The following is a 72,089-nucleotide window of genomic DNA, read 5'->3' as shown; positions in this document are numbered from 1 at the left end:
TCTACATGGTTGCCAATGAGCCCATCCTGCATCTTCTGATAAAGAATGTGCAACTGCACCTATTGATACTGGGGAACCCCTGGAAGTAGCGCTAGATTTAGACCAGAGCTCCAGAGGGTCCCGACAGAGGTGTCAATAGGAGCTATGCTTGTACTCAATTAATTGGATGCATATACTGTTTTGAGCACATGCTCGATATGTGGGAGATAAGATTGTGTTAGTAAAAAGAGACCTTTTCATTCATCTGTGTCTATAGAAGCCCCTACATGGTCTTCTTCATATCATGATCTTTGTTTTCTTTTAAAATGCAGCCTTGCTAAATATATACTGTGGGGGTTATTTACTAAAATGCAAATTTATCTCATATTTTATTAAAAAAAACCATGACCAAACTCCCATGCCCAATTTTAGCTTATTTATTAATAAAAAAAACCTAGATTTAATCAGATTGTGGAAAAACTCAATAAAATCCGTCAATTTTTTCTGGTTTTCCCCCCAAATTGCTAAAAATTTTGGGCCTTTTTTTCGCTCCAATTTTTCGAGTTTTTGACCGAAAAATTAAGATTTTAGTAATACCCGAGCGCAGACCACGAAAACTTCATATTGGTATAGGTACCTCTCCCATTGACTTATAAAGGACCTTGGTCTGAGATGGTGGATTTTCGGATTTGTGCATGTTGCAGCATCGGCGTGTAATAAATCTCGAAAAATTCTAGTTTTTTTTCCTTCTACAAATTCGAGTTTTCTAGTGAATTTTTTTGAGATTTTTACATTAGATTTTAATTAATAACCCCTGTATGTACATGTCAACCCCTCTATCATTTATAGGTTCCTATAAAAACATTGATATGTCCGATGCTGCTTAACATTTACCAGGGCTTCACTGAGTAGTCTTGAAACATCTCCAAATGGTCTTAAACAGCATGTGTTTGAAAAAGCTTGCTAAAATTCTATAATATGCCTAAACAACTAGTTGTTTGATTTAACTATCAGCATCTTAAGGACACCTCTCAGGGGTTATGTCCCTTAATGCCCATTATGCCCACGTTTCTGGCTTAAATAGCACATTTTCATTCCACTGCCAGTGGATAGGTCCATTTTATTTCCATAGTTTTCCCATGTTCCCTGAGCTGACATTTATTAATGGCTGGTTGATAATGGTTGGGCAATTCACAACAATGGAAGATGTAAGATTTGGAGCTAACAATAATTAAACAAAAGTGGTGCAGTGCAAATTGAATATGAGTCACTTCACCATATGAAAGACTATCTCTTAAATAGATATTGATACATGCTGCCCTGCTTTGTAATAACCAACTTACATTAAAGGGTACCTGTTGGCCAAAAATGTAGTGCCAGCACTCCTGTTGGGGGTAACAGTCATTATTTTTTAAAAAATTGCTCCCCACCAGTGTTAGGACACTCTCATCTGGAGGGAGCCTATGGTTTGAGTGCCCATGTTGGGGCACACACATTCACATAATGAGCGAATGCCACAACTTGCTCGTTATACACATGCACGTGACCTCAGAAGCTCATGATGCACATGGGCTCTGCGAGTGCGAGTGTTCTAGTGCTGGTGGGACCAATTAAAAAAAAAAAACTACTGTTACCCCGAAACATAGTGCAGACTCTATTACCCAGCACCTTTGGTTGGGGAAAATATTTTCATCCAAAAGGTGCCCTTAGATTATATTATCAAGCAATAGTGTTGTTTGTAATTAACTAGTGCATATAGTAAATATCCCCTTGGGGTATTGGAAGAAATAGCTTACATGAAAAGCAAAGTCAACAGCTCTTCCAAGAGTTGAAGCCCAAATCCCTCACACCACAGTTACTTTCCAAGATGTAATGTTCACACCTCCAAACTCGCCATCAAACAAACATGAAAATCTGCTACTGTTCACCCCATGCACTCCATTTTCTTCCAATCTGAGAGCCATTTGTGAGTATAATTGAAAATTAGCAGTGCAGCTGTTTGAAGAGAGTAATTTATCACGGCACATTGTTCGTTCTGACACTTTAGCCCTGGCGCTAACAAGGCAGTGGTTGCCGGGGGTTGAGCTACAGAAAGTGATTCGGCTGCAATGCTGCGTTTCCCCTGCTTTGTTGCTAATTGTAGCCTCTTTTTCTCCATTGAATTTGGAGTTGAGTAAAAGAGCTTGTTTGCTCTGTACAGCTAGGCTGCCAGGACTGCTCAGGCTATTATCACAAGATACTCTTGATCTTTTGAAAAGCAGGAAATAGAATTTTTCTCCAACGGGGAAAGTAATTTGCAATGCGTCCATTAGTTCTTCATTAAAGCAAGATTAAATTGCACGGCAAATCACATCTGTGTTTGGATGATTAAAGGGTGGCATTTTAGAGGCCAAAACTAATTACTAGTCAAAATGAATGGGAGTGAAAAAACAGTCATGTTTTTACATTAGATAGTGTGGTTTGTAATTAGATTCAAGCTAATTCCACTATTTCTTCTCTTTTAATGAGATGAGCCTGTCCTCATCTTTTTCTAGGCCATGCTAACAGCCCCAAATGTATAATTTCGATAATACCAAGAGTTTACTTTATTGAAATTTCCTTGTTACCTGCCACAAGTGACTGGCCTGTCTAGTGGTGCTTCATTATATTAGAAGAGCTTCTGCAGTGTGCCAGGGGCTTGCGCCAAATGGAGCACCTTTTGGAAATTCAACTAAGGCATTGAGCTTGATAAAGGAAAATGTGAACGGAAACACTTAACAAATACAAACAGGTACAGCATCCAGATTAATAAAAGGAGACAAGATTAAAAATGTTTATGCTGAGTACTTGTAAAAATCCTATTGATTGGTCCCTTTCAAAAAGAAATTAAGTGCTTAGAGAGCAAAGTGTTAGCAAAATGATGTGAAACATTTCTCAGTTTCCTAGACTAGAATTTAAAAGTGTTCATAAAAGATGAGAAGATTAAAAATTTAAAATTGTAACTTTAACAAATGGCTGTTGAAAAAATCTATAATAAAGATAATGTAGCTCACCATGCGGCAAATTTACATACCTCCGAAATTGCGCCAGTGATGGCTTCGCTGACATTGCAACACTTTGCCAGGTGTAGATTCGCCAGGACAACGCTAATTCACGAAAATCCGAAGTTGCGTCCAGGGTTCTGAACGCTTGCGAAGTTTCGCTAGTGATGCCTAATTAACATATGGCGTGAAGTTAAAGTACAATGGACGTATATGTTGCAGTAACTACATTACACTACACAAGGCCAGGGAACCTTAATAAAATAAAATAGTTGATATATTGCCCTACACATGTGCCCACTGTATAGTTTATGTGCCATATGTTAGGAAATGATCTTTTTCAGCCTATCACCCTGTAAAAAGTAAAAGACACTAGCATTTTTTGGGACTTAGAAAAATGTTTAACTTTTTTTTGAGGAAGTCCTATCTACTCTATTGCACTTCGCCTGGTCTGAGGTGGAGAAGGCAAGCCTGGCGCAAGAGGTAACGTTCAGTAAAATCCGCATCTTAGTGAATTTGCGAAGTTATGTCCATTCGCCAGAGCGAAAATTCACCTGCCGTTAGAGTGCGAAGTAGCGCTAGAGTCTACCTCCTTCGCTAGCAAATTTACTCCAGCGCCCGTTAGTAAATCGGTGAAGTTCCGAAATGACGTCACGCTGGTGAATTTTTTGCCAGCGTTAGTCACTTCGCCCTTTAGTAAATTTGCCCCAAAGAGAGACAGATCACCATCTGGGGAAAATGATCCTCACATTTGTTAAAATGATATGTCTCATGTTACATTGGTGTCTTGTTGTTAAAATGCTTAAGACTTGGTCATACAAAGTAATATCTGTACATCTCTGTAGACCCGGGCCAGTATGGACATTTATGTGGAAAGCAAGACTGACTGGGGCTCATTTATAAACAGTGTGAATTTGCCCCTGGGCAGTAACCCATGGCAACCAAACAGATAATTGCTTTCAGTGCTCAACCTGCAGCTGGCTGCAAAAAGCTAATCACTGATTGGTTGCTAAGAGGTAACTGCCCAGGTGCAAATGTGCCCACTGTTTATATATGAGCCCCACTATGAGCTGTTGAACCATGCTCTGCCAGCTTCAATCCTAACTGAACTGAAGTGGTTTTCTTATATCAGCAATATTTTGCTATAATGAAAATCGTGGAATTGGATTGAGGCCTCATTTACAAATTCAGTCCAATGTGCAAAGTACATAACTTGGATAAAAATTGTTTTAACCCAAAATGCAAAGATTTGTTCCCCAGATTTGTCCCCCAGAATCTCATTGTAAGTAGCATCCACTATACAGTGCACTATACACCATTAGGGTGCATTTGTGTATGAATGGCATTGCTTACTGTGCAAGGTGTTTATAACAGCATAAACCCAATTAATAGTCCAATTTACTTTCCGCAATTCTGTTCTGACTGTGTCTGTAAACTGTTAGGAAACTCTAGAAATGACTTCAGATCCTGCTGACCTGTTATCCAGAATGCTCAGGACCTGGGGTTTTCCAGATAACTGCTCTTTCCTTAATTTTGATCTTCATACCTTAAGTCTACTAGAAAAAATTATGTAAATATGAAATAAACCCAACAGGCTGATTTTGCTTCCAATAAGGATTAATTATATCTTAGTTTGGATCAAGTACAAAATACTTTTTTATTATTACAGAGACAATCATTTTTAAAAAAATTTGATTATTTGGATAAAATGAAGTCTATGGGAGACGGCCTTTCTGTAATTCAGAACTTTCTGGATAATGGGTTTCTGATTAATGGATCCTATACCTGTACAGGTGGAAGCTTATGCACATTAATTAAAAATGTCAAATAGGGGAAATAAGACCTGTTATATGAAAACCCCAGGTCCCGAGCATTCTGGATAATAAGTCCCATACCTGTATTAGTAAATGAAGTCTTGTATCTCCACAATATTCCCAGAAAGGCTACATATATATAGTTTTACTATTCAAACGAAGACGGCTCAGTTTTAATTTTGTTTTGTACATGGATACAAACTGCCTGAAGGATCATGTACAGAGAATAGCTGTCAGTGCTGCATCCTCTAACCCGTACAGTTTCTTAATCTTTCCTCCCTGTATGGGGGTGTGATCTGTCTAACGTATCTTTGCCGCTGGGGCAGGGGGCCTGGGGGGGGTGTGGGGGCACCAAAGCAGCATCCCAGTCAGATCCTGTATCTGGTAATTGCTAGGGTCTAATAACCTAGCAACCATATAGTGACTCGAATGAGATCCTGAAGATAAATAGGAAAGGGCCTGAATAAAACATAAGTAATAAAACATTGCACTAACAAAAAAATATTAGCCTCACAGAGCATTAGATCTGCTGCGACCAGAACCCCCCGTTGCAAAATATAAGCATATTAGAAGTCATTCTGGAGTTCCATGATCTGTATAAAAACATTTTATATTGTCATGGAACTCCTTGATAACTTAAAACATCCTTATATTTTACAAGAGGGGGTCTTTATTCACTATATAAACTGTCAGATGAAGCAATAACTAGGGACACAGGAAACATTGAGGGGCCCCATTGTCCAGCCAATGGCAATTCAGCTATTTGTTACAACTCCAATAGCCTTCATCGTTGCCTCTTCATGCTTGCAACTGCTGCTGCTCAGTCTGTGGGGTCCAGGGAAGCAGCCCCTTTTGAGACTACAGTTCAGGTCATTAACCATAGGTATGCTAGTTATACAGAGGTTGATGCGCTAGTTGCATTACTACAACAAACTGTCTGCCTCATGTGTTGCCTACAAAAATGTTGAGTTTTTAGAAGTGAGATCAATGCAAAACCTGTTTTCATTGATATGTTCTTTTGACTCCAGGTGGCAGCAGTGGATCAGATGCTAAATATTACTGTTACACTTATATGAAGACCTGTGAAGTATAGGGATTTTAATATCTGCTACTATAAGCACAAAAACAGTTTGTCTAAAATCTATTTGTGTCATATATTTGCCATAATGAGTCTTTGCCATAGGAGTGTGTGAAGTAAATACATAATCTGAGATACCAAGAAACACACAAGGATGTTTGATATCTTGGGGTAAATAGTTGCTAGCTAAAAAAACATTAAAATAACCTAAATATGTCTTCTGGCATATGTTTCAGCATATGACCCAGAGCTGTCAATTTGATCTTTGTAATATGAGTGCAATATATACTTTATGTACAAGTGCAAGTCGGGCAATGATTGATGATTGAAGCCACGTGAGATCATGAAAGATCTTGCAGATCTTGTAGAACAGATGAGAAAACAGCAGTGCTTAGTAATATTCAGAGTCAGAGGAGTGACATTTTGATATGAAAATGTAAACACTTGACAAAAGATAAATGCACTCCAGTGTCCACATTTAGCAGGTCCATAGGAAAATCCCTATTAGTCATTACTCATTGTTCTTCTCTTACAAACACCTCTCAATATCATGAATAATTTACTACCACAAGTTCAGCATGTAAAATACAAGTTCAGATGTAATTTGTTATGTTTTACCCACAATGCAGTTTTTCTCCACAATTCCAGCATATATGTGACATTGTGTATATTTGCACCTAATGCGTCAATACAAATACTATGCAGGCACACATTTTGAGAATTGGACACAGGTTGTGGGCAAAATCGAGTGGAGATTGTGTCATTTCCAGAACATAATTCTTTGAACAATAGTTTTTTGTGCTTATTAACAGAGCATGCAGTGGAAATCCTGGAATTACCATAACATTTAGGATTGTGGTAGCTCAAGGGTTCCCCTGTGTCAATAGGTGCACTTGCACACAATTCATCAGAACTGACTGGATGAATATAAGGCACTTAGCACACTATATAGAAGTGTGAGGATAGTGTAGGGAGGCAAGGACCTTTAATGAACAGAGTTAATACTCTTGCTCCATGTCAGCACAGCTGCCATCGTAAATTAACTCTATTGTTTTTTTCCCTTCATTAATTCTCTAGTCTAGTCTATCCCCATGATCTAAGGTTATACATGCATTCAGGAGCACATTCTTGTCGTTGGTGCACTGGTGAAAATTCAAGTGCCTCTCCTACCCAAGTGACCAGAGGCCATAAAGGGGTGGTTCACCTTTAAGATAATTTTTAGTATGTTATAGAATGACCAATTCTAATCAACTATTCAATTGGTTTTGGTTATTTATTTTTTATAGTTTAATAACTATTTGCCTTTTTCTTCTCTTTGCAGCATTCAAATGGGCGTCTCTGACCCCTTCTAAAAATCAAATGCTCTGTAAAGCTACAAATGTATTGTTGTTCCTAATTTTTATTACTCATTTTACTATTCAGGCCCAGTCCTATTGATATTCCAGTCTCTTATTCAAATCAGTGAATGGTTGCTTGGGTAATTTGAACCTTAGCAACCACATTGCTGAAATTGCAAACTGGAGAGCTGCTGAATAAAAAACTGATAAGGACACAAACAGTCCTGAGTATATATATTCTCAGAACTCAAAAACCACAAATAATAAAAAATGAAAACCAATTGCAAATTGTCTCAGAATATCACTCTCTACATAATTAGAGTTATTTCAAAGGTGAACCACCCTTTGCTGCTGCGTTTAGAATAACACAAACTACTGAAATATCTGAAATATATAGAAACTACATGCAACAGAACACACAGGAAGTCAATTTTGTTTATTGAACTCACAAGGCACACACCCAGGGGCGTAACTACAGAGGAAGTAGACCCTGCGGCTACAGGGGGGCCCGGGTGGTATAATGGGCCCCATGAGGCCCTACTTAATGAGAAATTTCAATATATATTGGTAAAACAGGACAACCTCTGGATATTTTGGGGTCCTAAAATAAATCTTCTGTATGGCCCAGTCACATCTAGTTATGCCACTGCACACACCTACCAAAAAGTGAGTCAAAGCATAGATAAGTTTCAAAACAAATTATTTTGAGCTTGTTATCTGTACTACATCCCTATTGAAAGAATTACCAGCTGTAGTCCAATGAATAGGAGTAGTGTGCTATGTGCCACATTACAGATCTAATTACATACAACATTGGAACAGGGCAGAGTAATCTAGGAGAGAAGTAGCATTGCCACTAGGAAGATAAAAAATATTGACCTTTTGCAAATTTTATGGAAAGGCTGTATACAAAGAAGAATGTTATGAAGAATGATATCGGTAGATTTAAGTTGATCAGTAGAATATACTGTAAGCAGGAAAGAGCAACAGCCATAATATTCTTTTTTTCAGGTCAAAAAGTAATATGGCACGGAAATGTGGAAAAGGATTTAAACATTTTTTAGAACATTCGCCCAAGTTCTTATGGTCTATAAAGATTACGATTGGATGATGAGCTCCCCCAAACAAGTGATGGCATGCTTCTGGAACACTTTTATTAGAAAGCCGTTATTTATTCCCAACATCATTGTTTCTTTACAGAACTCATTTTTTAGACCGAAAGCTAAAAGGTGAAGATCTTTCCATTGGCAAACCTAGTGAATCTATTCAATCTTCATATGTCCATTGGAGAAACTTGAGAATAGATTAAAAAGCCTAGAAACTCAATATAGAGTGTTTCAAATTTACTTGCTTTTACACAAGGGCAATATTTATGTAATGTCTACAGCACCTCTCTCATATGAAGATGATGTTCTTTTAAGGAGGAAGGATTTTATTTAAAAATCTCTATATTCAATGCATGGGCATAATGTGCCATCTTTATTTTCTACAAAGAAGATACCATCTTCTGCTAATGCAGAGGGAGAAACAAAAACTTTTGCTAATATCATATAAATGTAATCTTTAAAGGGTCAGGGAAACCTTAGTCGTAAACAGGCCAAGTTCAGAAGACAGACAAGATTCTAAAGAGTCCAAGATCAGGCCGGGTTAAACCGCTGAAAATTTTCCATGCCTCCTGCATGTGACTGTGTCAAAGTGACCATCAATTCTTCAATACCCATTTTTTTATTTTACTTATTATGCTAAATTGCATATTCAAGTAATAATAATACAGATAAAGTCTCATAATAAAAGGGGTTGTTGATGTATGATGTAGAGTGATATTCTGAGACAATTTGCTATTGGTTTTAATTTTTATTATTTGTGGACAGTGTCGGACTAGCCCACCGGGATACCAGGAAAACTCTCGGTGGGCCCTCTTGCTTCTAACCATTTAGCATATTTCATGGTCCTTACCTATTCCTTTATGGTGAAAAATGCTTAATAATGGGAAAAATATAGTAAGAAGATATAAAAGACTAGCAGAATAAAGAGGTTTAGAGAGGAGGGGAGGAATAATAATTTGGAAAGTGGGCCCACTGTCTAAGGTTTTCCGGTGGGCCCACAGTCTAAGGTTTTCTGGTGGGCCCCTGGCATCCCAGTCCGACACTGTTTGTGGGTTTTGAGTTATTTATTTCAAATGTAGGAATCAAACACCTGTAAGGAAGTATTAAGTAAACTGCAAGTGTTATTTTATTAGCAGTGTTAGTACACTACGGGGCACATTTACTAAGCTCAAGTGAAGGATTAGAATGAAAAATACTTTGAAGGTTTTTTTTGGCTACTTCGACCATCGAATTGGCTACTTCGACCTTCGACTTCGAATCGAATGATTCTAACTAAAAATCGTTCCACTATTCGACCATTCGATAGTCGAAGTACTGTCTCTTTAAAAACAACTTTGACTACCTACTTCGCCAGCTAAAACCTACCAAGCACCAATGTTAGCCTATGGGGACCTTCCCCGTAAGCTTTTCCTAGCTTTTTTTGATCGAAGGAAAATCGGTCGTTAATTAACCCTCGATATTCGACCAAAATTAAATGTGCCCCTACATGTTTAGGGCCAAGCCCTTTCTCAAGAGTACAGGGTGCAAGGCATTATGGGATGAAATACCTTCATACAAGGAACCTCCCCCATTCACCTCTTAAAGTGACAGTGTCAAGTGTCAATAAGATATTACAAAATTCAAATATATCAAACAATATCAAACTGATAATCTAAAGTTAGTCCATTAAAGTTGATATTGTGTGTCCCTAAAGTCCATATTAGGGAAATTGCATCATTGCCTATCTCTAATGCATGCAGTTCAATATCAAAAGTAGGGATGCACCGAATCTAGGATTCGGTTCGTGATTCGACCAGGATTCGGCCTTTTTCAGCAGGATTCGGATTCAGCCAAATCCTTCTGCCCAGCCAAACCGAATCCTAATTTGCATATGCAAATTAGGGTGGGGAGGGAAATCGTGTGACTTTTTGTCACAAAACAAGGAAGTGAGTTTTTTCCCTCTTCCCACCCCTAATTTGCATATGCATATAAGGGTTCAAATTTGGGTTCGAATTTGGTTCAGTATTCGGCTGAATCTTTCACAAAGGATTCGGGGGTTCGGCTGAATCCGAAATAGTGGATTTGGTGCATCAAAAGTACTGACTTGAGTTATTTAGATTTTTATTTAGCAGCTCTCCAGTTTGCAATTTCATCAATCTGGTTGCTAGGGTCCAAATTACCCTAGCAACCATGCTCTGATTTGAATAAGACTGGAATATGAATACGAGAATGCCTGAATAGAAAGATGAGTAAGAAAAAGTAGCAGTAACAATACATTTGTAGCCTTACAGAGCAAATGTTTTTAGATATTGTCAGTGACCCCCATTTGAAAGCTGGAAAATGCCAAGAAAAAAAAAGAAATAGTAAAGACCAAATGTAAAGTTGCTTAGAACTGACTATTCTATAATATACTAAAAGTTAACTTAAAAAATAAATTTGTTTGACAGTCTTTTTTTCAGATTTTGCACCCTGAATATTGCTCTTGCCTCTTTAATAATCTGTCCTCTTTAATAATTTATCCACTACTGGTTTGAACTTTGATAAAGGAATATGTTTACATTATCAAACAGAATGGGTCGTGACCCCATTATTTATTTAAGGCCGTTATTTAAGGGCTCCTCAAGACCTAAGTGAAGGTGGAGTCTTTCATTTATAAAACACTGGATTTGCATTAATGTTATCTTTTTGTTTAGTCTTTTATATATAAGTTCAGAATTCTGATACGCTTCTGTGGAAGAATAGAGCTCACTGGTCCTCTTAATATATGACTATAATGTTAATCCCATCATATGCGCATGTACTTTCAGAAACATCTATTATATTGTGAACGTAAACAATGCCTCAAGTTATAGGAACTGGTTTGGTGTAGTGATTTATGACATAATGAAGTCATTTTATTTCCATTTGTTAACCTTGAGTTGAGCCTCTGATTTCTGATCTCCAGCAGACTTCAAGGTTAAATAAAAATGAAAGCATCTCCAAGGCATAGAGGAACTTTATCTCTTAGATGATACAAGGACACCGATATGGCCAGTTACAAAAAGAAGCACATAAAGTGGTGCAACATCATTGGTGAAACTGAAAACTGAAAATGGTTCAACTAATTGGACTTTTTCTGCTTCATGCTGAGCAAATGACCCTGCAAGTTTCAATTTCATCCTGATATAAAGACTAAATTCACATTAATACAAAAAGGAAGTATAGCCAATGTTTTTTTCCCTTTAAAGCCAATCACCAACCAGGAATTTGGCTTTCAGGTTTTTGTTAATCAGGTCTTTTGGAACCACATATGAATCCATTTTTTTTTTTAAACTATTACAAATTCTTTGTTCTAAAACATTAGAAGAGCTGCCAGCATAGTTTCGAAAGATTAAATCAAATAAAATGGTGTCAGGTTTTATGTTTCCTTCCAACACTTTGGGAAATTTCCCACTGAAAATAGTAAAGAATATATATTTGAAGGGATTTTAACAAAAAATGTGCTTGTAGCAAATATTAAATTAAAAAATATATAATACAATAAAAAACAAACACTGCTTTTGTCTGAGGAATATACAGTATCTCAGCTTCAGTAGGCTACAAGCATATTTGAAACTGACTTTAAATTTACATTTCATGTCTTCCTAAGTGCTTTTTAAATAAATTATGAATGTATTTATTTATCTGTACCCCCTGCTAAGCAAAGTGTTTAGCAATCTGTCCAACCTCTCTTATTAATGGTACTCATTTATTCTTAATGTCAATCACTGTAATACTTCTGAATAGAGAGAGAGCATAATAAACATATAATGATTCATTTGCTGCATTTTCACTCTGTTTTGTTGATAACCTATGAACTATTTTCTTGCTTGCCAAAAAGCATTTGTATCATAATGTAGCTCATCTTCTAGGACAGGGCTGTCTAACTGCCCCCCCCCCTTCTGTGGCCCCCCACATGCTGTGTCTGTTTACCATATGTAAAATTTTAAAGGTATCTCTACAGAGATTAACTGGCCCCTGCATTCTTTAAACCTCAAATCCAGACTCTAATCCCCTGTATTGTTCACACTTGTTATCCCCCTGTATTGTTCACACCTGTGACACCTCTATTGTTTATATCCTAAAGGCCTGTACTGTTCACACCTGAGACCCAGACTGACACTGCCCACATTATTCACCTGTTCACACCTTATTCAAAATGCTAATGGGGCACCAGCACTGTGTCACTGTATGTAGTACATATTAGAATGATAGCTTTCCCTGTCTCCTGCTCTGTTCCCTCCCTGTGTGTGCCATTCTCTGCTTACTCAGTGCTGCTTGTGTGTGCCATTCTCTGCTTGCCCAGTGCTGCTTGTGCGTGCCATTCTCTGCTTGCCCAGTGCTGCTTGTGCGTGCCATTCTCTGCTTGCCCAGTGCTGCTTGTGCGTGCCATTCTCTGCTTGCCCAGTGCTGCTTGTGCGTGCCATTCTTTGCTTGCCCAGTGCTGCTTGTGTGTGCCATTCTCTGTTTGCCCAGTGCTGCTTGTGTGTGCCATTCTCTGCTTGCCCAGTGCTGCTTGTGTGTGCCATTCTCTGCTTGCCCAGTGTTGCTTGGGTCTGCCATTCTCTGCTCGCCCTACGCTACCTGTGGGAAGTAAGCCTATTAGGGGTTTGTTCTTGAGTTTATTAGCATTTGGAAATTGTTGTTAAGGGCCCCTAAGGTGTTTAATCATGTGTTGGGGGGTTGTTGTATTATCCACAGGGGAGGATGAGGCATATGGATTTAAGGGTATGTTTTAACATGAGTGATGTGGGATTTCCCTGCAGTGGGCACCAACCATTTGGTTTTTTGGTGTGCTACCACCGTTAATGTGGATATGGTCTTAAAAGTTCTTGTGGTAATATGGGTGTGGTTTACAGTGGGTGTGGTTTAAAAGGGGGAGTGGCCAACACTGACTTCCATTACTGACTTCCATTACGGTACCACAGAAGTTGGACAGCACTGTTCCAGGACATAATACTACACATAATCTGCCTAACTAATGCTTTTTAAATCTGATATCTCTTCCCTTAACCCTTTTAGTGCCACAGACTGTAGACCTTCTAAGGCTTCCAGTTTTGTAGGCATTTTAATACAATTAAAGCCTATTAGCAAACTTTTGCATAACATACACAACTTTCCCAAGTGCACATATGTTACTTTAATTTGTGCTTTATTTTGTTATTTTGCCCTAAGTTAGCTCTAATCACATTGTGTAATGATCTGGTTGATTTTTTTTGCATTATGGTGATTTTTTTGCATTCTTAGCTGTACTGTTTTTTGTTGTGTTATTCTCTCACAAAAAAAACAACTTGTAAAGCAGGGGTGTCCAACCTGTGGCCCAGGATGGATATGAATGCAGCCCAGCTTGAACTTCTGCCAATCCAGGAAACGCCATGTTGCAATGTCAAACACAGAGAGCGTATGTACGCGGTCGCTAATTGTGTGCACGTGTGCTTTAAATTTGACATGGGGTGTGTGGCTTCCTAGAGCAGGAAAAGCAGTTGACAAGTGAGCGTTCAGTTACTTACAAAGCATTCTTCAGCGGTATTGCCCACTATGCTAGGGATACAGTATATGCAGCACCTACATTTGTGGGCAACTTTTTTCAAGAATGAACACACTAAGGGGCCGATTCACTAAGCTCGAGTGAAGGATTCGAATGAAAAAAATTCGAATTTCGAAGTATTTTTTTGGTACTTCGACCATCGAATTGGTTAAATTCGTTCAAATTTGAACGAAATCGAACGAATCGAAGTAAAAATCGTTCGACTATTCGACCATTCGATAGTCTAAGTACTTTCCCTTTAAAAAAAACTTCGACCCCCTACTTCGGCAGGTAAAACCTACCGAAGTCAATGTTAGCCTATGGGGAAGGTCCCCATAGGTTTGCTAACCTTTTTTTGATCGAAGGATTTTCCTTCGATCGTTGGATTAAAATCCTTCGAATCGTTCGATTCGAAGGATTTAATCGTTCGATCGAACGAAAAATCCTTCGATCGATCGATCGCAGGATTAGCGCTAAATCCTTCGACTTCGATATTCGAAGTCGAAGGATTTCAATTCGAGGGTCGAATTTCGAAGTATTTTTAACTTCGAAATTCGACCCTTAATGAATCTGCCCCTAAGAGTAAAAGAATTGCAGCTACTTCCATTCAACCAGATATTGATACATTAGTTTCTCAAACACAATGTCAAAAATCCCACTAGGTTTATGATACCCTCTTTTCTTTTACTTTTACAATAAAATAAATCAAATGTTAGTGATAATGTTTGTGTATTTCGAGTGTGGCCCCAGAACATTTTTCTTCTTCCAATGTGGCCCAGGGAAGCCAAAAGGTTAGACACCCCTGTGGAAACCATATTTATCAAAGAGTGAAGTTAGAGATCACCACAGTCTGCTAGAGTGAAATTCCACCACTCTCTTTTCATTTCTATAGGATTTTGAAAGGCATATTTATCAAAGGATGAACTTTCACTTTCCCCCATTGATAAATATTGTTTTAAAAATCCCATAGAAGTGAATAGAGAGTTGATGGAATTTCACTCTAGAGAGTTGCAAAGCAGGAAGTAGTGTTCTGGCTATTATGTTACACATCTGCTAACTCCAGCCTTTATACATTATATTTTAGGCTCACTAAATATATTGATTTTTTTTTTTTATTTTGCACAGTCTATTTATCATGTTCTTATTTTTATATTGAACAATTCCTTTAATGTAACAGCACACTGGTTACTGTACAACATGTTGACACTTTACTACATAGTATTATGTATAAGCAATAGATAAGAAACACATTGGAATGACATAGTTGTTTAAAACAAAATATTTATTGGCAAATATAAAATTATTTTTGCAATATCAAAATAATTTTTTCAGCAAACTCAGAATTACAGCAAAGTCTTGATCCATTTGTGTGGATACATCTCAAGTTAAATTCACCATTTATCTCTGCACATTCTGGATTTGAGCATCCACTGGACCTTCCATTTCAACAATATTTCTTTGTAGGGGAATGAAAGGTGGAGTGGATGAATATTTGATTTTAAGGGTTGAAAGTACCTCTGCACAACTTCAGCTTGGCCTTTTCCGGTCCCAACGTGGGCCTTTTTTCTTCTTTGGCCTGTGAAGGCTATTGAGCAGTCAGTGATGGGGCCTGTGCAGGCTGGTGGGTAGCGGGTGGTGCCTGTAAAGGCTGGTGAGCAGCCAGTGATATGACCTGTGCATGATGGGAGGGGTTGCTGATAATTAGGCATATTCTGGATAGTGGGCAACCTGTTGTAGCTGTGGTTGTGTTTTGTCTTATTTATCTAGAACAATATAAAAAAATATATATATTTTTTAATTTGACATTTATAAGATTTGAATGACAAATTATTATGTTATTGTTTTTATAATGTTAAATACTTTTTGGATAATAAAATATCAAGATGCATAGGTTTTAAAAATTACATAATAAAACATTTAAAGTGGCCTGGCTGCCTCTATGCAGGATATAGCCATTTATGGTTAAGCCTTTGCAAAAATGCACTGCAGACTTATTTTGCTATAGAAATCTTCAGCTCCCTCCCTGTGCCACCAGTCAGTTTCAATAGTGTCTCTCTAAGTGGACCTCCTTTAAAACTGCAGAGTTGAGTAGCAGGATAGTGTCACACACTCACTTTTTCGGCTAATTTACACTTGCATTCACACTTATACACATAAACTACATTACTACATTACATAGCACTGCGTATCTTGTTGGCGCTATATAAATAAATGATGATGATAGGACTCACATACGTGCAAACACACACAACACGCATTTTATACGCACCTACACAATTTTCTGGCTTTTTTTTTTTTTATTGCATCTTGGTTTTTTTGCCATTGCAAATAGTGTATTCGCTAACTGCACTGTGCAATACATTTTGTATGTTATCTCGTGATTTTATTATAATTTTGGTGATTTTGGGTCATTTTTAGCCATTTTAGCCATATTCTTTGTTACATGGAAATGTCTGCTATATATTCGTTTGGGGGACTCTGTACACCACATAGGTTGATAAATCTATGCATTTTGGGCATCAACTTATCTAATTTGCATAAGGCGGGAAGTTAAAGTTGAATGTTGCAGCAAATACATTACACTACACAAGCCCGGGAACCTTAATAAAATAAAATAGAGTTGTTATATTGCCCTACACATGAGCCCAGTGTATAGTTTATGTGCCATATGTTAGGAAATGTAGGGGGGGAAGCCGGGTACCCCAGAAAAAATTTACGATCTTTTGCAGCCTATCACCCTGAAAACAGAGTTTTTTGGGACTTGGAAAAATTTTCAACTATTTTTTGAGGAAATCCTGTCTACTCTATTGCACTTCGATTGGTCTGAGGTGGCGAAGGCAAGTCTGGCGCAAGAGGTAACGTTCAGTAAAATCCGCATCTTAATGAATTTGCAAAGTAACGCTCTTTCACCAGAGCGAAACTTCGCCTGGCATAAGAGTGCGAAGTAGCGGTAGAGTCTATCTCCTTAGCTAGCGAATTTTCACCAGCGTTAGTCACTTAGCCCTTTAGTAAATTTGCCGCCCTGGTGTGCTTATTTAGGATGTATGTTTATGTTGGTACCTTACGAAATCTGGGGTGTATAATGGGGTAAAGATTTGATGATTTTCATAACAATGATTACATTTGCCATAGAAAGACATTTACCCATTTTCAATTCAACAGAATGTTTCCTTTCGGAAAATATTTGATTTTCTAGGGTCTCCTTACTGTTAGGGTTTGTAATGGCACACAATACACATACCAGGTGCTTATATTGCAGCAGCCACAGTGTCAGATGTGAAAAATCATATGTGCTATTTTCATTTATGGGTCTCCGTACACCACAAAATTTGGAAACTGGCGTGCTTATTTAGGATGTTTTATGTTGTTACCTTATGAAATCTGGGGTGTATAATGCAGTGACATTCAAGCTTTGTGACAATATTTAGAAATCTCATAAAAACTGCTACATTTAGCATGGCCTTGCAGTTTGGTAGTCTGCATTTTTAATATTTATTGCATTTCATATTTTGAACTTTCTGTGCTTGCCCAGAAGGTTAACAGTTTAGGTAACTGACTGTAGAATAAATAATGTGCTGTAAATAAACAGAAAATGAGGATGTTCCTGGGGACATGTTTAGTGGTCCAGATCTTAAGATGGCCATACACGTATAGAGATCCGCTTGTTTGGTGATTTCCCAAATGAGCGGATCTCTCCCTGATATGCTCACATTGAGGTGGGCGATATCGGGCTGATCCGATCGTGAGCCTAAAACATAATGGGCAGCATTTTTTGCCAAATCCTTTGTTTAATTTTCCCTCCAGCTTTTGTTGACACGTGTGTGGTCACCTTTGGATTATACATTTCTTTTTAGTGTCACTTTCTAAAATAATGTAGGGGACATGAGGAATCCTTCCCCTGTTTGTCTGCCTGTGACATCATCCAGCCCAGTTGCATGCTGAATAGTGATCCGACTGGCTGGGAACCCCAGTGCATCCTTGGGAGAAAGGGTATGCCTGACTTTGGAGCCAAATTCACGGGGAGAGAGAGAGAGAGAGAGAGAGAGAGAGAGAGAGAGAGAGAGAGAGAGAGCGTGAGTAGCTGTAAGACTGTAAGGTACAGAGAAGCTGTTGAATCTGGGGAGAAGGAGATTGAGCCCAGCCTGTCCCCTGCCAAGCGGCTAGAAACTCAGAAGGAGAAAAGTGCCACTAGTGAGATTGATTCTGCTGCAGGAGACTAGAAGGAGGCTCGAGGGACTCCAAAAATAGATGTAGGTTACCTTTCCACAGAGAAGATCCAGCTCTACATAATACACAGGGCATGTCATTCCCTGGAACCATTGCACACGGTATTTCCCAGTATTCAACCTTCATACATGATGTGGAGCTGCTGGTACCTAACCAGTAACTGGACTGAGATCACAAAGACCATCAACAAACTGTGTATTTGTACCAATTAATCCTAGGGTTTGACTGGTGGTAATTACTACTGACAAATCTAGTTGTGAGTGGATACATAAAGCATTATTCCAGTCCAGATAAACTATAACATCTCCATGGAAAGCCTCTTCGCCCCCTGAAATTTACAGATTGTATTAACAGCATGAATCAAACTGACAAACTTGAAAGCCTAATATACACGTAAAAAATATACATAGCAGCTTTGGTCATCCATTATCTCATCAAGCCTATGCCATCATGTCATCAGGCAGAAGTGAAGCTGTTTTTTCCCAACAGCTGACTATTCTTTGGTTTAGTGAACTTTTTACTTCTGCACATCTACACTTGCAATTCAGTGCTTTGAAATAAAAATATTATAGTAGGATTTTGTCAGACTCACCAGTATAATCCAGTCATAGAAGGAGCTGGAGCAGAAGATAATGAACCCACAAGCGCCTCACACAACCGCTACCCACTTGGAGTGGAACAAGGAGCAGGGTTGTGGAGAGTAGCCAGTGAGACGATAGCGAAGTACAAGGGATTAAGCGAAGTCGTAGTCAGAAGATCCGAGGTCAGAAGGCAGGCAGCAAGAATCATAAACGGTGAGACAGGCAAGAAGGTCGAGACAGGCGGCAGTAATCAAATCCGAGTTCAGGCAAAGGTCGATAATCAGGAATCCAAACAGTTCAAGACGCTAGGGTTTCAGTTCAAACAACCTAATAACCAGGCAATGCATTACAGACTGGTTTGGGTTTAAATGCAGATAATTTGGCGCCAAACTGGCGTCACTGCGCTGACGTCGCGGAACTGACGCCAGCACGTCCATCACAGGCGTTTCCACCTACGTCCTTGCGCCCGCGACCGTCGCCGGCGCCTCCGCGCCCGCGACCGTCGCCAGCTCCCGCGTCAGACGCCAACGCGCATTAGCGCACCCGCGCCTGCGCCGGACAGGACGCATGCGTGCGTTCTCACAGGATTTGTTACACAGTAAAATAAGAAAATCAATCAAGGGTTAGAAGTAAATGACAGTTATTGAATTTCTAATGAACCAACATATATTGCAGCACTATAAGGTAATAAAAGGGTACTAACTGGTAACTAGTAGCCAGGGTAAAGAGGACCCTGCCAGTTATAAATCTAAAGTTACAATCTAAAAGGAAAAGGAGGACGACTCACATGAGAAATTGGTTTATTTATTAACTCTGGACACATCTGTAACCATAAAACCAGAAAATCAGATTTTCTGGGTTTTTTTTTTTTTTATTAACAATTTTTGATCAGTCATACAACCAATTTTTCAAAGAGTAGTAAAAGGGGGGGGGTAAAGGAGAGAAAGAGAAGGAGGAAAAGGGGGGGGGAGGGAAGGAGATCTGGCTGCCACACAAAAGCACAGTAAGTCATATAAGAAAATGCAGTTGGGAACCCCATAAACACCATAAAGATATTTCAACAGAGCTTCATGACCACAATACTATCTCAGCATAGAGCAAGACCCATAGGGGGTAGTTACAGTTCTTGGATCAACATCAGAACGACTTTTGTTGGCAAAAACAGAATACTCGCTCATATAGTTGGATGCGTTCAACCTCCTTGGATATTTCGTGGGTGGAAGGCAGGGCAGATTGTTTCCAATATCGTGCTAAAAGGCTCCTGCTGGCTAGGAGTGCTTGGATAATCCATTTTTTGGTCTTCCGGTCCACTTTGGGAATTCCCAGGCCCAATAAGAACAGTGCAGGTTGAAACGGGGTGAGTATGCCCGTATGCTGATGGATATAGTCCCGGATGGCGGACCAGTAGGTTTGCGCCAGTGGGCAGGCCCACCAAACATGTAACATTGTCCCCACGGCACTATGGCATCTCCAGCATAAATTGGATGAATGAGGAAAAGCTCGCTGTATCCTATCCGGGGTCATATACCATCTATACATAATCTTAAATGTTAGTTCATGGTGGTTAAGTGCTTTCGAAAACTTAGAGGTTTGCTGGAAAAGCTGATTCCAAGTGTCCACCGATAAAGGTATTTGTAAATCTGATTGCCACTTTACAAGGGCGGCAGGGGCCTCATCCACACGGTGCTGTACCAATAAGTTGTATATAATAGAGGTGCCTTTGTTTTTATATATAGGCGTCCAACATTTGGACTCAAACAGGGTGGGCCGGTGTTTCCCCAACCATTGATGCGCCTGGAAATAGTGTCGTATACGTAGGTATGTGTATAATTGTACATCTAAGAGACCATAAGCTTTTTGGAGCTTAGAAAATGTTAGAAAACCATCACAATCATATAGGTCACCCACTTTCGTGATGCCCATTTCTTGCCAATGTCCGAGATTCAAGTCTTGAATCGACTCTGCCAAGATGTTAATTGGCACAAGACTGCTCAGTGGGACAGTTAAGTTCCGATTGGGTCTAGCAACATACCAGGCGAGAAGAGTCGCTGTGATCGACAGCGGCAGATGCTCCATTGCTGAGCGGTGATGCCTTCCCATAGTCCAAATGTGTGACAGCCAAGTATGTCCAAATTCTTGTTTATATATCCAATTCTCCATGTCAACCCATTGTTTCGTTCCTGAGGGTAGGTGCCAATCGGCTAGTTGATCTAGAATAATGGCTCTATAGTACGTGAGGACATTAGGGCAGGCCAGGCCGGCTTTCCGTTTTGATGCTTGCAGCACTTTTTGTGAAAGCCTCGGCCTTTTGTTATTCCAGATGAACATGTTTAAGATCCGTTGGAGTTGGTGGAAAAAGGGAGTGTAAAGAGGGATTGGCAATGCCCTAAACTTATACAGAATCCGCGGTATAATAAGCATCTTCACTGCATTAATTCTGCCGAGCCACGACACATACGTGGTCTTCCATGTTTGAAGGGTGGTTTGAGTATCTGTGAGCAATGGGGCAAAGTTCTGCTGGTACAGTTGATTGGGATCCGCTGTAATTTTTGTCCCCAGGTAAGTAATGGCCGTGTCTTGCCAATCGAGGCTATATTTGCGTCTCAACATATCCATAACAACAATAGGCATACATAGCGGCAAAGCTTGAGTTTTAGCAATGTTCAATTTGTAGTGGGATAAATCACCAAATGTTCCTATCAAGTCAAACAGTTCCTGTAAAGCAATGACGGGGTTAGTGATCGTTAAGGCTATATCATCAGCAAACAGTAGTATTTTGTGTTCCTGGGGCCCCAGTGACAGCCCTCTGATCTGTTGTGAGCTCTTAATTAACTGGGCCAAAGGTTCAATGCTCAGGATGTATATCAATGGTGAAAGGGGGCACCCTTGCCTGGTACCATTAGATAAGGAGAAGGGATTTGACAGAAAACCGTGAATATTAACCTGAGCCGTCGGACTGGAATAGAGGGCCATAATAGCAGATATCAGAAATGGAGGAAAATTAAACTTTTCGAGGACCAGTTTGAGATACAACCAATTCACTCTGTCAAATGCCTTTTCGGCATCTAGAGCTAATGAGAGATGGCTTGTTGAATCTATGCAATTGATGTATTATAGTAATAAGTCGTCTGGTATTGTCATGTAGCTGACGGCCTTTAACAAACCCTGTCTGGTCGGTGCTAATCAACTGAGGCAGTACTGCTTGAATTCTGTTTGCTGGGACAGATGCATATATTTTTAAGTCACCGTTCAATAGTGAGATTGGGCGGTAATTGGGGCATTTTGTATCATCCTTCCCTGGCTTAGGGATGGTGGAAATGTACGACTTCAGCATTTCCTGTGGAAATTTCCCGGTGCTGACTGCATCATTAAAGGCTCTAGTGAGATACGGAGTCAAGAGTGCAGAGTAGGATTTATAATATTTCTTAGTGAATCCGTCTGGGCCGGGTGCCTTAGACTGGGGCATACTGACAATCACTTTCCTAACTTCTTCGGATTCTATACGCCTGCCTAACGTGGACAATGCCAAGCTCGAAACAGCCGGCAAGTGCATACGATCAAGGAAAGCGCGGATATCCGCTTCTGTGGGGATATGTATAGCTGGATCATCCCTCAGGTTATACAGAGCAGTATAGAATTCAGCAAATGTATCTGCTATGTCTTTGGGGTTAATTCGAACTTCACGAGAGTTTGTCTGAATTTTCTCTATTCTATGGTACAACGTTTGCTGTACTAAGCGATTCTTAAGCATGGAAGTAGCTCTATTACCCATTACATAATGCATGCTCTTCAGTCTAATTAGCTGATTCTGACACTCAAAATATATAGATTGACCTCTTCTTTAAGTTGATTTAGTCGGGCCTTAATCTCGGAAGTGGGCTTAATGCGCTGCTGTTGTTCTAAGTCATGTATTTGCCGTAAAAGCTGATTTTGTTTCAATCTAGATTGTTTGATTTTGTGAGCGGCAATGCTAATCAAGCGTCCTCTCAGTACCGCTTTATGAGTACACCAGAGATTGACGTCTGTAGTCTCGGAATTGTCATTCAGGGTGAAAAAATCCGCAATAGTAGTACCGATTTGGTCAGCTATCGTCTTGTCAGATAGGAGTGTGTCATTCAATCGCCAGGGCGGTCTCGTCTCGAACTGAAATTTTTCCTGCAATGTGAATGCAAGGGCTGAGTGATCTGTCCATGTGGTAGTATGGATGGAACTGCCGGAAGTATGTTGTAGCGTAGTCGGGTGTGTCAAAAATAAATCTATTCTAGTAGAAGAGTTATGGTGAGATGAGTAGTAGGTAAAGTCTTTCAACGTGGGGTTGTGGATTCTCCAGATATCATAAAGGTTGTGTTTCGCAATTAGTTTAGTAAAGCTCTTGGATTTTTTGGTAACAATATTACGGTAGTGCGGGGGTAATAAAGCTGCTCGTGGGGTTCTGTCCATGTCTGGATCAAGTACATTATTAAAATCCCCACCTATAATGACCGTGCCCTGTTCTAAGAGGCTGACTTGTGTTAAGACTTGATTCAAAAAGACATTTTGGTCCGTATTGGGGGAGTATACATTCACCAGTGTGTACTGTTGCTGATGAATACAGCAAATCACAATCAAACATCTGCCATGAGGATCAGCCAAATGTTGTACACTAGAAACAGATAGGGCTGGCCAGAATTGCTACTCCCCGTTTTTTCGTAGAGGAGGTCGCTGCAGCAATCATTTTGTATTGCTTATTTTCTATGGAGCATTGATCTTTTGCCCGAAAATGCGTCTCTTGGATCCAAATAAGGTCCGCATTCTGTTTTCTACACTCTGCTAAAGCTAGTAAGCGCTTCCTGGGGGTATTGAGACCTTTCGCATTAATACTAATACATTTTAGCCCCATTTTACACAACGTGAACTGCTACAGTGCGTACATTTGGCTGAACCTCTAGCAATTAATGCCCACAGTAGTGCATATAACGAGCCAGTCTCCAGAGGGGAAAAGGGGGTAGGAAAGGTTAGAATGAAAGAGAAAGAGGAGTCAAAATTATAACATATATACAGTTTGGCCACAATAGTGGACCAATCTCGGTTTGCAATCATACGAGAGTAAGAACTCGGGGGGGTGAGTCGGATCTGATGGTAAGATCACAGTCCTGCTCCAGTGCCTAAGAGGGCATCAAATGAACGAGACCCAGGGCTAAGGGTTAAAGAACAATGTGGGACTTACAAATCAGGTCTTGACTTTGTTCCATTCGCCTTCCACGTGTAAGTTGCCTTGGATTTGGCGGGAGTCCTTTTGTAATGCCACCGGAATATTCCACTGAGTTAATGCCGCCTTCCCTTCTGCTGCCGACATGATGATTTTAGTAGAATTTTGCCACTGTACAATCAGCTTAGTGGGGTACCCCCATTTGTAGGGTATTTCCTTTTGGCAAAGCACTTGCGTGATGGGTGCAAGCTCACGCCTTTTTGCCATGGTCGCTGCCGACAGGTCTGCGAAAACCTGTATTTTATCATACGGCTGTGGGATAGTAGTATGTTGCCTGGTGAAGCGCATCAGGTCATCTTTGACGTGATAAAAGTGTATCCGAAGAATCACATCCCTAGGCGCTGAGGCCGGCGCACTTTTAGGCTTAGGGATTCTGTGTATGCGGTCAATAATAAGCTGATCAGCAGGAGTCTCAGGAAGAGCATGTAGAATAAGGTCTTGCGCATATTGACAGAGCTGAGGCTGCAATATCTCTTCTGGTATACCCCTGAGCCTGACATTGTTCCTTCTGGAACAATCTTCCATGTCAGCTATTTTATTTTGCAGGCGCTCAATTTCCAGGCCATGATTATTCACCATGTCTGCCATATTATTATGTACTTCCACCAGGTCAGCCATTTTGGACTCCAGGTGGTCTGTGCGCTCAGCTATGGCCTGTAACTCAACCTTTAAATCCTGTACAGCCCGTGTAGTGTCAGTGCAAATATCTCCCCTCAGTTGTGACAGCATGGCTTTTAGGTTGGCCTCCGTAATGCCTTGCACTCCCTCCGCATACTTAGCTCTATGTTGCGCTGAACTAGCATCAGCGTGCGCTGGCGAAGATGCGCCAGACGAGGAGCGGACGCCATCTTGGCTGTCTTCACGGAGCGAAGCTTTCGGCTGAGTCCCATAGAAAGCCGTCAGTTGTAGCGGAGCTTGCTTGGCTCTGCGCCTAGACATGCCTGCGGTATTCCCTGGCTGCTTTTTGCGCTTCTGAGCGCCCTGGGACTGCTTTTTGTCCAGCTTAGAACGGCACCGGATCAGGAGCTGTTAAGGAACGCGTGTGGTCACATACACGCGCTAGCCACGCCCCCGCAGATTTTCTGGTTTTAATATTATTAATGCTACCAGCAGAATGTTTATTACAACAACCAGATCATTGGTCATTGCCCAGTGTTAATATGTGAGACTCAAGGTGTGATCTTTGGCAGGGTGGATAGGCAGAAAAAAAAGAACGAGGCATGTAATACAGTATTTTAGTAAGTGACAGTGGCTTATAGTGTATCATAAAGAAAATTAGATAGAAATCCAGCCTAGGGTAAGATGTCTAGGTATATGATTCCTTATCTGGAAACCTGTTATCCAGAAAGCTCTGAATTATGGGAAGGCCATCTACAATAGCATCCATGTTATGTATATAATTATAATTTTTAAAAATGATTTCCATTTTTCTCTGTAATAATAATACAGTGCCTTGTACTTGATGGTAACTACGCTGCAAAACAACCCTACTGGGTTTATTTAATGTTTAACTGATTGTTTGCAAACTTAAGTTATGAAGAAATATCAGAAATATGGAAAGATCCCTTATCTGATAAACCCCAGGTCCCAAGCATTAAGCATAATAGATCCTATGCCTGTGTAGGGATGTGATAATTATAAACACCCTTACCTGATATAAGCCGACACATCCCCAGTAATTTAGACAGCTAATCAGGGGCTTTATCTCTGATGATTCTCTTTTCCTCAATAGTGACCAGTAAATGCACTATGTGATAGTATGTGAGCAATGTGCTCAGAGTCCGTTGCTGGCTGAACCTTTCCTCTGTTGAGCAGCAGAGGATAGGGGTAGTGGAACCCAGTTTGAGTATAGTAAAGTGATAGTTATACCCTGTTATAGATCACTTTAGGAGTGATAGAAAGGGTATGTAGTTGAGCAGCTCAAGGCTCCGACAAGGATATTAGAGGGATCCCAGGTATTACTGACCCCACAGTAGGGACTAAGTGTTAGACCCAGGGAGGTACATAGTCTTCTGGGTTCCACTTAGGGTGATCCTGGAAGTTGGGAGTATAGTGCCTGTGCAGTTTGCTGTGTATTCCCCGGCCTGCAGGGATTCATTCTATACTTTGTATTGTGAGTATACATTGTTCTTTTGGTTGATCTTTGTTTTATCCTGTGTTCTATACGCCTATGTGAATTCTGGTTTTGGTCAATAAACTCTGTTTATGGTTAAGTAAAATAAATCCACTGGCGCCCATCTCTTGTGCATATCACAAACCGTTATAGTTACACTACACCCTGTCTCCACCCCGTAGCGAGAAAAGAGGGACTCATTTGTGGTACCACACCACATATAAAGTAGCTCCTATTGACCACCATAGTGTCAATTTACTATAGCACTACACCTGTATTTAGGAAATCATTTGAAAGCAGAAAATTGGGGAGTCTGATGGGAGGTGGAGGAATTTCCAGATAAATAGCTGCAGAGAAGCTCTGAACGACAATATCATAAAATTGTACTTGATAGAGAATTGCTCTAGTAGCTGCCAATCTCAAAATGCATAAAATACACACTAAGCACAATATGTGCAAACCTTACTGCAGAAAGTAAAAGATTTGAAGTATAATGAAACTAGAATGTGCAAGTACCATTTACACTGCATTCAAAGTTCAGTTGCTGGGTGTCCTGGATGGCTCACTCCATCTGAACAAATTCCATATCATTGTATTCCTACTACTAAACTGCTTACATGTAAACTAGACACACACTATGGTGATCAAAACAATAGTGCAAAAATAATTCATAGCCACACCTACATACTATTGCAGTGCAGACTTCCTGGACAGTAAACGCATGTCCCACAGTATACACAAAAGAGTTGAAGGTGGTGCACACAGACAATATTATGCAGGTGGGGAGCTTATTGCATTTAAACCACTTTATCAGAGTTTGAGGGGAGGGGAATGACCTTCCTGACTAAAGGAATAAACTGATTTAATAAATGTAAAATGGCGTAATGGGACTAACTTAAAGGAGAACTAAACGCCCTTGCTAATAAAAAACCCTACCCTCCATAGTCCCCCCCCTCCCTGCTCCCCCCCCCCCCACAGGTGTTCACACAAGTAAATTCAGCACTTCGGGAATCTTCAGCAAGTAATCGCAGTATTGGCGCATGCACAGTTGTAGCAATGTTCCTGTCCCGAACAGCTGTGCATGCGCTACAAAGCCACAGAAATTGCTGAAGGGACTCGAAGATTACCGAAGCGCTGCAAGATGGCGCTGGTGAGCTCCACTGCTCTGACTCTGCAATGAGGGGTAATTACCAACTTAGGGGCATTTACTTGTGTGAACACATGTGCTGGGGGGAGCAGGAAGGGAGGACTATGGAGGGTAGGGGTTTTCATTAGCAGGGGGGTTTAGTTCTCTTTAAAGCATATCCTTGATGGAGAAGGACTTGGGGGTACTTCAAAGCTGTAGCAAGCAGCAGGAAGGGCCAACAAGTTGTTATCCTTTATTATATATGTATATATTTATGGGAGATATGATCATTACATATTAATTCATCAGGTCATCCATTCAGTTTAGAATAAAGGAGGAAAAGGAGGAAGAAAGTGCAGAATGGCTTTTTTTTACAGTGAGAGTTGTAAAATTGTGGAATTCTCTCTGTTGTGCTTGCAGATATATTATATCGCTTCAAGAAAGGGTTGGATGCCTTTTAAGAAAGTGAGAAAATTCAAAGTTATTCAAATGAACTTTTATTGCAAAGTTGATCCAGGGACTGGTCTGAATGCACTCTTGGAGTCAGGATTTTTTTCCCCTGAAGCAATTTAGATGGGTTTAATTATTATTCTTCCCTGCTTTTAAAATTTAAATTTACACTTTTACATCTCCCCCTACAGGTACAGGTATTTTACATTTCCTCCTACAGGTATTCCTGAAATAAAATTCTATAATAAAAAAGTAAATCTGGCCAAACCAAAGTCGCAAAATGAACATTAGAGGATTACATGATCTACCAGACTGGAAAGGGCCAGCAACAATGGTTATACTGGGGCTTTCACAGAGCAAGTAAAGTATGAGCCAGGCTACAATAACAATTAGCAGTAGCAGCCAAAAGCAGCAGCAAACTGATATTTACAATGTCTCTTAATTAGGTGAGGGGAGTAGGGAAATCCTCCTCCAATGAATACTCCAGTATTTGGGAACCCCGGATTTCCTATAAGGTTAGATTTAGATAACTGCAGAGGATAGAAAACAGAATTACATCAAGGAACTAGCTTTTTTCCTTTGACAAGGTCAGCATTGAAAAATAAAGAGGAAATCTTAATACAGTGCACAGTCTTAGATAGATTTAAATACAGACAATTCAGGCATTTTATATTCTCACAATTTACTCTGAACGTGCCATGGCCAGAACCAGTACTAGAACAATTTATTTACAAGCAATTGCTAGATCTTTAGGCAGACCTCTCTACTCAGCTAAGTGTATAATATGAAGAAGTAAATTTCGCTGTTTAGGGAGACAGACGAAGAAGAAAAAGTTATTACTGGCACATTCCTCCTCACACTTATACTGGTGGAGCGAAAGAAGCAGCAGCCCAGGAAATCTGAATGTGGCCTTAAATAGGCTGAACTTTATAGTACTCCAGCTGCTCATATGGTCGAAAAAACAAGGAAGTAAAGAGGCGTTCCTGTTCACCTTATTTGGGCCAACTGACGTAAGTGGTTTTGTCAAGTCAGTTAATCCCCAAACCACCAAGATTACAGAATTATGTCATAATGGCCCCAACTGGCCATACTTGCCCAGACGGTTGAAATGGCCCAAACAATTCTGGACATTTATGGCCATCTTCACACATATTTTGGAGCTGCCCCTCCTTAAGGTACACTGGGAGACAGTAATGGATAATATCTACACTAAAGGTGACCATAGACGTAACAATAACAAACTTTCTTGGAATCGTCAGATAGACAGGTAGCTATACAGGTAGGAACAATAGAATGCTACCTGTATCTGACGATTCAGCACTAACAATGGGCAATGTTTGGTGCCTTCAAAGGCACTCAATCAAAATTTTCCATCCAGGCCGACGAGCCAACCGATATTCAAGTCTTCTGCCGATATCGGTCGGCTCTTTTCCCACCATACACGCACTGAATATTGCATGAAAATTCATTTTGTACAATATTGTCTGTGCGTCTATAGCCACATTAAGGCTAGTGCCCCTTTTTGAAATGAGCTGCCCTATGGAACGTTGAAGCATAGTGCCAAGCAACCTTTAAAGGAAAACTATACCCCCAAAATGAATATTATATCAGATTATATCAAATTAAGTGGCATATAAAATAATCTTACCAAACTGGTATATATATTTAAGCAAATGTTGCCCTTTTACATCTCTCGCCTTGAATCACCATTTCATTATGGTCTCTGTGCTGCCTCATTGATCACCTGACCAGAAATACTACAACCCTAATAGGAAGAAGTGTGGAAGCAAAAGACAGAACTCTCTGTTAATTGGCTCATGTGTCCTAACATGTATGGTTTGTTTAGCTTGTTTGTAAGCACTGTGAATCTTATGATCCCAGGGGGTGGCCCTTATATTTTAAAATGGCAATTTTCTATTTAGGATTAACCAATGCCACATACAACTAAAAAAGTATATTATTGTGAAAATGGTTTATTTACATGAAGCAGGGTTTTACATATGAGCTGTTTATGCAATATATTTTTATAGAGATCTACATTGTTCGGGGGGGGGGGTATAGTTTTCCTTTTCCTCTATTGCATAGGCAAAAGCGGAGTTACACCATAAAACATCCAAGGATAGTGTATTTTTCCTTAAAAGGGGAAAAAACTAACATATTGGCACCCCAGGGAATTTGGCTTGCCTTGTCCTTTAGTATACTATGCAATTGTTTACATTGAATAATTAGTATTCACATCACCAATCTAAATCTTACACTGAACATTTGTTAAGGTCCCCATAGACGCGACGATTCTTCTTGCCGAACGACCAATTTTAGGGAAGCCCGACCAATCCTTCGAAATTATCGTGCGGTTAGTGGTATTCGAACGATCGTACATCTTACTATTTTTCGGCCGACATCTGTCGGGAAATTGATCGGCCAGGTCAAAAAATCTTTGTCGGTCCCAGTGCAATCTCTCTATGTTTGCAGGGACAAGCAGGCAGCTCCCCTTTGTTTTCCTGGTAAATTGGTCTTTTTAGTTGATGGTAGATTCGTACGATCGTACGATCGTTCTGAGAAGATCGTGGTCTCACGATCAGGATCTGATCTTTTAAAAATCTCAACATCTATGGCCAGCTTAACAGGGCTCATTTCTTGCTCATCAACAACCACACATCTGTTAAAACTGAACAAAGCTAGTTTGCTCAGTTGTTGAGTGGGCAGTGCTCTGGTCTGCACACCTGTTTAGAATTTACTTGAAACAAAGGGTTCATTTACAAACCCTGAACAATTTTACACCAGTGCACTCACCATCAGCAACCAGTCAGCAATAAGGTTTTTTTAATGTCAAGTTCTTTGTCTAAGGGCAGCTCCATACATTTTGTTGCTAGAAATCTCATCCCATTCAAAATGGGGTTGTTTGACTTTAGGTTAACTTCTAGTATGTTATAGAATGGCCTATTCTTAAAGGAACAGTTCAGTGTGAAAATAAAAACTGTGTAAATAGCTAGGCTGTGCAAAATAAAAAATGTTTCTAATATAATTAGTTAGGCAAAAATGTAATGTTTAAAGGCTGGAGTGACTGGATGTGTAACATAATAGCCAGAACACAACTTCCTGCTTTTCAGCTCTCTGAGTTAGTCAGTGACTTGAAGGGGGCCACATGGGACATATCTGTTCAGTGAGTTTGCAATTGATCCTCAGCATTCAACTCAGATTCAAAAGCAACAGATATGACCCATGTACCCCCCCCCTCAAGTCTCTGATTGGTTACTGCCTGGTAACCAGTCAGTGTAAACCAAGAGAGCTGAAAAGCAGGAAGTAGTGTTCTGGCTATTATGTTATACACCCAGTCACTCCAGCCTTTATACATTACATTTTTGGCTAACTAACTATATTAGAAACATTTTTTATTTTGCACAGCCTATCTATTTACCCAGTTTTTAATTTTACACTGAACAATTCCTTTAAGAACTTTTCAACTGGTCTTCATTTGTTATTCAACAGTTTTTGAACCCGGTAAGAGCCGGAATTTGTCTGCCAGCGCCCAAAGTCGGCATCATCCAGTAAACATGCACCTGCCTGCACCCAGGGTGCCACTTGGCCGGTATTTCACTGGCCTATTCAGTAAAATACCAGTTGGGGCCAGCATTACAAATTTACCGGCAATATAGCTACCGGTAAATTTGTGATCACCAGTCAAACTGCTCCCGGCCTGCCTCAGATGCACCATCAGCCCACCCCTTTCTTCCCTCTATAGCTAAAATACTTACCGATTCCATGCTCCACGACTCAGGTCCACCCCTCAACATCATGACCCCATGCCCCCGTGACATCACAACCCCACCTTTTTACAGAATGATCCTCCACCTCGTGGACCGCCCCCTTCTGGCAACCCTACCTGCATCCCTTAGGATTGGGCGCACAATGGGGGACAGGACGTGCAGGCAAGTATCCTCTAACGCCCTCAGGATCACGCAGAAGCTCCTAGACCCCAGAGTTCCTCACATGCGGCTGGGCGGCATGACATTCATTTGTCTGTGCCACCCTAAGCCTGGGCCTTGCCTTGACTCCAGTCTCTCATTCAAGTCACTGCCTGGTGGCTGAGGTAATTTGGACATTAGCAACCACATAGCTGATGAAATTCCAATCTGGGGAGTTGTTGAACAAAAAGATAAATCATTAAAAACTACAAAAAAAAGACCAGTTGCAATATCACTGTCAATATCATAAACAGTTAAGGTGAGCTACCCATTTAATGGAAGTTAATGGAAGTTGCAGCTATACGCTAGTAGTGGTAAGTGCATATTGCTCAAAAACACGCCAGCCTGTTTTATAGCATATCACTTGATGGGCAATTTCAGATTCACTTTGAATAGGGGCAATGTCTAGTGTTTTGCCCCCTTGCACAAAGGGGCAAATTCACTAACGGGCAAATTTTTCGTCAGCGACCACTTCACCAGGCGCAAATTCGTTACCACTACTCTAATTCACTAAAAAAAGGTAAAGTTTAGTAATATTCGCATCTGAATGAATTTGCGGAGTAATAACCGTTCACCAGATCGAAAAGTCGCTTGGTGATGGAGTCCTCTATGTCTATTAGTGAATTGGCAATGTCCCTGCGGAAGAGATTTGTTGCGACTTTGCCCTAGTCAATATGCCCCAAACTGAGAAACCTGTGTAGGTTTATTTCTTTCTTGAGCCCTGGTCAAACTGTAACCATGTTGTTTATTTGCCAGATTTTCAATAGTGATACAATCATCCATTCACAGTAGAATAGTAACACACACTGAAGTAATACGAGTGAGTAGAGGGCATTTTGGGAACTGTATGGTCACACATGCATTGGGCTTTCAGGGACACGGCGGTACCATGCAGCTGTCCTGAAACCATTTGAGAAGCCTGTCTCCCATGAATGAGCCTGAACTTCTATTTAGGGCCGAGCTGCAGGAAGGCTATATTTAGAAAAAACACTCACTGTACTTAATGGGAACTTGTGTTCATCTTTCTCTTCTCCGGCAGTCACCACTTGTCAGGATATCACTTTTGCACCCCCGCCTTTTTATTATTTCGCCCTCCCGTCTACTCTCATTTCTCACCCATCCTTAGAGTTGCCAGGTTGGCGGTTTTCCAGCCAATTTGGGCTACTAATTTAAAGCCCAGGCGAGTTTTGAAAGGACAAATCAGCCAACGTACAGGTTTGGGCTACTTTTTGGGACTTTGGCTGATTTGTACTTTGGAAACCAGAACAAGGTAAAGCTGAGCACACTCCCTCCTTTCTCCAGGTGGCCTGGTGCACAATGCAAGAGGGTACGGCTTGCTTGATAAAGGGGCTCGCCCCGAAACGTTGCACGTTCTCACAAAATAAATAGCAAGGGGTAACCCTGCACTTCAATTGCCTTGAGTGCCAGTGTATTTCTGTACATTTGTACTTTGGAAACAAGCCAAATTGTTTTTTGCCAAGCCTGTGTCTCCCAATGCATGTTGGGTAATGTAGTTTTTGTTTAACAATTTGCCAAGTTTAATATAAGACTACAATACCCAGCACGCAATGGGACTGACTTGTGTAGAGTGTGTGCTCTGTATCCCAGTTTCCAGTCCCATTCTCACTTTTTCCGGTGACTTTCCTCAATTTTGGGGCAAAAATCTGCTGGCCACCATAATGTCTAGAGGTTGACCTGTTTTAGCAATATTTATTGAAACTGTATATGTATTAGGTCGTTATGGGGCCCCTATACCTCCTGGGCCCCTCTGTAGTTACACCCCTCATGACGGGCGCATCTGTCACATCTTGCTTCATGGACAAATTTGCAAAACAGTGAAAAAGGCGTATTTTCACATATATTCATTTGTTTTTTTAGACTTTTTTCCACTGATCATATTGTGCTTGTTTTTGTTGTGCCTCGTGGCTAGTTTTGGGCTGGTTTTGTATCAGCCTTTGGCTGGTTTTGAGAATTAGACCTGGCAACCCTGCCCATCCTCCACATTCTCTTCCTCACATGTCATCATCATCATCTAACTTTCTGCACTGGCCAGAAGACAACTTTGCCCCGAGCCACTCGTGCATCGCCCACCTTTTTCTATTAACACCTAAATTCCCCTAGACCCCCTGCCTGCGCCGCTACTACTAGTTACCCCACCAGCCCTACCATCCCGCTATTTATTTGCCTCCTGCTTTGTTGTTGTTGTCAATGTACCAATCACTTATCAGCATTTCCAGCTGCCATCAAACTCCTTATCTCTACAGCGCGTCCCCGCCCCCTTTCCGCTCCCTGCTATCTTGACACCTCTCTTCGTTTCCCTCTTTCTTTCCCCGCCCTTTCCTTTTACCCATCCCTTCCTTTTGGTTCTTTCTGCCTACCTCCTCGGGTGACGCAGAAACTTTCTAGAAATCCTTCCCATCGGCCTTTGCGTTTCCAACATGGAGGACATGACGGTGGAAGTGCGCGGCTCTAACGGAGCTTTTTACAAGGTACAGTCGGGTTAGCAGGGAAAGCACGAGAAGCTGGGATTCAATTAGGCTGGGGACTGGCTCCGTCATATGAAAGGCTATTGTAGAGGAGGGTGTTAGGGTTAATAGAAGGGAGGGGTAGTTTGAAGGCCGGGGGACGGCGACTAGTGGAGGCCGCATCTTAAATGGGCAGGGGAGTTTATTGTGTTTAGCGCCTATTCACACCGTTATTTCCCTGCCCGCTATGCTCCATTCAGCAGTGATTGGTTCGTGGAAGCCCTTATTTATCCGCATACTGATACGGTTGTACTCGGACGGCCTGAGAAAGATACTGCTGCCCATAGAAACCTGCTTTGTATTGAATTGCATTGCCCTGCAGCCTTCTGCCCGAGCTCAAGCTCACAGTTGTAGGTTTCACAGCTCTATGGCTGCTGCACAAAAGACTCCCCCTTGTAAAGAACATTAAGGATTCTTATCCATTTAAAAAAATATTCAATAACCATAATCCTTGTCTGGTATGTAATTGTGTTGCAGTCGTCATCTTTGCACTGTCCATCCTGGCCTTAGATGCACTATATATATATATTCTAGCGATGCATACACATTACCACCATATACTGATGACTTGCACACGCAGTTGATGTCCCTAGAAGGGGGGTATTCTAACTGCTTAGGCAGATGCCTTTTTTCCCGCTGCCCAACTGAGTTTTATAAATAAACAATGTTGTAAATGAACTATTATCCTTTCAACATAAACATATTTCACTGTTATCCATCTACTAAAGGCCCTGATATTTCCTTTCAGATCAGACTATTTATATTTGCTATAGTTTCTCATGATCTGCGACTTGAGCATATTGCTAATGGTTATCAATGGGTTCTAGCTTTCTGCAGGTAAAAAACGTGAATTTATCTGATATCTCTGTGTTCTATATTTTTCATGTACCTGTAAGTAATGGTGTCCAGATTCATGTCCTCCAGCTGTGGCAGTGAACAAATTAGAGTATACTGTAGCTCACCATTATCTATTGGAGGTGGATTTTCCTGCAGGGGTGTCCTGTGTCCACACCCCCAAATATAATGGTAGAAAGCTGGACTTTAAAGTGCTTTTATTGGGGGAAATTGCACCACTGTGCATAAAAGCACTTTGCAGTCATAGTTACTGCCTTGGATTTCTCCAGGTGTGGCATCCATCAAGAACCAGAAAGTGTCATGCTGTTCAATGACAGGTGGAGAGCCACATGCATGATAACCCCTCCATAGATGTTAGGTTTGTGTCACATTCCAAAATCATGCACTTTGGCATCTTATGTTGATGCCTCTCATGGAAAGCTCACTTCTTGGCTAATCTTGGAAAAAATAATAGCAAGCTATTGCGGATTGGAAGCAGTGGGCAAAAGTACAGGCAGATAACAAGTGCCCGTTGGCCTATTTGTGACCAAATTGGCACTAATTTGCTTATGTGTGAGAGCAGAACTTGTCACGTTATCAATCAGCATCTAATCTGAGTTTGTTCAGGTATGGATAGGAAACCTAAACAAGGACAATACTATATCTATTATACCAAATGGATATTGCTAATGCAAAAATTTGATTAATTTTTACTATTTTTCCAAAATCTAAGTTTAAACTTGATGGTTCCTGTCTCTAAACTGTTACAATTTTGCAAAATTTAGTTGATACATTTCTCAGCATTATCTGTGGAGTATTAGCAACTTTTGTATCAATTTTAACAGCTGCCTGTAATGAAACCCAGAGATTCTGCCCAGCAGGGACAAAGCTAACAAAATGTATCAACTAAATGTATCCATTTAGAACAGTTTACATGGTCGGCGACCCCCCCCCCCTCCCAGGGCTGCTTCAGAAAGTGAAAGATTACACTTTACACTTCAATATTAGAAAAGCAGTGACACAAAGAAAATAGAAAGTCATTGGAAAAAGTTATTTCTGGTGATCTGTCTGAAATCAACTAGTTGTTTGAAGGTGAACCACCCCTTTAATATCCCTTACGGTATGATGATACAATGATAAGAATTGCTTATACTTGTGACATTAACAAAGTAACCTTAAAGCTCTCAGGATTGATCCAAAAACCTGTATCTGTTTTAAGACTCATTGGTCACTTTGGTTGTCACAGTCACACACAAAGGTGGCATTCTCAGGTGATCACTGCCACACAGCTTTAGTCATCAACATGGGCAGAATTTTTTTCAAAATGAATGGCACTCACCTGATGAAAGTTATTTTGATCATTTCCTGTTAAGTGGACTACAAAATGCCCTGGTAGCATGAGCTTTAGCAAGGAAACTTGTGGTACCATGTGAAAATAGAACATATTCATGTGCAATTTCAATTCTATATGGAGTCCTCTTTTTGGAAAATGGTTGGGTGTTAATCAACGGAATTGTTTTTTGTTTTTTTTGCATAAAGTCACGATGCCTTACTAAACCTGAATCAACATTCGTTAATCCGGTTTATTGAAATGCTAAGTAGTTTTTCTGCATATAGGGTAAATATAAATTATGATTGTAAAGTACTGCATTCCACTGAAGGCACTTACTCATGAACCCACCAAAATTAGGAATGGATTGCTGAGTCTAGAAGAATACTTAAATTATATCGTCAGGGAGGTAGGAGTTTCAGTACAAAGTATTTCAGCTGCCCCTGTCATTCTCCTTTCTCAGGCACATTGTCAGCTATTTAAACCATGCTCTAGCTTTTCTATTTATAACTGGCTTTCCTTCATGTAGTCTTTGGCATATTCAGAAAATGTATGAACTAGTACGGGTTTCTGTTTATTTTGTAGTATGTTAAGGTGTTATCAATTTACATTTTAAATGTACTTCAACTTTTCTAAAGCCTATAGCCATTTTAGTTGCTATGTTCCTCTAGGGAATAACGGCAAGCTGCTTCTTGTCACACATGGTCTGGTTCCCATGTTCCCACACTTGCACGTCAAAAGGGTGCTGTGTAATTTGGCTCTACAGTAATGGTGATTTTTCACTAAGGTGATTGTCAGGCATTCAGGTATGGTGATGTAGGATTATGAGAATCACTGTTGTCAACTTTAGAGCCATCTACCCTTGAACATTGATAGTAGAAATTGAAACCGCTTCAGCATTACTAAATTATACATAACATGTTTGGTTTGCCAATCGAGTTGAAATCTGCCATTTAGCCAGCTTTAGTGTATATTTATGTATTTGTGTATATGCGCTAGGGATGCACCGAATCTAGGATTCGGTTCGGGATTCGGCCATTTTCAGAATGGATTCGGCTGAATCCTTCTGCCAGGCTGAACCGAATCCTAATTTGCATATCAAATTAGAGGTGGGGAGGGAAAGCACGTGACTTTTTGTCACAAAACAAGGAAGTAAAAAATGTTTTCCCCTTCCCAACTCTAATTTGCATATGCAAATTAGGATTCAGTTCGGTATTTGGCCGAATCTTTTGCAAAGGATTCGGGGGTTCAGCCGAATCCAAAATAGTGGATTCGGTGCATCCCTAATATGCGCATGCACTCCGTTAAAACTATTTAAATAGTGATAAGATTTTTAAGAATATGGCACAACAGTAGGGCCGCTCCTGCAACGAGGCAAGGTGAGAAATTTGGCTCCGCTAGTGCAGAGAGCGATATTGCACTTAGTGTAGTAGCTATGCTGCCCCCCTTTGACCCGCTCCAACGCTGCTTTTTAAGCGTCGAGATGGAGGGGGGGGGGACAGCCTGAGGCAGCAGACCCAAAATCACCCATGCACAACAGATCTTTTTATTAATGTAGAATTGCTGTGGCTCAATTTGCAAGTGTTTTTTTTTTTTTTTTTTTTTTTTTAAGTACGATTAGTACAGTTATAAAATGTTGTGAATGTGTGATATGGTTGTTTTAGTATTGGGTCACCCGTGTTCACAAGTTGCTGGTGTCCCTGGACAGCACTCCTAAGAATTCTGGAGACGTGCTAGATAGCAGACACTTAACACACACAGAGAAAGTAAAACTTTCCTGAGAATGTAATTGCACAGGGAAGCAGCACAGCAACTCTATAATGTGTATATACAAATTAGGAGAACTATTATTTAATTAAAATTTTAATACCTCCAATTAAATTATTGGATTCAATGTACTATATAATTTATACTATTGGTGAATATACTTCTAAGGAGGCAGCTGGCACCTAAAGTTGTCACCAAGGGTATGAACGGGTAGTGGTGGGTATTAAATATTCACAGCTGCAAAAGATGCACATGCTGACCATTAAGGCTGTATTGATAGATACTTTTTTATGTGCTGTTTTTAACGCAATTAACCGACATGGAATACTAATAATGCTGTGCTTGCCTGCACTTAGGGTTCATGTACATTTCACAGTGTGTCATTCACACTGGTATTTTTTGGCTAGTTACCTTGCATATAGACGACATTCTATGTACATATTTAAGAATCTCTCTACTCGGTTGCATAAATATTTTTTGTCTACTCCACTCTCTGGGCTTTTGGGCCTTTTCCAATTCAGTGGTTCCCAACATGTGGGATTGCCTAAACCCCTTTGCCTTTAGCTGGCCAGAGTAGTGAATTAGGGTTCAGTCAAGATGAAATTTAGGGGTGAATGCGTATTTACCGCTTTTGGACATTCTTGGAACTTTTCCATGAAGACACTATGTATACCATATAACAATTTTATGTATACAGGTAAGTGACCTGTTATCCAGAATGCTTGGGACCTGGGGTTTTCTGGATAAGGGGTCTTTCTGTAATTTGGATCTCTATGCCATAAGTCTTCTAAAACATCAATTAAACATTCATTAAACCCAATAGGATTGTTTTGCATCCAATAAGGATTAATTGTACTTGGAAAGAAGTACAAGGTACTGTTTTATTACTACAAAGAAAAAGGAAATGTTTGTAACATCTAAATTATTTGATTATAATAGAGATGGCCCTTCCTTAATTCTGAGCTTTCTGGATAACAGATCCTATACCTGTACCATAGTTGGTTTGGGTAGGGCCAATCAAATGTTAAACTGCAAAGGGGAAAATGAGCACAAGCTGATTTTTCAGAATTATTGGGCTTGTATTGTGGACACCATTAACACATTTTATAAAAATGTTATTTTGTTCTTGTGATGAGGGAAAGCACTGATTTTTACCTCCTTTTACTACTGAATTTGAAATGTCTCCAAATGCATTTATAAATGCAGGTTTACACAGAGTATTTAGCATTTATGGGTGTGAGTCAAACAGTGCATTAAGAAGCATCATAATTGTGCATCCAATAAATATTTTTTCTGCTTACATTAATTCACAATGGATAAACATTCAAGTACAAATGAGTTGACTGATTTATTTAGTAATAAGCAGATAAAACATAGCTTTATTACTTAAACATTTGATTTTTCTCCCAAAAGAATGAAAGTAAAAAAGGTTTAAAACTCCACTTCAATCCACATCTGCGGGTCTACGTGCACGTGTATACATACATACATACATACATACATACATACATACATACATATTATCTTGATAATGTTTCACACTGTAGGTGTTAACACTTGTTTACCATTTTATGGTAGGCATCTAATTTTGGACATTGCTCTGGAAACTTTTGTTGGCTGTTAAGAATTTTGAAAAGAATGCTGGTCTCCTAGTAATAGTTTCTATATGTTTGAAACAAACAAATATAAGCTTGTATATCCACCTTCAATAACAAGTCTAGATTATATTAGGTAAGGAAAGGTTTTAAAATTACATTACTTCCTGTTACTGAGCAATTTTTTCAGTGAAACTTTGACTGTGTTTCACACCATGTTTTAGGCACAGATTTGTTAACAGAAAGCTGCTTTTTATTTTTCAATTCACAAGCACTGAAGGGGTCATTTATCAAAGGTCGAATGTTAGTTTTTTTATACCTCAAATTAACTCACAACTCGGATAGTTTTACTTTTAGTATGATGTTCAGAGTGATATTCTGAGACAATTTGCAAGTGTTTTTTATTTTTTATCACTTGTGGTTTTGAGTTATTTAGCTTTTTATTCTGCAGCTCTCCTGTTTGCAATTTCAGCAATCTTGTTTCTAGGGACCAAATTATCCTAGTAACCATGTATTCATTTGAATAAGAGACTGGAATATGAATAGGAGAGATGCCTGAACAGAAAGAGGAGCAATAACTACATATGCAGCATTTGTTGTTTAGATGGGGTCTTTGAAAACTGGAGGGAGTCAGAAGAAGAAGGAAAATCATTTAAAAACGATAAAAAAATCATCAATGAAGACCAACTGAAAAGTTGCTAAGAATTGGTCAATCTATAACATTCTAAAAGTTAACATGAAGGTGAACCATCCCTTTAAGAAAAAAACTTGGATGGGAAAAACTTGATTCAACGTGTACGAGTTGCGAAACCCAAAAACGAATTGATTGGATTTTTGTAAAAAAAAAAATAATTTAATTGATCGAGCAGGGGTCTTTTTGGTTTTATCCCTGAGGGTGATTGAATGAAGATAGATCAGTTAGTCATCGTATGCTGATGCTGTGTGCCAAATCTCAATGGAGCAGATTGTCTGTGGTATTCAGTGCTATAACAAATCAGTCTTTTTTTTTTTTTTTTTATGAAACGGCAAGGGCCCTGGCTGACCCACAGAGTGGTGACAGGTGGATATTGGCACGTTTTTGGTGTTGATGTCCACTTGTCATCGCTCTGTGCATCAGGCAGGGGTATTTTGTCTGCTGCTGTTTTCCATTGGGCAGCACTGGTGCACAAAGCTCTCATATGCCTTAAAGGAAATGTTCAGTTTAAAAAGAAAAAATGGTTAAATAGAAATGTCATCTGTGAAGGCTTGAATGACCAGATGTCTAACATAATAGCCAGAACACTACTTCCTGCGTTGCAGCTCTCTCATTGGTTTCCAGTCAGTAGCCTATCCGTGAATTGAAGGGAGTTATAACTGTTCAGTTAGTTGTCCTTTGAATATGGCCTGCATGCTAAAGACCAAGCTCAAACTAATTGAACAGTTTTGTCCCATGTGGCCCCCTTTTAAGTCACTGACTAACTAAGAGATGTAAGGAAGAAGTGTTCTGTTATGTTTAGGGATGCACCAAATCCACTATTTTGGATTCAGCCAAACCCCCCTAAAACCTTATTGGAAGATTCGGCCGAATACCAAATCCGAATCCTAATTTACATATGCAAATTAGGGGTGGGAAGGGGGACATTTTTTACTTACATTTTGTGACAAAAAGTCACGCGATTTCCCTCTCTGTCCTTATTTGTTGTCCTAATTAGGATTCGGTTCGGCCGGGAAGAAGGATTCGTCCGAATCCTGCTGAAAAAGGCCAAATCCCGAACCGAATACTGGATTCAGTATACCCCTAGTAATGTTAGACATCCAGTCACTCCAGCCTTTATATATTACATTTTGGCTAACTAACTATATTCGAAACATTTTTTATTTTGCACAGCCTATCTATTTACCCAGTGTTTATTTTTACACTAAAGTGTTCCCTTAAAGGAACAGTTCATTGTAAAAATAAAAACTTGCTAATAGAATAAAAAAATATTTCAGATATAGTTAGTTTGGCAAAAATGTCATATATAATGGCTGGAGTTACTTGATGTCTAACATAACAGAACACAACTTCCTGCTTTTCAGCTCTCTTGGTTTCCACTGACTGGTTACCCTAGTTACCAAGCAGTAACCAATCAGTGACTTGAGGGGGGCCACATGGGTCATAACTGTTGCTTTTGAATCTGAGCTGAATGCTGAGGATCAATTGCAAACTCACTGAACAGCTATTTCCCATGTGGCCCCCCTTCAAGTCGCTGACTAACTCAGCTGAAAAGCAGGAAGTAGTGTTCTGGCTATTATGTTAGACATACAGTTACTCCAGCCTTTGTAGATTACATTACTAACTATATTAGAAACTAGGGATGCACCAAATACACTATTTTGGATTAGGCCGAACCCCCGAATCCTTTGTGAAACATTCGGCCGAATACAGAATGGAATCCTAATTTGCATATGCAAATTAGGGGTGGGAAGGGGAAAACATTTTTTACTCCCTTGTTTTGTGATAGTCACGTGCATATGCAAATTCAGATTCAGTTAGGCCGGGCAGAAGGTTTCGGTCGAATCTGAATCCTGCTGAAAATGGCCGAATCCCGAACTGTATCCTGGATTGGGTGCATCCCTATTAGAAACATTTTTTATTTTGCACAGTCTATCTATTTACCCAGTTTTTTTATTTTTTTACACTGAACTGTTCCTTTAAACTGAAGACTCTAGTAGATCATTTCCTACTGAGCTGAGAAAACTTGCCTGCATATTTGTAGGATATTTTGTTTTCTTTGTAGAACTGATCTGTTTGAATCCAAATCCTTAGAAGTGCACACAGAAATGTTTTTTGTCCATGAGACCGTAAAGGTTATTAGCTGCTTATTTTATGTCTGTGTGATTGATTGCATTCCACATCTCTTTTACAATTAGGGGTACAGGGAAGCACATCAAAAGTCACAGAACATTAAGACATTATCATTTGATAGTGTATATAAACACCCTGTCTCCAACCCACTAAATTCCACCACATTAATGACGTGACCAACTACCAATTAAGAAAAAAGCTGTGTAACTACTTGCAGTCACTTCAATGTTTTCTCACAAATACAAGTTTCTTTCCCAAAAATATTTACTTGCAGGCACACAGAATGACCCCTCCACACAGCTCCACATGATGCTGAGTTATGTAGACATGTCCGCACTAAGGTTTTTTTATTTTATATTATACTGAATACAATGACAAGCAAGATATGATGTATACATGTGGGATAACAGCACACTTACTAATGCTAACTTAACTGGAAGCATGCAAATACATAGCCCATATTCAGATTTGCAATTATTCAAATGAATGACCTTGCAACAGTAATACTTGAACCTGGTCAGTGCTTTTCATTTGCTGATCACCTCTATTTCATTGACTGTAGTAATTAGTATTATTGCTTAAGATATGTAAGTTCTTACAGTTTTAATCATGCCAATTTCTGCTAGATACCTTTTTCTTACTAGACGTGGGCTTTCCCTAGTATAACTAAGTCTGTTACTATGTGAGATAAGCAGTATGGTAACTCGGTCATATGTGCAAATGCAAATATGCAGAGATGGAATGTTTTCAAAGACATTTTATCTGCACACACTCCTCAAAGGGATTATATAAACTCACAAGAAATTTTGATTGTAGCCATTAGGCAAAAAACAGAACTGTCAAAATCACCCCTTATCACTGTAGTAATCTATGGGAAATGCAGTGCACATATAGCAGTGACAGGTGGACCTTCTCAGTCTCAAGTTCTTGTCTCCACTGTGGGTGCACTGCATTTCCCATGGATTAATATGCGAAGCAGTGACAGGTGGTCTGGAGTGTTTTGACTGCCTCATGACAGCTGCAAAACTCCCTGTGTGATATTAGCCTTAAAGGGATAGTCATGGGGAAAAATTTTTTTTTCAAAATGAATCAGTTAATAGTGCTGCTCCAGCAGAATTCTGCACTGAAATCCATTTCTCAAAAGAGCAAACAGATTTTTTTTTATATTCAATTTTGAAATCTGACATGGGGCTAGACATTTTGTCAATTTCCCAGCTGCCCCTCGTCATGTGACTTGTGCTCTAATAAACTTCAATCACTCTTTACTGCTGTACTGCAAGTTAGTGATATCACCCCCTCCCATTTTCCCCCCAGCAGCCAAACAAAAGAACAATGGGAAGGTAACCAGATAACAGCTCCCTAACACAAGATAACAGCTGCCTGGTAGATCTAAGAACAGCACTCAATAGTAAAAACCCATGTCCCACTGAGACACATTCAGTTACATTGAGAAGGAAAAACAGCAGCCTGCCAGAAAGCATTTCTCTCCTAAAGTCACATGACTTGGGGCAGCTGGGAAATTGACAAAATGTCTAGCCCCATGTCAGATTTTAAAATTGAATATAAAAAAATCTGTTTGCTCTTTTGAGAAATGGATTTCAGTGCAGAATTCTGCTGGAACAGCACTATTAACTGATTCATTTTGAAAAAAAAAAATTTTTTCCCATGACAGTATCCCTTTAAGCTGGCCGATCCGATCGTACGAATCAACATACGATTGGACTTCCCCCATCTCCCGACCTGCCACTAACTATTCTGATCAAATAAAGTAAATAAAGGTATGGGACCTGTTATCCAGAATGCTCGGGACCTGGGGTTTTCCGGATAACAGATCTTTCCGTAATTTGGGTCTTCATGCCTTATGTCTACTAGAAATTCACTTAAACATTAAATAAACCCAATAGGCTGGTTTTGCTTCCAATAAGGATTAATTATATCTTAGTTGGGATCAAGTACAAGCTACTGTTTTATTATTACAGAGAAAAAGGAAATCATTTTTAAAAATTTGGATTATTTGGAAAAAATGGAGTCTATGGGAGACAGCCATTCCGTAATTCAGAGCTTTCTGGATATCGGGTTTCCGGATAAGGGATCCTATCCTAAAGAACAGATCAACCGATGTTCTGCCCCTGACAGCAATCGTATGAAAGTTATGTCTGACCAAAGCTAGTGACAGTCTCCCTCTGAAAATCGTACGATAGGCAATACATGCAGAGATATTATCGGAAACCGACAGAAATCTTTTAACCTGTCCGATCGACCAAATCACCGATCTCCGCCAGACGAAAAATGTCGGGACTGTCCACAAACGGTCCGAAAATCGTACGAATCCTCAATTTGTTCAATCAGATCTTTGCGTCTATGGCCAGCTTATAAGTAAAGAAATAAATATATATATAGCTTATATATGTTCATACTATTTCTTTTAAAGGAGATCTATAGTCGGAAAAACAAGTGAGCAGCTAGTAGGAAATGAGTCACTGTTATTTGTCATGGCAGTGAGCACTTTCTGATTTGCTGCTTAGAAGATATAAGTGGCACTGGCCCTCATACAAAGATTGGAGAGATTTCTTGTTCGACCTGCAGCTGTGAGAATCTTTGCTCAATTTAATAATGCATTTTGCTATGTGGCTTGTTTTGCATTAAGGTGGCCACTCCACACATAGTTTTTCTGGCTTTGGATACAGTTGTCATCAGGGTGTTTGCATATAGCAGAATCCTTTATATAATTTCCATTGTTTTTTTTAGCTCTGTGTTTAATTAAAGGAGAAGGAAACCCTTTTGCAAAAAACCCTGTACCCCCCACCCCACGTAGACCCCCCTCCCCCCCCCGGGGAAATGCCCCATACTCCATACTTACCCCTCGTCACAGATTCTTCCAGCGAAGTTCCACGCGTCCATCTTCTGCCTCCTCGGTAAGCTGACTGGGAGATCAGTATTTCTGCGTATGCGCAGTTGAAGCAGTTTGCCGGTTTGCGACAACTGCTCATGGATGCGTGGAACTCCGCTGGAAGAATCTGTGACGAGGGGTAAGTATGGAGTATGGGGCATTTCCCCGAGGGGGGGGGGTCTACCTGGGGTGGGGAGTACGGGTTTTTTTTTTTGCAAAAGGGTTTCCTTCTCCTTTAAAAGGGGCTGTATGTACCTATTTACACCTTTTTTCAATAAAAAGGTGTACCTATTTACACCTTTTTTCAATATAAGCAAAATAAATAGAATCAACACTGAAAGAATTGGCTGAAATGCATTTATTAAATTCTTTTATTTACAAATAAGCATGTTTTTAAAATAACCGACAAAAATATGTTCAGCATATAACCTATTTGGGGGTAGATAGGTGAAATGGCGAATGATACGATATGACATTGGCTAGTTTATTTAGCTGTACTTCATTTTGGTAATTGAAACTTATGCATAGTTACTTAAAGGAACAGTAACACCAAAAAATATAAGTGTTTTAAAGTAATGAAAATATCATATACTGTTGCCCTACACTGGTAAAACTGATCTGTTTGCGTCAGAAACACTATTATAGTTCATATAAACAAGCTGCTGTGGAGCAATGGCGGAAATTGAAAAACGGCTATATGGCACAGGTTAACGAATGGATAACAGATAAAACCATTAGACAGACAGAGCTTATTTGCTATCTGCTGTGTAACTCGAGCTTTTTCTCCTTTGAATGGCTGCCCCCATTGCTACACAGCAGCTTATTTATATAAACAATAGTAGTGTTTCTGAAGCAAACACAGCAGTTTTACCAGTGCAGGGCAACACTGCATTATATTTTCATTACTTTAAAACACTTATTTTTTGACGTTACTGTTCCTTTAAAGGTATAAGCTTCCTTTTACTTAGGTCTCTTTGGTATGTCAAGTCAATTTGTATCTGTTTATCTTTCAGGGATTTGTCAAGGATGTGCATGAAGATTCCCTCACAGTTGTTTTTGAAAACAAGTAAGTATAGTAGAATATGGTGCTCATATTGTTAGTCAAAATTACTTGCAAAAGAGATTTTGAGTTACTGCAATTAAGGGTATGGGATCTTTCATCTGCAAAACTAATATCCAATAAAAGCTCTGAATTATGGGAAGACTATCTCCCATAGACTCCATTTTAAATAACATAATTACATTTTTTTTAAATGATTTCCATTTTCACTATAATACCACAGCACCAGCTAAAATATTTGTAGTTCATATTGATGGCAAAACAATCCTATTGGGTCTATTTAATATTTTTCTTGAAAACTCAAGATATGGTGATCCAAAAGTTTAGAAATAAACTTTATCCGGAATATAGACAACTATTGACTTTTTCTCTGTAATAATAAACCCAATACATTGTACTTGATCCCAACTCAGATATAATGAATCCTTATTGGAAGCAAAACCAGCCTTTGGGTGTATTTAATGTTTACATGATTTTCTAGTAGAGTTAAGGTATGAAGATAATGGAAAAATCAATTACCCTGTAGTAACAAACCTGTCAATATTTCGTAAAAATTATAAAAATTCACTTGTAATTTTGTATCTCCGACCATTAGCTGGCAACCAGAGCGTCAGGTGCCTTTCGATGAAGTCCGGATGCCTCCTCTCCCTGATATTAAAAAGGAAATTACTGAAGGAGATGAGGTTGAGGTGAGTTTAGAATATGGTAGAAGATCTTAGTGGTGGTAGAGAGACAAGGGGTGATGAACCCCCCTTTACATACTTTTTCTTGTTTAATTTCCTTTCAAAAATATTGAGATGCAAATTTTTCTCCTATGGACATGTATAAATCTAGACATTTTACTTTTCAGTGTAGTTTTGCTTTTTGCTCTGCTGTATACATCCATCTTTAGGGCTATGAGAAATGAGACTGTTTTGTTTTTTATGCTTTGTAAAATCTGTGTGCCCATGGTGGTTGGGTCTGATTCAATACCAAATTGTTGGGTAAGTTAGGTAAGCTCACACTATTGCACAGTATAGTGGGATAGTTGGATCACAGATTCCCCTTTAGCTGCTCCTTTGTGATTTTTTTGCTGTTTCTGTTTATCATGTTTGTGAATCTTTGCTGTTTATTCCATCAATCAACGTAAACCGAATTCTTGATGTAAGAATTTTTTTTCTTTAATCTAGGTGTATTCCCGAGCTAATGACCAAGAACCTTGTGGGTGGTGGTTAGCAAAAGTACGAATGATGAAAGGAGAGGTAAATGTCTCTTATTTTTGCGTTATTTCCAGATTAAGGTTTTTTATTATTTGTGAATGTTTACAGCATTGTCAATTCTAACTGGTCATTACGGACCTTTAAAGTGTTTGAAAAGGTTTACCCATTAAATGAATTGTTCAGTATAAACATAAGAACTTGGTAAATAGGCTGTGCAAAATAAAAAAATGTTTTCAATATAATTAGTTAGCCCAAAAATGTAATGTATAAAGGCTGGAGTGACTGGATGTGTAACATAATAGCCAGAACACTACTTCCTGCTTTACAGCTCTCTTGGTTTCCACTGATTGATGACTTGAGGGGGGGTGGGGCACATGATTCATAACGGTTTGCTTCTGAATCTGAGCTGAATGCTAAGGATCAATTGCAAACTCACTGAACAGTTATGTCCCATGTGGCTCAGAGTTAACTCAGAGTTAACTCAGAGTTAGAGAGCTGAAAAGCAGGAAGTAGTTTCTGTTATGTTAGACATCAGCTCACTCCAGCCTTTATATATTACATCTTTTACTTTGAGAGACTGAACTTAACATTCCCTAAGAGCATGGTATTCCTCTGAAGTGCAATGTAGAAGACTATCCAATTATGTTGTACCTGAGTTCTCCACGTGCCTATGCCATAGTGAGTTCAAAGTGATAGGAAAGAAGGGGGCTATGTTTCTCCCTACATTCTACTATAGTGAAACACATGAAAGATCGACTGCAGGAGAACACAGGTAATAACACTTCTGGTAACATCAGTAACACCAACCTTTGGTCACATTTGCAAAAGTCACAAATTTAACTCTTTGTACAATGCATGCCCATTATGCTTGGTATAAAGGAAATAACAGTTATAATAAGTTATCTTTCCCAAGTAAATTCTAGCTTGCTGCTATAGACTTGACAGACCAGTCCTTGATTTTCATAAAACAAAATTCTCTGTGGGGTTTATAAGTTTGCTTTTTATGTTTATTTTATAGTTTTATGTTATTGAATATGCTGCTTGTGATGCTACCTACAATGAAATTGTAACATTTGAACGTCTGCGACCTGTAAACCAGAATAAAACCGTAACTAAGAACTCCTTCTTCAAATGTACAGTGGATGTCCCTGAAGATTTAAGAGAATCGTGAGTAACTTGAGTAGATTTATTTTACAGTCAGATTCTGCACATATGTACAGAATTCGAATTGGTTTTACTAAATATTTTATTAGAAATACTAATGGATGAGACGAAAAAAATCTCTGATTTGAAAATACATTTTCACTGTTTTTAAATAGAAAGGGTGCATCCCTTGCTGGAAGTGTTGTCCTGTCTAAAATGTTTACTTTTACTTAAAATGCAGTATACTTTCTAAAACACTTATTCTTTAATGCATTCACACTATTCACCGAGAGAAATTCCTCTTTACTTGCCGAGTGTTGCCTTATGTGGGTGCACAAAAACTTTGTATACAAGAGAACACATTCATTTCTGGTGACAATTGCCATTTACCTGCACTAGGTGTTCTAATGAAAATGTGCATAAGGAATTCAAGAAAGCTGTAGGAGCCTGCCGAGTTTATTTTCATGCAGAAACTAATCAGCTGATAATACTGGTAAGATTTAGATATGTTTTACACTGAATGTTTCTCTGTTTAGGTAGAGAATGTAGTCGTTTCAAATGTCTTCTGTGCCAAAAAGAAAAAGCTAAATGTGCTGTATTTACTGTATTTTATCAGGCAATATAACAATGTTAATGCTGCTGTTGTGCTTGCTTTATGAAATGTCTGAAGTGTTATATTTGGATGAGAAACATTACAAATAGCATTCAGAATGACTTTTGCGGTGATAACATATTGTTAAAGGGGTTGTTAACTTTTTTTAGGGTGATATTCTGAGAAAATTTGCTATTGGTTTTCATTTTTTTTATTATTCATGGTTTCAGAGAGGAGAATAGGAGAGGACCTGACAAGACAGATGAATGATCAGAAGTAGCCGTATTAAATTTGTTGCTTTACAGAGCATTTATTTAAATGGGGTCAGTGACCCCTATTTGAAAATTAACCAATTGATGATTTTTTTTCTTCTTTCAAATATAAAAGGAAAGTGCTTAAAAAAAAAGTTTTTTGGACTAATTTATTAAAAATTTCTGCAGAGTCGCTGGCTAGTTACTGGCTAATCTGGAGTTGGCAATCAAATAAGTGAAAGGAATGTAGAACTCTGGACAAACATGAAATAAAAGAAGCTATATATGTTATATAGCGAACATCTTGTGGTGATGATTCTGTTTTCTTCTTGTGACAATTTTAATCCAGCATCTAGCATGTAATATAATCATTGTTCAACAGTTACATTTGAATGTTGCTACAGAGTTTCAGTGATCAGGACTGTAATCACATTAAGGTTTTCTTGTTTACAAACTAGCACAAGTGTATAAAATTCTGACATTCTGAGGAAATGTTGCAGCGTGGAAAGCCACCATGTGCAACACTACAGCACCGCTCTATATTTATGTACATTTTTGTCACAGAAATATTCTTTCAAACATGTAAATTCTTTCTGTGGACAGGAATATATTTTATCCTGTAAATAGAAGTGCCCTCTAACATGCTTAATGCTTTTTATTTTATTAATTTTGAAGTAATTTTGTATATACATTCTTTGTTTTAAGTCTGCATGCGAATCAACTGTAAAGAGAGTAAACATACTGAGCGACATGCATTTGCGAAGTATCCGCACCAAACTGATGCTTATGTCCAGAAATGAAGAGGCTACAAAACATTTAGAAGTAAGTTATTGTGTACATAGTATTTATAGAGAGGTCATGGTACTGTACCAGGATCTTTGAATTTGACATCATTAAATGTTACACTTAAATACCCTTATAGTTAAAAATATAATTATTACATTTCTTTGTCTTAGTTTTATAAGCTTGAGAGTTGTCAGTTGGGGAATAGAAAAAGTACATAAACGCTATCCGAACCTTAATTCTTTATTCTATGTATTGAAAAGAAACCACGGTAGTCTGTTCAGTCTAGTTTTATTGTGAAGTGAAGGATTCTGAGGCTTCAAGTCCATTTGCTTTTCAGAGAATCTGTGCACCACCCACCGAAGCAGAGGGACTTCCAAGTCCTAGAATACATTCCTTTACAAAAGAATTAAGTAAGAATGACATTACATTTCCCTGTGAGCCTAAGCCTAATGTCCATGTACAAAATCCAGGCAGAAAAAAAAAATTATGTGTGGGGTAGGAGACAGATATCGGTGAGAATAGGCTAGCATGATTTATTTTCTGCATTTCATATTTTACTTTTTAAGTACACCAGAAACAACAGTTTTAACTCTTTCTAGGTGGTAATTGATAACCTCACAATCTCCGTACTCTGCTACTTTGTTGTCATGGATAGCTCTCACTAAAAGGAACAATATTTGTTGTTGTTCCTTGACAAACAGATCTAGAATTTTTAAGTCATATAAAAAAAACAAAAAACTGAGAAGCATCTTCCGAAAAATATCCCTTGATTTGATTAGACCATTTCACTTAACAATAAATGTTTAGGGAAAAACACGTTTGGGATCCATTACCTAAATACCTGTTATCCACAAAGCTCCAAAATATGGAAAGGCAGCCTTCCATAAACTCCACTTTATCCAAATAATCCCAATTTTTAAAAAGGATTTCCTTTTTCTCTTTAATAATAAAACAGTACCTTGATATAATTTATCCTTCTTGAAAGAAAAAACAGCCTATTGAGTTTATTTAATGTTTACATGATTTTCTAGTAGACTTAAAGTATGAAGATCCAAATTATGGAAAGATTCTTTATCCTGAAAACAGGTCCTGAGCATTCTGGATAACTGGTCCCATACCTGTACCACCCTTTTAGGTTTTGGGGAACCCTCTCGTGGTATGGCTTTGTTTATTCCCACATTTATCTCTTTTTTTGCGGGGGGGGGCTGGTTATATGTATTGGTGCCTTGCCGTTATTGGCGTGTATATCTAGAGATGAAGCGTACTGAGTGAACCTGCAGATTTTGGGAATAGAAGTGCCTATAGCCATATGAGAGAATTTTGTGCCCCTGAGGCTTGCTTCAGAAACTAAAGGACACTAAAGGACACCGTTTTGAACACCTTCCCCTTGGTGAATAATCCCATTACTGTGCGTTTTAACTTTTTGCCATAGTTTAGTACAGGACGCTGTACGAACTGTAGTAAAAAATCAATCCAGTCAGAATCCAGTTAGACTTTCTTTTACATGCTTTTATGAATATATGTATAACAATGTTTTTGTTACAATTTAGTGTACAAAACAGCTTGCATCAGCATTTCATGAAGAATTTATTGTTCGGGAAGATTTAATGGGCCTGGCAATAGGGACACATGGAAGTAATATCCAACAGGCAAGAAAGGTTCCAGGTATTACTGCTATTGAGTTAGATGAAGATAGCGGCACATTTCGAATTTATGGGGAGGTAAGTCCCTTTTACAGAACCCTGAATATGCTGCTAAAATTTGTAGGCACGCAGTTATTTCTTGTGTATTTGCTTTTAATTACGGATGCTGCAAATTCCAGCTTCTGTTCTGGATTTGGCCAAGCCCTAGTCCCCTTTTGTTGTTTCACTTTTTGCAGGATTTGGTTAAATCCACAGTTCCAGACCTTAAATATTACATGACATTCATACAATTTTGTGTATTGGTCATTTGCATTTGTAAATATTTGTGATAGTTTGGTTTCATGAGTCAACCATAGCTTTTGTGGTGGGAATTTATAGATTTGATGCTTTTCTAATAATAACCCTTTATCTGCCTATGTTTTGCTAGGTTAAACACTCTTCCTTAGTAGTCCTAAAGCCATAAATGCATGTGTTACATTGTCAGAAAGGAAAATGATAACCTGCCAACAGCATAGCACATGCATCCAATGTGTTGGCATATAGTCAGATCTCCTTCTAAACCACTTTTATGCAAGTATTTGTCTTTTTATTGTTTGCCTTTTCTCTACAAATCAAATGCTGCATAATGGTTTCACAGTTATTTTACAAAACTGTGACTTTGCAAAATACATTTTGCTACAGGTGGGAAACAAATAAATGCATGTGTTGCTACATTGAACAGCTTTTAAAATGATTTTAAGAAGTTTACGCACTTAAAGGCTCATTCAACTCCAAAGGGATATATTTTAAAAGTTAAAGAAAACATGCAGAATTTGTATTCTCTTTTTCATTCTAGAGTGCAGAAGCTGTTAAAAAAGCCAGAAGTTACTTAGAGTTTGTGGAAGATTTCATTCAAGTACCTAGAAATCTTGTGGGTAAGTTTGTTTGTTGTAGTCAGTAACGAAGATGATTTACTTAGCAAAATGTAATTTCCCCTCCAAAAATTTTCTGATTGAATCGAAATATAGTAGGTTAACTATTGCATTTTTTTATCAACAGGAAAAGTAATTGGCAAAAATGGAAAAGTCATTCAAGAAATTGTTGATAAATCTGGAGTAGTTAGAGTCAGAATTGAGGGAGACAACGAAACAAAGTTACCTCGTGAAGATGTAAGTTAAATATTGAATTTAAAGACACTTAACCTCTATGGTAATGTGGCCCTCCAAATTATATTTAAGGCCCACAGTTCAAAGGCTAAATAGACTTCATTGTTTAAAGGAACAGTAACACTAAAAAATGTTATGTGACGAATCTAGTCTAAACTGCTTCAATAACAGCTCTATTGTACATAAAGTTTATTATATTCAATGCTTTGTCCAAAAAACATATTAAATCTTTGCTTCCGGATGTACACTGTAGAATGGCGAAAGGGCCATTCTACAGACATTCTTTCTCCACTCGCAGCACTCACAGAAGTAAATTACGCTGCGGACATTGCTTCCCTGCTTGCAGCACAGAAGTAAGTCCTGCAGAGGCCTGTAAAATCCTCAGTACAGCAGCAAGAACTAGCTTCCGGTTCAGCAGTCTAGGCAGAGATGTGGAGCGATGCACCTCGGATTTTGCAGAATCGCCCTTTCGCCATTCTGCAGTGTACATCCGGAAGCAGAGATTTAATGTTTTTTGGCAAAAGCTTTGAATATAATAAACTTTATGCACAATAGAGCTGCAATTGAAGCAGTTTAGAGTTGATTTGTCACATAAAATTTTTTAGTGTTACTGTTCCTTTAACTTAATTCTGCCCTCAAAATATGCTAGATGGGAATATATGGTCCATTTCATGTAATAAGTTGGATTGCAGTACTCGACATAAACTAAAATACATAGAATTTTGCCACTACTACTTAGGCCTATATTGCTTGATTCTGCCCTCTGTAGTCCTGTTTGAGAGAGGCAATGCTGTCAAAATGCCTTACACTCCCCTACACATTTTCCATTTGTTTTATTAGTATTTTTGCGATCTTTTGTTAGTAAATGTCTCCCCCCCCCCCTTTTTTTATTTTAAACATCTGTTTGGTTTTATAGGGTATGGTTCCATTTGTTTTTGTTGGAACCAAAGAGAACATTGGTAATGTACAGGTTCTTCTGGAATACCACATTGCATATTTGAAGGTAAGTTTTAATCCTATTTGGTTTCCAAACAATTGATTTATGGGAATACCTTTTTTTTTTTTTTTTTTTTTTTTTTTTATTATTATTTAAAATTTTCTTTTATATTCTCAGGAGGTAGAGCAACTTCGAATGGAAAGACTACAGATAGATGAGCAACTTCGTCAGATTGGTATGGGCTTCAGACCTTCTTCTAGCAGAGGAACAGAGAAAGAGAAAGGATATGCAACTGATGAAAGCACTGCTTCATCTGTACGAGGAAGCAGGTCTTACAGTGGCAGAGGCAGAGGTCGCAGGGGCCCAAATTATACATCTGGTTATGGTAGGTGTATTTGTGTGGTGGGGGTTTAATATATTTATCCTGATAATGCTGTCTTCCTATTTAAAGTATTAAAAAAAAAAAGTTAATAAATATTAAAGGGACCTTATCAATGCATTTAAAGCTTTATTTTTATCTTGTGTCTGAAAATAGTTGGATACTGGCCTTGTTTAAAAATGATTACTTTGTTTTTGTTTACTTATAATTATAACATTCTGTCAACCGGGATAATTTTAAGACTTCCTTTTTGTCTTGAACTTGAAATTTATATTGCATTTAGATGTCACGTGGTTCCACCACACTGCTTTTGTGGCTACCTCATTTCTTCTCTGAAAAGTGGTAGTATTAGTTGGATGCAAGACTTTCTCGCCATCTTGTAACCTTGGGAAATTGTTTTTTTTTTTTTTTAATTAATAACAGAGTTTGAGGACAATTTGAAAAGCCAATTTGACTATGTCTGATAAGCCATTGTCACAGGCAATTCAAAGGCTTCATATATAAACCAAAATGCTAAAATCCAACTGCAGTCGTGTAGCCCCTCAAAAAAAGGAAGTGTTATCATTGCATTACTAAATGTACAAGGAGTAGTCTGTGCATTTTTTTTTTTTTTTTACATAGAGGGGTATTTTACACATATGTAACTAGTACATATTGTGATGCTTGGGCTACAGTTAGCATCTAATCCTTCCCACTTTGAAGCCCAAGCCCAAGAAATGATTACAGTTGGCGATCTGTTTTAACCTGCTGAAACATGTATAAAAATGTTAATTGTTTTGTGTGCGTGTGTGTGTGTGTACGCACACACACACACACATATGTGTGTGTAGATATATATCTATCTATCATGGAGGAGCACTCGCCAAACAAAAACACAGCATGCCTGGGTGCAGGTAATATGTGTAAAACACACACGACGAACCTGTTATCCCTTTAATAACATCATTCTAAACAGAGATTAGTAAAATCATCAGTTATATTTGGTGCTTAGTGATGTAATTCCTGTCATTTATAGGTACACTTAAAGGGGTGCTTCACCTTCCAAACACTTTTTTCAATTCAGTTGTTATTAGATGGTTCCCCAGAAATAGACTTTTTTCCATTATTTATTTTTTAATGTTTTTCCAAAATCTAAGTTTAAAGGTGAATGTTTGTGTCTCTGGTTTTGAGTCTGGCAGCTCAGTAATTCAGGCACAGACTCTAAACTGTTATAATTTTGCAACATTTAGTTTATACATTTCTCAGCAGCATCTCTTGAATATTAGCAACTATTGTATCAATTCTAACAGCTGCCCAGAGATTCTGCTCAGCAGGGACAAAGATAAGAAATATATCAACTAAATGTATCCATTTAGAACAGTTTACAGGGTCGGCGACCCCCCCTCCCAGGGCTGCTTCAGAAGGTAAAAAATGACACGTTACCCTTCAATTAAAAAAACTGTGACACATAGAAAATAGAAAGTCATTGGAAAAAGTCTTTATTTCTGGAAAACAACTAGTTGTTTGAAGGTGAACCACCCCTTTAAGGCACTGCTACTTCAGGAGTTGTATATATTGGAAGAGAGAGGAGATTGTTAAAAAGAGACATTGGGAAGAAAATCTAGGGAGCTGTTAAATGTAACTTGTATGTGAAAGCTAAAAAATATGATCAGAAATGCGATTAAAATATGTTGTAATCGCATTGATTTTAACTTCAGATTTACTTCTTGCCCTTCATTCTTTGAAAAGGTACAAATTCTGAGCTTTCCAATCCTTCTGAGACTGAATCAGAAAGAAAAGAGGAACTGAGTGACTGGTCACTTGCTGGTGAAGATGAGCGTGAAAGCCGCCAACAGCGTGACAGCCGAAGGCGCCCTGGGGGTAGAGGAAGGAGTGGATCTGCTGGTCGAGGTCGGGGAGGATCAAGGGGTGGAAAGTCTTCTATCAGTTCTGGTACATTACTATTTATACTAAGCCCTTCAAATCGACTTTTACAGACTATTGTATAGTTGTGGCAGAGAAGAAGTTTTTGGACTTTCAGTTATAGGCTGATGCATCTTGTGATAATTTCATCTGCTTTGTAGGTATCAATCTCAGGGTTGTTTTAGATCTTTGGCCTTTGCCCATCTTCTTTAGCGCAAAGTGACATAGCTGCTATTATGTAGGTGAATTGGAAAGGTTAACTGAAGTCTTGCTGTGATGGTCCACTGTTTTCATTTTTGTACATACTGCTTGAGAATCAAAATCAAGAACTCGTCACCGCACCTTCACCTACGTTGTCTGGTTCTTGACTTCACTTTCAGTTTGTTTTTGCCTCCTCCATTACAATAATTGATCACAACATTCTGGGGGTGGGGGGAAGCATTTGCTTAAAAAAAGATTCTTGTAGCTTGCATGGTAGAGAGCCACTTAAAAGTACCAGCAAATACAACTGCCAGTGGCTGCAATCTTTGAAGACCTTATTTGTATTTTTTTCCTCTATATAAATGTATCCTTTAAAAGGACTCTACATTATTTAAGTACCCTGGGCATACTCTATATTTATAGTAGCACATCAGTGACTTTACTTGGCACTGCATTTCTAGCTATCACTTAAATTTATAATATTTAAATAAGCACAAAACTTAAATATTTTATGAACATAATAATAAACCCAATGTTGAATGCATTTTATTTATATCCTTATAGTAGTGATACACTGCCACACCCCACAGCATTTATTAATCAGTAGTTCTTGTCCATATGGTTTATAAAACATTGCAGAGGTCGCAGTTTAAATATTGGGCAGTGGCTGCCTGCAGTATTCAGTACATCCAGCCTTCCACCTCTGTTTTTGATGTTGCCCAGAGCAGCCCCATGCTCCACAAAACACTTTCTAGAATTACAGCAGACCTTCCCCTGTCTTAATATAGGCACAGTAAGTAATATGCCTATCACCCTGTGAAGTTACAGCAGGCCCAAAAGACTCGCCGCCCCCCTGGGATCGTAGGATTCAGGGTGCACACATACAAACCACATGTTAGGTCACATGAGCCAATAAACAGACAGAGTTGTATCTTTTGCTTCCACACTTCTTCCTGTTACAGTTAGAGTTGTAGTATTTCTGGTCAGGTGATCTCTGAGGCAGCACGCAGACCATCACAAAATGGTGGTTCAAGGCAAGAGATGTAAAAGGGCAATATTTACTTTATATATTACAGTTTGGTAAGATTCTTTAATAGGCCACTTAATTTGATATTAAGACAATTTAAACTATAGCTTGTGTCAACCTCTCACTAATAGATATGCATTCACATTACCGTGGTTTAAGATCTATTAGGATAGTCTTGAATTGTTAAGCTACAAGCAGCCAGGAATTGGTATGTAAGTTAAAGGACCAGTAACATTAATTTTTTTAAAAAAAAATTGTTTCTGCATAACGAAAAAAACCCCACAAAGAAACATGTAACTTTAAATTCGCAAAGTCTTTATTTAGAAATAACTTACCGATACTCCACTTGCGCTCCTCTTTAGAAAAGGCGACAAGGCAACGATCCATCACGCGACGCTCAATCTCTCCTCCCTGCCTTCTATAGGAGATAGCCAGGGAGGAGAAATCGAGCATCGCACAATGGATCGTAGCCTTTTCTGAAGAGGAGTGCAAGCGGAGTATCTGTACGTTATTTCTTAATAAAGACTTTGCGAATTTAAAGTTAAATGTGACTTGTTTTTTTTTTTGTTTTTTTTTATGTACAAACACATTTTTTGTAAAAAAAAAAAAAAAAATGTACTGGCCCTTTAAGGTTATGCTGGAGCTTCAGTGCCTAACTCTTTTTGTTGCCTATGTTTTTCCTTTTCATCTGAAAGTCATAATTAAATAACTGGTTATTTAATTATTTAGGTATTAAGTCATAACGTGGTGATGACCCTTTATGAAAAGTGTCTAATTGTACCCAGGCTTCCAAATGAATACCCTATGGAGGGAAGTACAGGGGCTCATATTGTCTATGAAACATGGAAGTGCAAGGGCCTACATTTGCCAGGAGACATAATGCCTGAATGCAAGGCAGGGTGTTTTGTTTGTTTGTTTTTTTTTCATTTTGTAAACATATTACACTGCAAAAAAATAGGCAAAACCTCACAAAGTGTCCTTGTGCACAGTTGGCCTAAAAGTGTAATGCCATCATCTGATGAATGTGAGGGACTGTACGGATTCATGTATAGTAGGGCTACAGTTATTTTTTATTTTTTTAATCTCTGAACTGTGATAGTGCCCCTTTAATAAAGCACCGTAGAAATATCCAGCCATGTTCAGAACATTTCATAAACCAATACTAGAAGTAGAAGTTAGATGCAAAAATAATACAATCCTCATTATTTTTTTTATCAGTGCTTAAGGATCCAGACAGCAACCCATACAGCTTACTTGACAACACAGAATCTGACCAGACCGCTGACACAGATGCAAGTGAGTCTCACCACAACACAAACCGTCGAAGGAGATCTCGGAGGAGGAGGACTGATGAGGATTCCTCACTAATGGACGGAATGACTGAGTCTGACAATGCATCTGTTAATGAAAATGGCTTGGGTATGTCTTCAGGTCAAAGTTACTACAATTATTATGAACAGCAATAGCTAAGAGAATACAAAATGTTTTTGTGTTTTTATTTGATTGAAAGTTTTAAAGCACAGACATATATATGTATGTGCATATATAACCTATGTGATTTTTAATGCAACTGAATTCAAATTGCATTATGGGTGAGATACTTAATGTATTCTTGTCTTACTAATAAGCTGATAATTCAAATAAGCAATTAACTGAAATGGATATTTGCTGTCAACAGATGAACGCCAAGCACAAAGGCCTATAACCTATAGTACTTATTTCCTCCACTTCTATAGGCCAGTACATGCGTACTATAGTGCATTATAGGTAATAATGCACTATAGTGTGTGTTTTTTTCGTCCATAAAAGACAGCCCTAGGACAGTACAAGAATTCATTGGAAAAGGGTCAAGATGGTGCCATGGCGTGTACATAGACCCAAGTAAGTGATTTTATTCACTGCAGGTTGCAAACATATTGGCAACTTTTAGTGAATAACTTTAAAAACTGGCTTGTTTTAAATTTTAGTTCTCACAAATTATTGCTTATTTGACTAGAGATTAACTAGAACAATGTGCATTTGTTCAGAGCAGTTAAGATTTTGATAAACTTTGCTGTTGCAGATGATAGTGAGCAAAAACCCCAGCGACGCAATCGTAGCCGCAGGCGTCGCTTCAGGGGTCAGGCAGAAGATAGACAGCCAGGTAACTAAAGTTGGTGGAGCTACTGATAAAAAATGCAATATGCATGACCGTGCACTGCTTTTAATTGCAGGTGTTTTGCAATTGTGTAACTGTGCAGTCAGGACAATGGTTCTTAAATGGCTGTAGTCAATTTACTAAACTGTTTTGTCATTGCTTGGCAAAATGTGCCATGATAAAATGTCTAGTATGACATAAAGATTTGTTTGTCACGTGTTTCTCATAATATCCAGAATAACTAAATACTAATTGTTTTTTTTCTTGAACAATAAGTGATCTTTTAACTTGAATCTTTATAATTTGAATGTTTTCACTACAGTGTGTGTTTGTGTGTAAATAATTTCATATATTGTTTCAGAAAGCATTGCATGAGCCATTTGGAATATGATCGCTGAATGTATCTGTTTGACATTTTAACTCTATGGCAGATGACACACCAGATTTGTTTTCTCTGGTATATATTCACCCAAGTCTGCCACTACTGCCTTTCATTCTTTTGAATTGTAATTGCCTGATACTGCTGCTACTAATGTTCTTTACCTGCAAAATGTTGAGTAGAACATTGTGAATGAAAGGCAGCAGGGTGGATTTAAGATCTTCACCAACTGAAATCAAAACGCTCCCTGTGCCATAGCGATGTATTGACTGCTGTAGCCATCTCTTTAACATTTTTACTCTTTTTCCAACAGTTACAGTTGCTGACTATATCTCTAGAGCAGAATCTCAAAGCCGGCAGCGAAATCTACCTAAAGAAACTTTGGCAAAAGGCAAAAAAGAAAAGGTGCATTTCTTTTCAGCTATAATGTGAAATTGTAATTTAAAATGATATATAGATAGAGATAGATATATAGATATATAATTTTTTTTTTCCAAATATAGTTGTTAAAAATATTGATTGTCCATTATATATTTTAAGATCCTAAATTTGTTTACCTATTAAATGCATTTCTACTTTTATTTTAAGTCTTACAAGATTATAATTTGCCTTCCAAACTAATAGGTGACTCGCTGTTATAATGGAGGGTCCATGCACACTGTCCTGGTACTCCAAGGACCACTCCAAACCAGATTTAGAAAAAAAATTGGAAAATCCACTAGATACAGTTTGTGCACCTAGTAACTTATTATAGACTTGTGATTAGATTATGTGCTAAGTAACAGCACAGAACGTGTAAGGTGGAGCTAATGCCTCCACCTCCATATATAAATTGATTTTACAAGTCTGGGTTGTGGTGTTCCTTGGAATACCTTCTGTATATATAATCTAAATGAATGGGGTGGTTCACCTTCAAACAACTAGTTGTTTTCAGATAGATCATCATAAATAACAACTTTTTCCAATGACTTTCTATTTTCTATGTGTGACCATTTTTCTAATATTGAAGTGTAAAATGTCGTTTTTCACCTTCTAAAGCAGCTCTGGGAGGGGGGGGGGGGGGTTGCCGACCCTGTAAACTGTTCTAAATGGATACATTTAGTTGATACATTTCTTATCTGTGTCCATGCGGAGCAGAATCCCTGAGTTTCATTACAGGCAGCTGTTACAATTGATACAATAGTTGCTAATATTCCAGAGATGCTGCTGAGAAATCAACTAAATGTTGCAAAATTGTAACAGTTTAGAGTCTGCACCTGAATTACTGAGTTGCCAAACTCAAACACCAGAGACCCGAACATTCAACTGTAAAAAAAGAAATAATGGAAAGTGATTGAAAAAAGTCTTTATTTCTGGGGAACTATCTAATAACAACTGAATTGAAAAAAGTGTTTGGAAGGTGAACAAACCCCTTTAAGGTGGTTGAGTTACTTTCTCATGGCAGATAATCAAAGTACAGTATGTAAAATGCAGTGCCCTGCACCCTTTGGTTGCTGCTTACATGTTACTCCAAGGAAATTTAATTCAGAGGCTTGTGGGTGAATACTGCAAGAGGTTGGGTGTTAACCTCTTATAATCTTTGCCGTCAAACTCATAGGCATTCCAAGCAAGTAAACCACAGTACTGATCATCGCATTTCTTTAAAAATTTCAGATTTTCCTTGAGATGCTTATCTTGCAAGTTCAAAGGAATTTTTCAGGATAAAAATAAAAACTGGACAAATAGTATGTGCGAAATAAAACATGTTTCTAATATAGTTAGCCAAAAATGTAATGTATAAAGGCTGGAGTGACTGGATGTCTAACATAATAGCCAGAACACTACTTCCTGCTTTGCAGCTCACTTGGTATCCACTGATTGGTTAACAGACAGTAACCAATCAAGAGACTTGAGGGGGGGCACATGGGTCATAACTGTTTGATTTCTGAACTGAATGCTAAGGATCAATTGCAAACTCACTGAACAGATATGTTCCATGTGGCTCCCCTTAAAGTCACTGACTAACTCCAAGCTAGAGAGCTGAAAACCAGGAAGTAGTGTTCTGGGCTGGCTTCACTTCAGCCTTTATACATAATATTTTTTAACTAACTATATTAGAAACATTTTATTTATTTTGCACATATGATCTATTTACTCAGTTTTTATTTGTACACTGAACTGTTCCTTTAAAGCATAGCTGCTGCAGTAATGATGTTAATGCATCATGTTGTAGATTGACCTGTGTAGTGGTTGGGTTTTAATGATTGAGATATATATATATCTCTCTCTCTCTCTCTCTATCTATCTCTTCTTTAAAGGGAAATCATTTTCTCTGCTTAGTCAGGGTCTAAATATGGCTTGTGTTGGAAATTTGTTTTGCCTACACAAAGACATGTCAAATAAAGGGATATAAGCAGATATTTGCCCAGTCTGCAACCCAGGTGGCGGGCTAGATGGGCTAAATCAAGCGTTTGACCCCCCCAAACCAACAAGCAGATGGAATGTGCTGTTTGGATGATTTGTAGAGGCATGTTTGGGCACACAAAGGGATATTGTTACGAATGCAACACTGTCTTTTTGTTTTAAGGAAATCGCCTTTACATTCTCTGTGGCAGTGATGTTTAAAAGATGGATAAAACATAAAGCTCATGTAAACAGCTGTATTGTGGACTTTTTCCCATTTTTGTGCAGACAAACTTAAATATTAGTAGGGAGGACTTTTTGTGCTTTGTATGGCGCTATGTTGTCTTTTACAGAATTTAAACTCTACATTATAAGGGTGTGCTCCCAACAGCAAATTGCAGTGTTAACATATGCAAATGTGATGGCTTACTTGTTCTTGTCACTAGCACAACAGTCATATCTGAAATATGTGGTGATCGTTTTGCTCTTTCTTGTTTTAGGTGAAGGATGTAATTGAAGAGCACGGACCTTCGGAAAAAGTCATTAATGGCCCAAGAGCTTCTTCTGCCGACAAGGCTTCAAATCCACAGACCGCATCCACAGAAAGAAACCAAGCAAGCTGTCAAGATGGAAGTAAACAAGAAGCCATAATGAATGGGGTGTCTTAAAATGGAAGTTCCTAGTTTACAGTTCCTTTACATTACATTTTACAATAGTGCTTGTACAAGCTTGCCAAAGATAGATTAAGGATCGCCAGTCTTTACACCACACTTTCAGTTCCTCCATATGGAATACAGAAAGGGGAGGGATCCTGACACATGTTAAACATAAGTTGATACCTACTGTGTTCTAAATACATCATCAGATGTGCCTTGAGATAGTATACGAAACATTTAAAAAAAAAAAAAAAGTGCTGGCTATAGGAAATGTTGTTTTGTTTTCAAAATACGGCAGTGATAGGGGTGGGGGGATCCTGCATAATATTCATTCTAAAAGCATTAGCTGCTTTTGTTACATTTTTAATATGCAACCACTTCTTCACCTGAGGAAAACTAGAAAAATGCAGTCTAAAGTATTTGCACTGAAATGTAATTTCTCCATTAGTTCAGTCTGGAAAATGGTCATTTTAACTTTTTTTTTTTTTTTTTTTTTTCTCTCCCCTTTGAAAAAAAGTGTGTGAAAGGAAGCTGCAGATCACTGGAAAAAAAAACAGATAAAAACTCTGCAGATAAACTGGCAGTGACTGTTCTACATTGGAGCTTTGTTTGGTTTATTTATTAAACTGTACAGTATTTAAAATCAAACATCGCTATAAACACTAAACTGAACATAGTCATGTCCATAAAGGCATAATCTGAACTACTGAAAAGATCAATTTCCAGAATGTTTATCCTGTAAAAACTGCATATGTTAGTCATTAGTATGATATTTTTATTTTTGTTTTGGTTGTTTGATGTGCAATATGTTTTTTTTGTATGCAGGTAGTAAAGAAAAAAACAAAAACAAAAAAAAAATAAACTTTGATCTTCCATTTTTGATTATCAGCCTAGTTTCCTAATGGTGGGGTTGAGGGTCGGTATGTGTTTTTTAACCCCCCATTGCCTGCTACTGCAGCATCAGCAATGCTAATGCATACACCTACAATATGTAATATTTGTTTTTGCCGCAAATTATGCATAAATACACCCAAGGCATTAAAAAGTACTTAACTAAAAAAAAAATGATATGTAGGTGTTGGATCCCTTTTTGTAATATATTTACTTCATAGGACACCTTTTTAAATATAATTTGGCTCCTCTTGTTTGTCCAAATGTGTAGGTGCTGAATTGCCTATCTGAACAGAAATCTATAAAATAAACAACTTTCCAGCACATAACCTTTTAAGCATATTTTGTCTGCTTCTTTTTCCCATTTTCTACACTTTCTTCTTTTCTTGTTTTATTAGTATCCTACATCTATGCTTTTGGCTTTAAGTTCCTGCTGTGTTGCCCAGACTTTGCTTTATGTTTTGTTGTTTTTCTTTACCTGTTTGATTCTTAAAAAAATAGCTGCCTGTTGGTAATTCATGTCAACTTTTTATTATCCTAAAAAGAAAAATAACCTGTTCAAATGTTTGGTCTACTTTTTAAATACTTTATTATATTTAAATATTATTCAATATGGCATATGCTCTCATACAAATTAGCATTCACATAATATTCCATTTTCCTGTTTTGGGCAACCCATGTGTGGTGGTTGTCGGGTCAATCATAGTCCATGTTTTTTCAGATGCACCCCTAACATGAATTTAAAATTAATTGAAAATATTCTACTTCAGTATCTATACTATCGCGTAATTCACCAACATTGTTGTGAAGGGTACACCCAAGATGTATTTTAGTGAGCATAAATTTTGGAAACAGTTGACCATTCTCTAAAAAAATGTATATTCACCAAAAGCTCATGGTAAATGCAACCCTCACATGGAGAACATACCTCTACCTATTCTGTCAGAGCAGTTGTCTGGGAGTTAAATAGGGCTTTTGTAATACCCCAACAGTTTACCATACAGTGGGGTTAGGATTTCATTTTTCAGGGAGTGTACAGTGCCACTCCTGTTAGACCAGGAATGGAACACCTGGTTGCTAAGTGGAGAGATCCAGACTGGTCACTGATTATTATAATCTTTGATTTCTAAAGTTGTGAAATCCAGATGATTATTTCAGTGAATACCCCCTATATTCTAGCTCCTCAAATGCATCTCCCTCCAAAAGCTCCAGCCACCTGGTGTCTTGTAACAAGTTAAGAGGTACTAAATCCAGCCAGTGCTTCCAATACTCCCTACAGTAGCAGATACCATTGGGGTTAGTTCCATAGCTTTCTTTACAGAAAGGAGTGGCAGATAACTCATCAGTGCTCTACTACACATACTGCATTTGTGTTGCCTTCATCTATATAATCTCTATAAAAGTATGGGAATATTTTCTTTGACCACACAATACAGTACATAGACTGATCGTTACCCCTACTTTACCATGTGCAGGTCACTGACCTTAGTAGCCATCCTGGCTACGGATACGAAGTGAAAAAGAGTCTCTTTTTGGAAGGAAGCCTTTCTTGAGAGCTCTACCATGGACCCTTCCCCTTCTAAAGCAGAGAAGGGGAGGTGCTCTCTTCTGAATCTCTGATGTGGACAATCTAATTGGTGCAATTTTTGAAAACTTGCAGATTCAAGACAAAGATAAGGCTTAGGCTAAATCTAAGATGCGCGTTAAGTATGATTACTGCACCTCTGTTATTTCTAACCCATAAACATTTGCAGGCCATAATCTGCTAGAAATCATCATAAACTGATGGGAAGTTTTTTGGGCAGTACCTTTTTTTAAGTACTTTGAGATGTGGAGTTTAATCATAGAGCCCTCTGAAGCAGCACAAAAAAACTCTTGCCATCAAATTAGTGATTCGCCAACAGTTTTCAGCATAATGTAATTGGGCTTTTATTTTTCATAGTGTACAGCAGTGCTGTCCAATTTATGTGGTACTCAGACCTGGAATTTTTCTGGCCTACATGATGGAGGGCCAATACTGGAAGCCAGTGTTAAAGGAACAGTAACGTCAAAAAATAAGTGTTTTAAAGTAATGAAAATATAATGCAGTGTTGACCTGCACTGGTAAAACTGCTGTGTTTGCTTAAGAAACACTACTATTGTTTATATAAATAACCTGCTGTGTAGCAATGGGGGCAGCCATTCAAAGGAGAAAAGGCTCAGGTTACACAGCAGATGGCAAATAAACTCTTGTCTAATGGTGTTATCCATTAGATAACCTGTGCCATATAGCCGTTTTTCAATTTCCACAGCAGCTTGTGTACATGAACTATAGTAGTGTTTCTGAAGCAAACAGATCAGTTTTACCAGTGCAGGGCAACAGTACATGATATTTTCATTACTTTAAAACACTTAAATTTTTTGGTATTACTGTTCCTTTAACCACTCTGTTTTTAAACCACACCCACAAGACCATGTCCACATTAATTGTGGTAGCGCACCAAAAAACCAAATGGTTGGTGCTCACTGCAGGGATCTCCCTTATCACTCATATTGTATGTGGAAACATTTGTCATGTTAAGACACAACCATAAATCTATAATCCTCCTCCTCCACTGCGGATAACGGCACACACAGGAAGCATAGGCCAGGCAGAGTATTGCAGACAGTGTATGGCACACACAAGGAGCACGGGACAGGCAAAGTATGACACACACAAGGAGCATTAGGGCAGGCAAAGTCAAAAAAAATGTTGTCCAAAAACGCACTGCCAGCTTGATTCCGAATAAGAGTGCAACTTTCCTCAATCAGGTCGCCAGTATCCTGATATGTGTAACTCAAATTGTTGGGAAATGAGCAGAGCACTCAGCAAGCATATCAGTGCTGTTGTTTTCCTTTTATTAGCCGACTACTTGTACACAACCTGTTTCGGGCCTATGTGCCATTTATCAAGTGATAAACAGTACAGGGCTTGTGGGTGTGAACAATAGAGGTGTTACAGGTGTAAACAAAGCAGGAGGGAGTACGTGAACCATTCAGGATTTTATCGGCTAAATTTGAGGATTAAACAATGCAGGGGCCAGTTAATCTCTGTAGTAATATCTTTTAAAATTTACACATGGTAACCAGACACAGCAGACAGACTGTCATGTGAGGGGCCACACAATGCATGCCTATGGGCCGCCAGTTGGACAGCACTGCTCTAGTTCAAGAAGTAATTGACATGACAATAACTTGGCATTTTGTAGCTAACCTATATAGTATCTAGTAGCATTACTGGAGATTATGGGGATTATTTATCAAAGGTCGAATGTTACAGTTTCTTTAATAGCTCGAATGAAATCATGATACAAAGAGACTACTTCCGGGAGAAATTTCTCTGGCAACCTTAAAACACCTTTATCTTGCAGCATCTTCAGATATGGTTCTCTCTTAAGCAATGCTTGAATTTCAACCACTCTCTGTGCTGACATTATGTGTATTAAGAAAGCTGTTTTCTTAGACGAGCTTCAGGCTAATAGACTCCAAAGGCTCGAATGGTTGTTCCATGAGAGCCTGAAGGACCAAATTTAGTTCCCATGATGGCAGAATAGGTCTCACTTGCGGTTTCAAATGTTTGACTCCTTGAATGAACCGCCTACCAAAGGGCTTTTTGTTAATGCTGACAAGACTGACACCTGCACCTTCAGCTAGGTTGAGCTTTTTCTACAAGGCTACTGCTGACTTGCTTCGTGATGAAAAAGAATTCCCAGACTTAGTACACCACTCTTTGCCAAATTCTGTGATAGGTGCTCTGTTGAAGGCTTTCTGGCTGCCAAAAGTTTGTCAATAGCCGCCTGTTGCTTGGTCCTCCTAAATTTTGTTCAACAGTCTTGTAATAAGAGGGATTGGCGGCAAAATGTAGGCTAACCTGAATTCTCACTTCAGACTGAAAGCTTCCCGACAGAGTGCTTGCTTCTCCGGGTACCAAGAACAGTATATTTTCACCTTCCTGTTCCTGGATGTAGCCATAAGGTCTACTTGGGGAAGCCCGCAACAATTCACCAATAACTGGAAAACTTCCTGAGCCAACTCCCACTTCCCTGGGTGGAGTGTCTCTCACTCGGCCTGGAATATAAATCGCTGACAAATCTAGGAGATTGCACTCCACCCAAGCAAAGATTTCCAAAGTCAACTTCAACAGCTTTTTGCTGCAAGTCCCTTCTTGTTTCTTGATATATTTCATAGTCGTTATATTGTCGGATTGTATGAGGACTGCCGAATTCCGAAGGTGACTTTTGAAACTTACTAGTGCTTGAAACATAGCTTTCAGCTCTCTGAAATTCGAGGACCAATTCACTGCTTCAGGCGGCCAGAGAACCTGGGCTGACACTTGTAAGGTATGAGCCCCCCAGCCTATGCTGCTGGCATCTGTAGTCACTTTGTGCCATGATTTGCAACCTATTGGTTTGCCCTGGGAAAGATTGATTGGATTCGACCACCACTTTAGACTTTTCAATGTTTGTTAAGATAGAAATATAACTTGATTGTGCTTGTGTCTTAACATAACCAGGTGGTCTAGTGGGAGGGGGTCTGCAGGGACGCCTACAGCCTCCTCGGCGGGATGCCTGCCATGATGCGGCTCCTCTAAAGGTGTTGTTACTTAGGGCGCACGTGGAGTGCAACTTCCTTATTTATTGGTGCATGGTGCGTGATGACGCCAGCGCGCAGTGGTGCGAAGGTTAATACTATATAAAGCCACAGATGGTCTTTTTCCTTGCCCGTTATAGGTTTCCTCATTGTGAGTTCCTGGTGCCTCTGTGCTGTTTAAAGCTTCTGTGATCTGATAACCTGTTTTGACCCCTGCTGACAATCCTAACTTCTAAAATCCTGACCCTGCCTGGTAACCGACTCTTCTATCCGTATCCCTCCTGATTGATCTCCTGGTCTGACCCCGCCTGTCTGACTTTTGTACTCTGCCTGCCCCGGCCTGATTTGATTAAGCTTTCTGCTTACGCCTTGTACTGTGATCTGCTGCCAAAAGACTTTTGCTTTACCGTCGTGCCCCTTTGCTCGTCCAGAACCCTTCGCATGGCACCTCTCTTAATAAGACCTGGCAGAATCCGATTAGCCAAGGGCTCCTCCCGAGGTGAAAGACGGCTGTTAAAGGCAGAAGCAAGAGCCGAGAACAGGGTGCTTAGCATAGGTTCTGGATTTAGGGTAGCATAGGTTCTAACAGCTTGCCCTTTCCCACTTTTAGCTGTCAAAGATGAATCATCGTCCACTTAACCTCCTCCTTTGTTGCTACCATTTTTCCCAGGACTTCCTGACAGACCTGAGCTGTGGTGCAAGGAAATTTCTGCAGAGCTGAAACGCTGTGAACAATACCTTCTACCTTGACTGAGGGAAGATACAGCCTTAGATGACGGGTATCTACTAATACCCATAGAAACACCATATGTTGCAAAGGAATCAGTTGTGACTTTTGATAATTTACTAACCCTCCGTGTTCTGTCAACACTGTCAGGGTAACTTGCACGTGCCAATTTAGCAGTTGTTTGCTCTTTGCCTTGATCATGAGATTGTCTAAATAACTGAAAATCTGTATGCCCTGCAGACGTAAAAACTTTTGAAAAAGTTCTAGGTGAAGACGCTAGCCCAAAGGGAAGTGGCCGATATTGGTAGTTCTACCCCATCACTGAAAACCTGACAAATCTCTGATGATCGTTGAAGACTGGGACATGAAGATATGCATCTCTTAAATCTATTTTTGCGAGCCAATCGTTAATTGTAGGTTTTGAGAAATAATAGTCATTATTTCCATCTTGAAAGACCTCACCATCAATAATGAGTTTATACGTCTGAGGTCTAAAATTGCTCGGAATTCTCTGGATGCTTTTTTCCTGATGGTGAATATATGCCTTGCCTTCTCTGACTTACAGGAACCCACAGAACAACTCTTTTCTCCAAGAGCTCTGATAAGATGTCTGCCATAGCCACTTGGGCCACTGTTTTTGGAACTCTTGATTCCAAAAAGACCTCCTTGATTAGCTTCTTTTAAATCTCCAAGTGGGATCCTTGGCATAGCAATTCTAGGGCCCACTTTTCCGACATTGTCTTGCCCAGACTGCCTGAAATTGGAGCAGCCTTGCCCCACAGGTGGCAGCTGGCCATCAACACCATCAGAAAGACTTGGTCTTGTCCTTTGACTCTTTCTTAGGTTGAAAGTGCATCTGATTCTTGCAAAAGGGTTGGTTAAACTGCCTTCCTGGCCTATAAACACTGGCTTCTTTATAGTCCATCCTGTCTGCATGCACTGGTTGCCGTCTCTCTCTCGCCTCTCCTGAGGCAGAAAATAACTTTTGCCTGTAGATGCCTTTGATATATAGTCCAGTTTTGCCCCAAACCCTCAAAAAGACACGTACACAGATTAAACTTGTAGGGGGTATCAGCCTGCCAGTGCTTCAGCCACAACATTCTTCTGGCTGCCACCACATATCCCATATTTCTAGCTGCAAACCTTAGGATATCCAATGATGCCTCGATGATATATCATCAACCAGATGAACTATGTTGCTTTTCTCCACGCCACCTTGTAGTTCTGTTTCAATTTCTTGCAGCCAGATCTTGGCCACACATGTCACTGCCACAATCAGCTTAGAGAGTAAACCTGAAACTGAATAAGCTTTTTTCAGCACTGTATCCTGCCTTCTTTCCACTGGGTCTTTAAGTGAAACTCCCTCATCCACAGGCAATGTGGTATTACGTGCTACTCGTGATGGGAGTATCAACTTTAGTAGGGCTTGTCCATCGGCTGACAACCCCCTCAGCATACGGGTACATCTTTTTAAAATGTCTCGGCACCAAGTATTTTATATCTTGGAACAATCCATTACTCCTTAATGATATCTTTCAACACCTCATGGACTGGAAACAGTATTCCCCTGAAGACATCTTATCTTGTTTCTTTTCTTGTTCTGTATCCTCCAGTTGCAACACTTTTCGAACTGCCTTAATTAGCGGTTCCACTAGATTCATGTCAAATGCAGAATCTTCATCTAAAACAATGAGATCATCATCCTCATCAGAACTAGTCGACTGGCTACTTTTGGCAGACACCTGCTGACGGCTAAACTCCTCTGTGGCAGTGTCAGCTGCTCCCAACGGAGTGGGTCCTACCTTCTGAAGTACACTTTCGTGACTGTTCCAACTAGATCTTTCAAAGATTTTGACATAGATTCCTTGAACCGGTCTTTCATAGAACTCCACTGCTCCTCTGCTCTTTTGCCTGACATAGCCTCCCAAGATTCTAGGCATAATTTCTTGTTATGCATTGCCGGGTTGACCCATATATATACATACATATACAGAGCGTTCTGTATGTGTAATGACTGCGTCTCCTTGGTGATCTACAATGGACACTATCATTAGTCATCACATACCATCCAATGACCACCGTCTCTGAAAACTTATCCTCTGGAGGATGACTGAGATCTGCGGCTCCTCTAACTCATACTCTGCAAGAGAGGAGTTAAAATGTAAGTAGCCATAGGAGACATGCCTATTGTAAGCCTTATCTTACTTACATACAGGATCCCCCAAGCACCGCTTGTCTGTTCCAGTACTTCCAAATATGCGCCTACTAATGCTGTTACCGCCCGCCTTCACTGCTTGCCTTTAGTGGAGTATTACCACAAATTTGTCTGACTGCACATCCCCGTGCCTTACTGTGCTCCACACATCTGGCAACAAAGGTCCTACAGCTTCAGTAGATCAGAGACCTTGCAAGGACAGGAAAATAGAGATAGGGTAAGGGGGTTGGGGAGTTACTTTTAATTGGTTTTCCTGTCCTTCTGCTGCGTGAGGGGATTAAACCATTAGTGACTTCGGCGAAAAAAAATGAATTAAAAAAAAAAAAGACGAATCATTCGGGCAAAACTCTCTGAATAAAAGTAGAAACTTAAAGCAGCCTGTTAAAATCTTCAAATGGTTCTGCATTGACTCCTACATGACCTTGACAGGTTTTAGGTGATGTATTTTCGGATTTGCGTTCTTTCCAGGGTCGGGGGATAATAAATCTCAAAT

General features: G+C 39.1%; 1 protein-coding gene across 3 annotated transcripts; it reads left to right on the top strand.

Annotated features, from left to right (window-relative positions):
• Nucleotides 1–33,894: 33,894 nt before the first annotated feature.
• Nucleotides 33,895–64,370, top strand: fxr1.L (FMR1 autosomal homolog 1 L homeolog). 3 transcript variants are annotated; one of them, NM_001088317.1, is given in 18 exon segments: nt 34,007–34,057; nt 46,350–46,402; nt 46,992–47,085; nt 47,566–47,637; nt 48,614–48,762; nt 49,138–49,231; nt 50,287–50,403; nt 51,918–52,088; nt 52,846–52,924; nt 53,049–53,158; nt 54,072–54,158; nt 54,270–54,477; nt 56,200–56,403; nt 58,820–59,020; nt 59,664–59,744; nt 60,431–60,522; nt 63,000–63,166; nt 63,419–64,030. In NM_001088317.1, coding segments are annotated over 18 exon segments (2,031 nt in total). In that variant the 3' UTR covers nt 63,420–64,030.
• The last annotated feature ends 7,719 nt before the right edge of the window (nt 64,371–72,089 follow it).

Source organism: Xenopus laevis, chromosome 5L, assembly GCF_017654675.1.
Source record: "Xenopus laevis strain J_2021 chromosome 5L, Xenopus_laevis_v10.1, whole genome shotgun sequence".
In the NCBI taxonomy this organism is placed as follows: Eukaryota; Metazoa; Chordata; class Amphibia; order Anura; family Pipidae; genus Xenopus; species Xenopus laevis.
The sequence above is the reverse complement of the archived record's forward strand: the minus strand, read 5'-3'. Positions and strand labels throughout refer to the sequence as shown.

Coding starts and splice junctions, on each gene's coding strand:
- fxr1.L (XM_018261713.2), top strand. CDS start 34,007: ATGGAGGACATGACGGTGGAAGTGCGCGGCTCTAACGGAGCTTTTTAC. Junction 46,403..46,991: donor ACAGTTGTTTTTGAAAACAA/GTAAGTATAGTA, acceptor TCCGACCATTAG/CTGGCAACCAGAGCGTCAGG. Junction 47,638..48,613: donor TACGAATGATGAAAGGAGAG/GTAAATGTCTCT, acceptor TTTATTTTATAG/TTTTATGTTATTGAATATGC.